This window comes from Musca vetustissima, unplaced genomic scaffold, assembly GCF_032173495.1.
Source record: "Musca vetustissima isolate MV318-11 ecotype Yass unplaced genomic scaffold, APGP_CSIRO_Mvet_v1 utg5970, whole genome shotgun sequence".
Classification (NCBI taxonomy): domain Eukaryota; kingdom Metazoa; phylum Arthropoda; class Insecta; order Diptera; family Muscidae; genus Musca; species Musca vetustissima.
Window position 1 is genome coordinate 66,334 of NW_026881596.1, and position 72,089 is coordinate 138,422.

The 72,089-nt window shown below is 36.0% G+C and overlaps 1 protein-coding gene across 2 annotated transcripts; it reads left to right on the plus strand.

Moving 5' to 3' along the window:
• Positions 1–2,873: 2,873 nt before the first annotated feature.
• On the plus strand, positions 2,874–27,533 carry LOC133327553 (potassium voltage-gated channel protein Shaw). 2 transcript variants are annotated; one of them, XM_061536070.1, is made up of 7 exons: positions 2,874–3,137; positions 4,558–4,675; positions 4,796–4,990; positions 5,059–5,277; positions 5,336–5,939; positions 6,001–6,129; positions 27,333–27,533. In XM_061536070.1, exons 1-7 carry the CDS (start codon positions 2,878–2,880, stop codon positions 27,503–27,505), a joined length of 1,698 nt encoding a protein of 565 aa, XP_061392054.1. In that variant the 5' UTR covers positions 2,874–2,877; the 3' UTR covers positions 27,506–27,533. The 2 variants fall into 2 exon arrangements, with proteins under 2 accessions (XP_061392054.1, XP_061392055.1); XM_061536071.1 differs by lacking the exon at positions 27,333–27,533 and adding an exon at positions 13,467–13,586.
• Positions 27,534–72,089: the final 44,556 nt, after the last annotated feature.

Here is a 72,089-nt window from a genome sequence, read left to right on the forward strand (position 1 = left end):
AAAGCTTTATGTGGGTTCTTTTTTTAAATATTGATGTATTTTGAAATTGAATGGGAAAGAAGCTATTTTATTCATCAGGAATGGGAATTCTCAAATTAAAATTTGAATTGGGCCTTCACGTGAACCCCGATTTAGAATTTTATCTGACTAATATATTGGGGTTATATAGGCTCTCCAACAATTAGTTCAAGTTATTGCAAGGACTTGATGTTTTTCAACATAGATTTTAAATTATAACATAGAACAATTATTTGAGGACTGACAATGATGTTTTGTGTAAAAGTTTAAGTGCCTATAGTTATTTTTATTTTAACTGTATATTTTTAAGATAAATTATTTGAGTCACAAAAAATCTTGTTGTTGTATTTCAATATTCACGATATCTCCAAAGTGTTGTTTTTGTAGTTATGACCAATAAATAGCTTATTTTGGCTGTTGGCAAATCATCATCAAAAGGTTAATAAGAGGTCACGGACTCCGATCGGAATTAAAAGTCTAATAAAAATATATTATTTAGTAACCTATTACCACACTAGAGGGCTATATTTCCGCCCTCTAGTGTGGTAATGGGTTATTAATAATAATATATGAGTACGCAAACACCTACATACGATCGCTTTCAAATTTTCCTTGAAGATTCAGGTATGGTCAAGGACAACGCCTTAATTATCGGTGATGATCAAATAATAATATTGGGATGAAGTGAACCGAAAACTTATTTTTTTGTATTTTTTCGAGTCGATCTATAGGCCACAATTGAAAGCCGAACATCACAACACAACCCATGGTGAATCTGGACAAGTAATTAGAAGAACTGTACTGAATATTAGTAATAATAATATTTGTTGGCCTCTAGTCGGTCAAGAGGGTGCAAATATCGCAAAATATTGCCCAAGCTCAGAATGTAGTACCGCAGAAAGTTAGATTTTCGTGTAAGTTGTGTAGGGTATCATATGGTCGACCCGTCCGGCTATACTTCTCCGCTCACTGGTTAAAGACGTTGTAATTTATTTAAAATTGGACTATAATGCGGATATGAGCTAGATGAATTAAATGCATGCTTTGTTAATTATTTTCTTATAGGAATCTAATTTCGATTTTTCCCAACCCCTCCGGAAATTTTCGTAGCCCTAGACAACAAAGGGCCTTCGGACCAAACATATATTCTACAGGTTATCAATGGAGAATAACCATTAAGGATATTCCCTTGGCTTCTATAAATCTTCAAAAGGTACTCCATAAATAGAAAACATTTCACATCTCCCCTTAACATATTTCTAGAACATTACAATGTAGCAATGCTCTCGGAGCACTTTTCCACAGTTCTACCCTCGTAGTAGTCAGTTGGTTACTTGAGTGTCCTTATGGGCAATTCAATGGCAAAATGCGCATGTCTGTCCACTTGTAAAGCGAAAGGCTCAGACGAAAAAATACGCGCGAGTTATCGGGATGAAAATCTATCAACAGTGTGCTAAAGCTACTATCTACGAGTATATATGTGTGTGTATACGTATGGATTTTGTAGAGTGAAAACCAACATGTATGAGAGAGAGTGCAGTTGTTTGTGAGTATGTTACAATGGGAGAGTGAATGTGCCAAGACAACAAAATTCCAAGTGACTTTCCTTTTATTGCGCCTTGTGTGTGTGTGTGTATGTGACGAAGTGTGTGTGTGTTTATAAGAGGCAACCAAACAAGTCGGCGGCATATAACGATTAATATTATGTTCTTTATATCCCTTGCCCTTGTTTTTCATCGTTCTCCTTCCATATGCCTACAATTTTTTTGTTTGTGTGTGTTCTAGTGTTTTTCTTTTTTTAGCCATCGACTTGTTGTTGGTTTTGATTTCACTGATTTTGTTTTAGCGTTTGATACTTGTTTGCTAAACGCTTGAATTCATTTTCGGTTGGTTTTGGTTCAACAACCCCATGTTGTGGCGAGTGAGTGAGAGAACACGTGCTGCGGCAGTAGCAACAAATAATAATAATAACAGTCGGAACAGCAGTAGCAAAATTCCATAACATTTTTTTTGTTCGACTAACAACGGCATTCATTCATTTATTTGTCTTTTCGCTTTTATTTTCAGCCAGCCAACCACCCCCTTTTTCACCATAACAAAGATTATTAAAAAAAAAACGAAAACAAATAACAAATCAAAGCAAAGCAAAACCAAATAAACAAATACAGAGACTAAAAGAGAGAAAACTTGAAAATTGATTAAAAAGAAAGCTTATCACTCATACGCCTCCTGGTATGCCTCTCCCTCTGTCCATGCTAGATGTTAAGGCTTGTTCAACAATGCTGCCGCAACAACAACAATGGCTTGCCTAATTAGCTAATATCCATTCGTTCCCATGCGTTCCAAGTTGCATTTCAGTGATTTGATAAAAACGATTTGATCTAAGGAAAATTTGAAAAGCAAAGCGATTTGAACTGCAGCAACGCGAATTGGTCGCAGCAGCGTAAAGCAGGCCCTGGGGGCGCCAGCCAACATTCGTTAATGCTTCTTGCTACTAATGCTCATTGCAATTGAATACTCAAACTAAAAAATAAAACAACAACATCCTGTAGCGAATAAAAAATCATCCCAAAAACACACACAAAAAAACCAATACTCAATCACTTGTAGAGTCATTTGGATCTGAGGCTGGATATTTTTAAATGTCATTGCCTTCATCATCATCATCAGCTTACTTATCACCATTAGTATAATACTCTTCTAACAACAACAGCAACAACAAGCTTTGACGTAGTTAACCAAATCAACAACATAACCATTAAAATCCAAGGTCAGTATCGGTATGTTTTTACTTATATCCCGTCGTTCGGGTTCTTTTGTTTTCCTCTTTCAAGATTCACAATTCTCAACATCATCATCATGACTTATATACCCAAAAAAAATTCCTATTATTCACGCTCCCATACAGCTATGAATCTAATAAATATGGACTCGGAGAATAGGGTGGTATTAAATGTAGGCGGCATCCGACACGAAACATATAAGGCAACCCTGAAAAAGATACCGGCCACAAGGTTGTCCAAACTGACTGAAGCCCTGGCCAATTATGATCCGCTGCTGAATGAGTATTTTTTCGATCGGCATCCGGGCGTATTTGCACAAGTGCTAAATTATTACAGGTGAGTAATGAAATAATTTTATTTTTTATACATGAAAATAGGATTTTGAATTTTCTAATATATTGGATATTCCACGCCTATTTAAACACTTTAAAAAGGTTTTGAAAAGGCGTGAATTTTTTAAAAATATTTTTAAATAAATATTTTAAAATAATTTTTAAAATATTCTTTAAAAAATCCTCGTCCTTGAAAAAAATATTCTTCAACAAATCCTTGTACTTGAAAAAATTATTCTTCAACAAATCATCGTCCTTGAAAAAAAAATATTCTTCAACAAATCCTCGTCCTTGAAAAAATTATTCTTCAACAAATCCTCGTCCTTAAAAAAAATATTCTTTAACAAATCCTCGTCCTTGAAAAAAATATTCTTCAACAAATCCTTGTCCTTGAAAAAATTATTCTTCAAATAATCCTCGTCCTTGAAGAAAAAATTCCTTAAAAAATCCTCGTCCTTGAAAAATACTTTTTCCAAAATCCACGCCTTTGATAGTCCTTGGAAAATACTTTTTCCAAATCCACACCTTTGATAGTCCTTGGAAAATACTTTTTCCAAAATCTACGGCTTGTGTTGGTCCTTTTCAAAAATATTGTTTAAAAAAACCACGCCTTGTGTTGGAACTTTTCAAAAATATTGTTTAAAAAAACCACGCCTTTGATAGTCCTTGAAAAACTATTCTTTAAAAAATCCACGCCTTTGATAGTCCTTGAAAAACTATTCTTTAAAAAATCCACGCCTTTGATAGTCCTTGAAAAACTATTCTTTAAAAAATCCACGCCTTTGATAGTCCTTGAAAAACTATTCTTTAAAAAATCCACGCCTTTGATAGTCCTTGAAAAACTATTCTTTAAAAAATCCACGCCTTTGATAGTCCTTGAAAAACTATTCTTTAAAAAATTCACGCCTTTGATAGTCCTTGAAAAACTATTCTTTAAAAAATCCACGCCTTTGATAGTCCTTGAAAAACTATTCTTTAAAAAATCCACGCCTTTGATAGTCCTTGAAAAAATATTCTTTAAAAAATCCACGCCTTTGATAGTCCTTGAAAAAATATTCTTTAAAAAATCCACGCCTTTGATAGTCCTTGAAAAAATATTCTTTAAAAAATCCACGCCTTTGATAGTCCTTGAAAAACTATTCTTTAAAAAATCCACGCCTTTGATAGTCCTTGAAAAACTATTCTTTAAAAAATCCACGCCTTTGATAGTCCTTGAAAAACTATTCTTTAAAAAATCCACGCCTTTGATAGTCCTTGAAAAACTATTCTTTAAAAAATCCACGCCTTTGATAGTCCTTGAAAAACTATTCTTTAAAAAATCCACGCCTTTGATAGTCCTTGAAAAACTATTCTTTAAAAAATCCACGCCTTCTGTTGGTCCTTTTCAAAAAAATATTTTTTTAATCCACACCTTTTTTCTATAGAACCGGAAAACTGCATTATCCCACGGACGTATGCGGTCCACTGTTCGAAGAGGAGCTGGAATTTTGGGGTTTAGATTCAAATCAAGTAGAACCATGTTGTTGGATGACCTACACCCAGGTGAGTAAAAACACATTGCTGCAAGTTTGCGGATTTATTTTCGAATCTAGATTCCGCAGCCCTGTATTCTTCTTACTTAATACTGCTATATTATATATTTATTTTTATCTTATCGAACAGCATCGTGACACTCAAGAAACCCTAGCCGTATTAGATCGCTTAGACCTCGATACAGAAAAACCGTCCGAAGAGGAATTAGCTCGAAAATTTGGTTTCGAAGAAGACTATTACAAGGGAACATTATCGTGGTGGCAGGAAACGAAACCACGAATATGGTCATTATTTGATGAACCATATAGCTCGAATGCGGCCAAGGTACACCTTTCCTCATTCTTGACAAAATTTGTTATTCCCTTTAATTTTCCATTTCAAAATTCTTTCAGATAATTGGTGTCGTATCGGTATTCTTTATATGCATTTCAATATTGTCGTTCTGCTTGAAAACCCACCCGGACATGAGGGTACCCTATGTCCGTAACAATTCAGTGCAGACGGCCAATGGCAGCTCCGGCTGGTTTCTGGAGAAGACACAAACAAATGCCCACATAGCTTTTTTCTACATTGAGTGTGTCTGTAATGCCTGGTTTACCTTTGAGATATTAGTAAGTAACCAGCAAAGGAAACCCATTGGATCCACATTTTCACATGCCGTTTTTTTAGGTCCGTTTTATATCCTCACCCAATAAATGTAATTTCATCAAGTCATCTGTCAATATCATCGATTACATTGCCACCCTGAGTTTCTACATCGATTTGGTGTTGCAACGTTTCGCCTCACATCTGGAGAATGCCGATATTTTGGAATTCTTCTCGATCATACGCATTATGCGACTATTTAAGCTGACACGGCACTCGTCGGGATTGAAAATATTAATACAAACATTTAGAGCCTCTGCCAAAGAATTGACACTGCTGGTATTTTTCCTAGTCCTCGGTATTGTTATATTCGCCAGTCTGGTCTACTATGCGGAACGCATACAAACGAATCCGCACAATGATTTCAACAGTATACCGTTGGGTCTGTGGTGGGCGCTGGTGACGATGACCACAGTCGGGTATGGTGATATGGTGCCAAAGACCTATATTGGCATGTTTGTGGGTGCGTTGTGTGCTCTAGCCGGTGTGCTAACCATTGCACTGCCAGTGCCCGTTATTGTCAGCAATTTTGCCATGTACTATTCGCATACACAGGCACGTGCTAAACTGCCAAAGAAACGTAGACGTGTGCTTCCGGTTGAACAGCCCCGTCCACCAAGGCTGCCAGGTTTGGGAATGAGGTTGCGTTGATTTTGGGAAAAAATATAAAACTTTTTTGTTGCTTTCAGGCCAATCAGGAGGTGTCAGTGGCTGTGGTACACCTGGTTCGGGACCAAATTCAGGCCCTATGGGCTCCGGCGGTACTGGACCCAGACGTATGAATAATAAGACCAAAGATTTAGTGAGTCCTAAATCAGGTAAGTCGGCTAGTCTAAGAAACTAAAATATTTGAGAGGGGGAAAATTGTTCTGATAATATTCGGGGAATTATTTCGACGACACCACACGATTTTCGGAAGATCTAAACTTATTATTTGAAACGTGAAATTATTAGGGCCAGAACATCTTTCCGGATCGTAGTCAAGTACAAAATAAACAGAAATAATTCAGAATACCTAATAAGAATAATCATTGGTCTATTCTTCTAATAAGAATACCTTCAGTATCACTAATAAAAATATCTTGAGCTCTTTTATTAAAAAGAACTGGAAATCTGCTTCTAATAAGAATACCTTTAGACCTTCTTCTAATACGATGAAATTGATTTCTTTTAATATGACTTCTCCTAATGAGAAGGCATCTAGGACTTCTTCTTATAAGGAAACATTGAACTCTTTTCTAATATGAAGATCTTTATCTTTTCTAATAAGAAAACCTGGTGATTTTCAATAAGTCCTGGAGATCTTCTTCTAATGTGAAGACCTTGAACGTTTCTAACAAGAAAACCTTGAGTTTTTCTAATAAGAAGACCTTGAGTTTTTCTAATAAGAAGACCTTGAGGTATTCTAATAAGAAGATATTGAGCTTTTCTAATTAGAATATATTGTGCTTTTCTTATAAGAACTCTTCTAATAAGATCTTAAGTTCTTCTACCTAGAACTTAAGTTCTTCTAATAAGATCTTAAGTTCTTCTAATTAGATCTCCTTGACTTCATCTAATAAGAGCACCTTGAGCTTTTCTAATAAGAAGCCTTTCATAATTCCTAATAAGATGACTTCGAGCACTTCTAATAATGCCACGATCTTAAGCTTTTCTAATAAAAAGATCTTGAGCTATTCTAATAAGATGACTTTTGATCTCCTCCAACAAGAATACTTTTGAGCTCTCTTAATAAGAAGACCTTTGATTTTGAGATGTTCTAATAAGAATATCTGGAGCTATTCTCATAAGAATACCTGGAGCTATTTTAATAAGTATACCTGGAGCTATTCTAATAAGAATACCTTGAGATTTTCTAATAAGAAGATAAAGAACTCTTCTAATAAGATTTTAAGCTCTTATAATTAGAACTCCTCTAAGGCCTTGAGCTTTTCTAGTAAGAAGGCTTTCATAATTCCTAATAAGAAAATTTCGAGGTCTTCTAATAATAAGACGATCTTAAACTATTCTAATAAGAAGACCATTGAGCTCTTCTAAAAAAATCTAATAAAATATTTGAGCTCTTCCAATAAGAAGATCATAAGATCTTCTAATAAGAATACCTTGAGCTATTCTAATAAGAATACCTTGAGCTATTCTAAAAATAGGACCTTAAACTCGAGGACTTTATAAGATGAACTTCGGCTATTTCTAATAAGAATACCTTGAGCTGTTCTATTAAGAATACCTTGAGCCATTCTATTAAGAATACCTCGAGTCATTCTATTAAAAATACCTTGAGCCATTCTATAAAGAATACCTAAAGCTCTTATAATAAGAAGATCTTCAGCACTTCTAATGCTTTGAGTTTTCTAATAAGAATATTCTAAGCTCTTGTAAAGAGAACATCGTAAAATTCTCTAATAAGAATATCTTAATCTCTATTTTTCTAATAAGAAAATGTTTAGTTTCTCTATGAGAAGATATTAATAGGTTTTGTGAACAGAAAGCGATCCGAAAAGATGTATAGTGAAACGAAAATATGTTTGTACAGTTGTAAATACATACATACATAATATATATGTAAGAAATGAATTTGGTATGAATACCTAAATAAACAATATATATTTTGGCATATATTTTGTCGTTGTTTGCCTTTTTATGTTTTTTATAATTTTTTTTCCTCAAAAAACAAAATCCAAAACTTCACAAAACTCAATAAAAAAATTCAAAACAAAAAAAATATATGAACTACAAAACCAAACAGCTGACGCTGATGCATTCAGAAACAAATACACTGTCCAACAAATATGACATTCAAATGAAACACCATCACCACTCAAATCAAAACTGAAACGATGGCTGGTAACAGCTAAGAAACTCTCAATCAGAAATACAACAACAACAGCTACAACAACTTGAATGTGGACACAAGTTAAGCTTACATAAAATATTACACTCTATGCCTGGCAAACAAAGCGTGTTTTCTACTACTACTACAGCTATTACGCCTACTCGACTGCCTTGAATGGCTTTTTTGTAAATTATTCCCAAAATGAAACTGCAAGCAAGCAATCAAGCGTATTTGTAGAGAAACAGCATCCTGCAAAGAAATAATTATATGCAGCAGAATTATGAAATATACAAAATGCGCAAGCAATCAGCAAGCTAGCCGGCACGTTCTGAAAACACTTCTTAAAAGCTAAATTTTTTATTAAGCCTTATTATTTATTTTTTTTAATAACAGGATATGTTTTATTATCTTTAACAATTTTTATGGTATTAGTTGGAATTTTTTTTATACATTATGGGTTTGAACTTAAATCAAATCGGGTCAATATTTTTTCAAGTACTTGTATAGGCGTGGAATTTTTAAAAATATTTTTTCAAGTATTTCTATAGGCGTGGATTTTTTAAAAATGTTTTTTCAAGTATTTCCATAGGCGTTGATTTTTCAAAGAATATTTTTTCATGGACATATACAGGCGTGGAGGATGATAGATACCAAGCAACGGCTCTGATTGGCTTTAACATGGCGAAGTCCAGGCTTATCTTGGTCCCTCTTTCATCTCAATTGTGGACACTGACATCCCCGTGGTGCCGCCTGTGGTAGCTATTTTCATCACCCGATAATATAGTGAGCTAATATGTGCCGCGAGTTCACCCATAAGAACTATAAAAAACAAAATGGGTTGAGGCGTCGGGTTAGTTGCCCACACTCGGAAAACCGACCTACTATGAAAAAGCAAAGAAATAGAAAACCCAACCCCCCTAATGTTGACGACCCCAGCAAACGTATAAAGGACCACGATCTACACTTGAAATGTGTGCACGTTGTACAGAACAGGCGCAGTGTTCGCTTTGGCGGACACTGATATTATTGCCTTACAGGAAATGCGATGGAAAGGGACTGGCGTAAGTAAATCAGATGATTAGGCCATGTAAAAGCTGCCATTAAACGAGACGTGAATTTAGCTGCGGATTATGATAAACAGGAGACTAAAAGACCTCGTCTCCAAATTCACTCCAGTAGATGAGCGAATTGCTATAATCCACATAAAAGCGAAGCTCTTCTACATCAGCCTTTTTTGCGCCCATGTTCCGCCAGAAGACAAAGTTGAGCAGACCAAAGACATATTTTATGAGCTCCTTGAAACAGCATATGACCGTTGCCCTGGCCATGACATTAAAATTCTGCTAGGAGATTTTAATGCAAAAATCGCAAGGGAAAATATCTTTGGCCCCACCGTCGGAAAATTTAGTCTCCATGAAGAAACAGCAGACAACGGCATGAGGTTGATTGACTTCGCGGCAGCAAACAAGCATGGTAGTTACCAGCACCAGATTCAAGCATCTCGATATACACAAGGCCACTTGGATTTCTCCCGATCGAACAACGAGAAATCAAATCGATCATGTTTTGATAGAAGGAATGTATTCATCCATTTATTAGACGTTCGATCGCTCCGGGGAGGGAATATCGATTCGGACCACTACCTTGTACCAGCCAAGGTTCGCACTCGTCTTAATGTTGCAGCAAAGGTGCGATCTAACACAACACGGAAACTCGACGTCGAAAAGCTGCAAACACAACAGATAGCAGAAGCCTAATCCGCTCAACTTAACCAACTGGTTAACAAATGCACGCACCCCTTGTCCCGATAATAATATAGAAGCACAGTGGCAGAGAATTGTCCACTCCCTACAAACTGCAGCAAAAGCAACACTTTGGTACCAATGACCACCATAAAGAAATCCGTGGTACGATCAGGAGTGTCGTAATGCTACTGATATGAAAAACGCAGCGTATAGGGCAACCCTGCGGACAGTAGCAACATGTAATGCGATGGAGAACTATCGGGAGAAAAGGAGAGAGGAGAAACGTTTTTTCAGAAAAAAAAGAAGAAAGAACAAGAAAAACGTGAACGTGAGCAAATGGAGATTTACAGGAGTCAGAATGAAGTCCGGAAATTTTACCCACGAGTAAAACACCAAACCGAAGGTTTTGGTGCAGCACATCCTCCTGTAGAGATGAAGAAGGAAACCTGGTGCCAGATACAGACAGCGTGCTGAGGTATCAAATAGTAGCGGTGAAGAGGTTACCCCAGAACCAAAACGAGATGATGGTATAGAGTGTATACCACCTATCCAAGATGAGGTCAGGATAGCAATCAATCGGCTGAAGTACAATAAAGCAGCAGGTGCTGATGGGTGACAAGCCGAACTATTCAAAACTGGTGGTCAGATGCTGGTAAGGAGCATGCACCAGCTTATTAGTACAATTTGGTTAGAAGAATGCATGCCCAATGATTGGAACCTCAGCACACTGTGTACCGTGCACAAAAAAATGAGACAAGGCGATATACACTGCGTATCATAACTATAGACGCACCCTTAATTCAATTGGTATGTTAGTTGACAAATAAAATGGACCCATTAAGTTATTGTTCACAATAAAACGATCAAAAACACATATTATTCAACAAAAATAATTAATTTATTCTTTATGGTTTCGCCGAATTCTGCACTTTCAAAATTGCTGGTGTTGCATAACTATAGACGCACTTTTACAAAATTAGAAAATTTTTTTTTTTAAAACTTAAATAAAATAAAATAACTTTTATAAATAATGGGTAGGGCGTCCCTTATTTTGAATAAGTTCAAAAATTTTATCCATCACACTGTTGATCAAAATTATTCGCAAGTCTTCATCGATTGACCGCCATTCATCGATAATCACTTCTTGGAAATAAAATAATGTTTGGTATTGGAGGTTTTCTGCATAGACACGACGAGGCAAGATTCCACACATGTTCTCGATCGGATTCTGGTCGGAAATTTTAATATTTTTCGATTTTAACCATACTTGAGTATGGCCACTTTTATGAACTGGTGCGTTGTCCTGCTAAAAAACGAGTCCTTGATTGTTCCTGCTTTCCCAAAATGTCAATAATTTGTTTTCCAAGACTTGAACGTACTCCATTGAATTCATCCGACAACATGGAAATGTCAAATAAAGCATTCCGTGGCTATAAAATGCTCCCAAGGTGGCGGTTACCGAAATATCGTTATTTCTTAATACGAAATATCGGTGGCGGTTCCTTAATGGCCTTGGGAGCATTTTATAGCCATTATTTGACATTTCCATGTTGTCGGATGAATTCAATGGAGTACGTTCAAGTCTAGGAAGACAAATTATTGACATTTTGGGAAGGCAGGAACAATCAAGGACTCGTTTTTTAGCAGGACAACGCACCAGTTCATAAAAGTGGCCATACTCAAGTATGGTTAAAATCGAAAAATATTAAAATTTCCGACCAGAATCCGATCGAGAACATGTGTGGAATCTTGCCTCGTCGTGTCTATGCAGAAAACCGCCAATACCAAACATTATTTTATTTCCAAGAAGTGATTATCGATGAATGGCGGTCAATCGATGAAGACTTGCGAATAATTTTGATCAACAGTGTGATGGATAAAATTTTTGAACTTATTCAAAATAAGGGAATCCCTACCCATTATTTATAAAAGTTATTTTATTTTATTTAAGTTTTAAAATATAAATTTTTCTAATTTTGTAAAAGTGCGTCTACAACATGCAACACCAGCAATTTTGAAAATGCAGAATTCGGCGAAACCATAAAGAATAAATTAATTATTTTTGTTGAATAATATGTGTTTTTGATCGTTTTATTGTGAACAATAACTTAATGGGTCCATTTTATTTCTCAACTAACATACCAATTGAATTAAGGGTGCGTCTATAGTTATGATACGCAGTGTATAATGCTATCCAGCGTACTGTGTGAACGACTGAAGCCAATGACATTATAGGGTCATACCGGCTTCATACCTAGCAATCCTTGGAAAAACCCACGAAAAACACATCGACACATTCCACAGAAATTGCACTCTGTACACCAAACAAGACATGTTACTCACCTATGCCGATGACATCGATATAATTGATCGAACATTGCGAGCGTTAACATCCACCTTTTTACAAATTGAAAAGGAGTCTGCCAAAGTGGGTCTGACAGTAAATGGCGAGAAGACCAAGGTAATGGTATCAACGCGCAAGACGTCCAGTAGACTCGGACCAACTTTGGAACTTGAGAACTACAGCTTCGAGGTAGCCAAAGTTTTATATACCTTGGTACCGCCATAAACAAAACTAATGGCATCAATTTTGAAATTCGGAGTAGGATAGTGCTGGCCAACCGATGCTACTATGGCCTGAGCAAACAATTCAAAACCAAGGCCACGTCCCGCCAGACCAAACTCATACTCTACAAGACGATCTGATCTGAAGCTTGGGTACTTGCGCAAGCTGATAAGGCAGCTCGTGTTTGAGAGAAAAATTATCCGAAATATCTATGGGCCGATCAGCGTGAATATCGCCTCGAATGAACCATGAGTTGTACCAGTACTATTCTGTACTATTCTCGGGCATCGACATTGTTAGATGTATTGAGCTGCAGTGACTACGTTGGCTAGGTCATGTTGTGAGAATGAATGAAGATGCCCCAGCCTAAGAGGCACGTAAAAGCGAACGAGCTGATGGTTCAGAAGAGGAAGGCCACGAATAAGGATCAAGTGGGAAACAACATTGCCGAAAAGGATATTTCAATTTGGAAAAACTGCGCAAAAGACCGACGCGCTTGGAAATATTTTTTTAAGCTCGGCTTATGGAACGAAAGTTCTGCCACAAGCCAGCTAAGTGAATAAGTAATGTATACAGGCGTGGATTTTTTAAAAATATGTTTTCAAGAATTTTTATAGGCGTGGATTTTTTAAAAATATTTTTCAAGAATTTTTATAGGTGAGGATTTTTTAAAAATATTTTTTAAGAATTTTTATAGGTGAGCAATTTTTAAAGGTATTTTTTCAAGTATTTCTATATGCGTGGATTTTTTAAAAATTTTTTTTTTCAAATATTTTTATTATGAATATTGTATCAACGTCCATAAGAAGTATTGAGAACAATTTACAAAAAATATTGACTCGTTTGGTTTTTGTTTTATTCCCTTTGACTTGTAGCGTAGCATTTTTTTAATTTATAATATTATTTTCATATATATATTTTATTCTAATTCATAAATAAATCAATCCCCATATATATATATACACTTTATATATAATTAACAAATAATTTTTGCTGAATAAAAACCTATAGATGAGTACACGGCCATGATTGGCAAAAACCGAGGTGATGGTAAAATGGGGAGACTTCTTTGAAATCCAACAGTGCAGCGGCGTAAATCTTCACCCAAAAAAGATTCGATCACCGGCACCACAACCGTCACCACCACCACCACAATACAATAAAGAAAAAATCAAAATATTTGCAACAACAAGAACAAAAACAATACAGCCTAAAAATAATAAGCAAAACAGGAAGACAAGAGAACACCAACCGAAAATCAAAACGAATTGAAATTCGAATAAAACTTCTAGATGTGTGTGTGTGTTTTTGTGTGCGTGTGTTAACATTTACAAACATTTTTGTAATGCAAAACGACCATATCGTATTTTTGAGAACCAAAGAAAAACAACAAAATAACTATAACATAAATCATATCGTATAAAATAAAAATATATATCTTTACACTATATAAGGATAATACAGGATTCATTTATATATATGGAAGAAGAAGAGAGATACAAATGTTAACAAGAAGAAGAATGGCAAAATGAAGGGAAATGACAAAGGGGTGGAGTTAACACAGCCAAAAATGCCAGTCATCCATCCGAACAGCCCGTTAACATATTGAAGCATTACCGCCAACATATCGAAGATTTGAAACAAAAAACCCCTCAATTTGGAATTCATTACTTCTCTTATTCACCTCGAAATCATGCACACCCAAAAAAGAAAAAATCAAAAATTTACGCCTTTCATAGAGATCACCACTTTATTGCAAAAAAAACACACACTTTCCAAGACGGATATTATGAACACATTAATTTTTGAATGCGATTTTGAAGAGAGAATCAGAAACGAATCAGAAGCCCAGCGGTACGTCCATTTTTGCTACGTTGGATTTTGTGATATTCTTCTAAACGTTGGATATTTCAAAAAATTAAAACAAAAACAAATTCATTCTCTAAATTCTATAATTTTTCCAAACTTCTACTTCTTCTTCTACTTAATTGAACTGAGTGTTGTTCTTCGTTCGTTCTCTTATGTCCTTCCATCTTTCCGTTTTGTATTTCTGTTTATCGTACACTTTTTATTATTTTTTCGTTCTATTTCTCCCTCTATCTCTCTCTTTATGAAACAACAATGAAAAGTTGCTTTACGAAATATTGTTGTTGGTTTTATTTTTACATATTAACCAAAAAAAAGTCAAAAAACACAATTTCAATTTTTTTCATTTCAAACAAAATGTGTTTCATTGTGTGTGTATTTTATTAATAAATATTAAAAAATAATAAAAAAAATAAACGAAATTTTTCAAAAAATATAAATAACAATTCATAAAACATATTTATTTTATAAAAATATATTTATATATTTTTTATTAATATTTTATATATAAAAATTACAAATTAAGCCGATATAAGTCAATTTGAATTTTAATTTAGTATAAGGATTATTAGATCATTTTGTTTAATATTATTATACAAATTATTGTATTAATTGCTAATTATTTTTTTGGTCGTGAATGTTATAAAAGGACTTCTAGAGGAGTGGATTTTTTAAAGAATATTTTTTCAAGGTTCATAAGAGGCGTGGATTTTTTAAAGAATATTTTTTCAAGGTTCATAAGAGGCGTGGATTTTTTAAAGAATATTTTTTCAAGGTTCATAAGAGGCGTGGATTTTTTAAAGAATATTTTTTCAAGGTTCATAAGAGGCGTGGATTTTTTAAAGAATATTTTTTCAAGGTTCATAAGAGGCGTGGATTTTTTAAAGAATATCTTCTCAAGGTTCATAAGAGGCGTCGATTTTTTAAAGAATATCTTCTCAAGGTTCATAAGAGGCGTGGATTTTTTAAAGTATATCTTCTCAAGGTTCATAAGAGGCGTGGATTTTTTAAAGAATATTTTTTCAAGGTTCATAAGAGGCGTGGATTTTTTAAAGAATATTTTTTCAAGGTTCATAAGAGGCGTGGATTTTTTAAAGAATATTTTTTCAAGGTTCATAAGAGGCGTGGATTTTTTAAAGAATATTTTTTCAAGGTTCATAAGAGGCGTGGATTTTTTAAAGAATATTTTTTCAAGGTTCATAAGAGGCGTGGATTTTTTAAAGAATATTTTTTCAAGGTTCATAAGAGGCGTGGATTTTTTAAAGAATATTTTCAAGGTTCATAAGAGGCGTGGATTTTTTAAAGAATATTTTTTCAAGGTTCATAAGAGGCGTGGATTTTTTAAAGAAGATTTTTTCATGGTTCATACAAGGCGTGGATTTTTTAAAGAAGACTTTTTCATGGTTCATACAAGGCGTGGATTTTTTAAAGAATATTTTTTCAAGCCTCTATACAAGGCGTGGATTTTTTAAAGAATATTTTTTCAAGCCTCTATACAAGGCGTGGATTTTTTAAAGAATATTTTTTCAAGCCTCTATACAAGGCGTGGATTTTTTAAAGAATATTTTTTCAAGCCTCTATACAAGGCGTGGATTTTTTAAAGAATATTTTTTCAAGCCTCTATACAAGGCGTGGATTTTTTAAAGAATATTTTTTCAAGCCTCTATACAAGGCGTGGATTTTTTAAAGAATATTTTTTCAAGCCTCCACTAAAGGCGTGGATGTTTTAAAGAATACTTTTTTCAGAATACTTTTTTTTAAAGAATATTTTTTCAAGCCTCCACAAAAGGCGTGGACTTTTTAAAGAATACTTTTTCAATCCTCTACACAAGGCGTGGATTTTTTAAAGAATATTTTTTCAACGAGGCGTGGATTTTTAAAGAATATTTTTTCAAGCCTCCAATAAGGCGTGGATTTTTTAAAGAATATTTTTTCAAGCCTCCAATAAGGCGTGGATTTTTTAAAGAATATTTTTTCAAGCCTCTATACAAGGCGTGGATTTTTTAAAGAATATTTTTTCAAGCCTCTATACAAGGCGTGGATTTTTTAAAGAATATTTTTTCAAGCCTCTATACAAGGCGTGGATTTTTTAAAGAATATTTTTTCAAGCCTCTATACAAGGCGTGGATTTTTTAAAGAATATTTTTTCAAGCCTCTATACAAGGCGTGGATTTTTTAAAGAATATTTTTTCAAGCCTCTATACAAGGCGTGGATTTTTTAAAGAATATTTTTTCAAGGTTCATAAGAGGCGTGGATTTTTTTAATGAAACATCAAAGGCTGAGATTTTTTAAAGAATATTTTTTCAAGGTTCATAAGAGGCGTGGATTTTTTTAATGGAGCATCAAAGGCTTAGATTTTTTAAAGAATATTTTTTCAAGTTTCATAAGAGGCGTGGATTATTTTAATGAAACATCAAAGGCTGAGATTTTTTAAAGAATATTTTTCGAAGGATGGAAAGGAGACTTATTCCTCTATAGTCGGCACATATCGTCATGTCTCCTTTTTTGTAGAATTGACTCCGGACTTCATTCTCACTCCTGTACATCTCGATTTGCTCACGCTCATGGTTTTCTTGTTTTTTCTGAAAATACGTTTCTCCTCTCTTCTTTTCTCCCAATAGTTCTCCATCGCATTACGTGCTGCTACTGTCCGCAGGGTTGCCCTATACGCTGCGTTTTTCATATCAGTAGTAGTACGACAGTCCTGATCGCACCACAGATTTCTTGATGGTCGTCTTTGGTACCCAAGTGTTGCTTTTACTGCCGTTTGTAGGGAATGGGCAATTCTCCACCATTATGCTTCTATATTATTATCGGGACAAGGGGTGCATTCGTCAAGCATTTGGGTAAGTTGAGGGGAGTAGGCTTCTGCTATCTCTTGTGTTTGCAGCTTTTCGACGTCAAATTTCCGTGTTACATTAGATCGCACCTTTGCACTATAGGTCAAAGTGGCATTTTTTGTGGCCAAAAGTCATAAAATTGAAAAAATAATTTTATTTCAACCAGAATAGCTTTCTTAACTTTCTGAAAGAATAATGGAACATTTTTTTTTTAGAAATTGACCCTTTAAGTCATTAATGTATTAACCTTTTGGGGACAAAAATAATTTAATTCATATATTTGATAACATTTTATTTATATATATATTCTTATTATTGTGAATAAATAAAATTATGGAATATCATCACATGCAGGGTCGTATGCAGTGTTTCGAAAAGGGGGAGGGGGGGGGGGGGGTGAGTTTATGTGATACGTTTGATGTCATTAAGAATATTTATATAATATGTTCTCATTATGTGATCTGTCTTCATCTTTAATAGTTTGATTCTATTGATGAATTGAAATCTCTAAAACAGTCGAATTTAGTTTAGAGATTCGAGAATTTTGACATTTTAACACTTTAATCATTTCAAGCTTTAACGATTTTACTGTTACATGCGTTTGATTAAGCTAATTGATTATTAGAGGATATTAAAAGAACCTAATGTATCCAAGGCTCTAGTAAATATATCTTAGATGTTATTCTTTCTGTTGCTCTTACGAGCGTGATGTAACCTATAGCAGCATCTTCTCCAAGAACCCCTAATGGAAGTACATGAATTTGTACCTTATTGACAGTAGCAGTCATGGATAGCCAAGAATATTTCGTCAATATTAAATTATCTGTTTCATAACAATAAGTTCGAAATATGTTTAAATCTAATGAGGCGAAATATAAGATTTATCTCTACTTCAGTTATTTCAGATTCAAATTAATTCGCGTTTCAGTAAATGGTTTAACATACAAAAATGGAAATAATTAAAAAACCCGCACAAATCCGCAAAACCACATTAGGTTATTTAGATTAAGGACGGTTCAATAAACAAATATCAATTTTTATTTCAATTGCCAAACGTTGCCCACGGATTTAATGCTTTCATAACCTCAAAGATTAAAAATTTCTGCGATCAATCTAAAGTTATGCTTATTTTAATACTATTTTTACACATACACATATGTATAAATACATTTTATGATAAAAAATATCGAATACTTTCTTATTAATTCTTTACTTATAGTTATACTTTTATTTTATTTCCACTTTAAATCTTAACAAGTAACATATCAAATGAATACATTTTTTATGATATTTTAATAATACACGTTTAACAGCTTGCCATATAATGGTATAAGTGATTATGCAAAAACAAAATTCATTTTTATTTGTTTTGAAGTGTTCCTTACTCGATTGTAACTCAAAAGAAGTGATAAGACAATATGTGAAATTCGACTTTTGGCCAGTAAAATGGTCTGTTTGACCTATAGTGCTTTGCTGCTACATTAAGACGGGCGCGTACTTTGGCTGCCACAAGGTAATGGACCGAATCGATATTCACTCCCCGGATCGATCGGACGTCTAAAACACTGGACGAATGCCGTCCGTTTATCACAACATGATCAATTTGATTTCTTGTTGTTCGATTGGGAGAAATCCATGTGACCTTGTGTATATCGAGATGCTTGACTCTGGTGCGGCTAACTACCATGTTTTTTGCTGATTTACTTACGCCAGACCGTGGATTTTTAAAGGAATATTTTTTCAAGGACTATCAAAAGCGTGAATTTTTTAAAGAATATTTTTTCAAGGGCGTGGATTTTTTAAAAAATATTTTTTCAAGGGCGTGGATTTTTTAAAAAATATTTTTTCAAGGGCGTGGATTTTTTAAAGAATATTACAAGGGCGTGGATTTTTTTAAAGAATTTTTTTTCAAGGGCGTGGATTTTTTTCAAAGAATATTTTTTCAAGGACTATGAAAGAAGTGGATTTTTCAAGGAATATCAAAGGAAGAATATTTTTTCAAGGACTAACGTAAGGCGTGGATTTTTAAAAGAATATTTTTTGAAAAGTACTATCAAAGGGGTGGATTTTTTAAAGAATATTTTTGAAAAGAACTGGCAAAGGCGTGGATTTTGTAAAGAATATTTTTGAAAAGAACTGTCAAAGGCGTGGATTTTTTAGAGAACATTTTTTTCAAGGACATCCGACAATAGATTTTTAACTAAAGTAAAAAAACATAAATTATTTTATAATAATTTTTTACCATATGTATATTATATATATATATATATATTTACTTTATAAATAACACATTTTTATTTTCCATATTGTTATCATTTACCACCATAGAATATTTATAAGTCAAACATGCCTTTTTTATATATTTAAGAAAAAAATGAAATGAATTATGAACTCCAACACACATTCATTAAAATAAAAATCCTTATTTTATATCCTTACAGATGTGGCCTTTGGTTTTGACTAAAAGAAACTAACTAAACTTACAAAGATAAACCCAAACTAAACAAAACTTTTACAATTTTTCAAATAAAGAATCGACAACGCTTCCCAAAATTTCTCAAAACAAAAACGCAATGCAAACAAAATCAACAACAAGAAAACAGCCAGAACACAAAATGACACAATAATCAAAAAAATGAAAAAGAACAATGTTGAATAGGAAACAAAACACTTCTGCCTCATAACGAAAAATTAAAAAAAAAATTATTACCAAAAAAATCAAACGGAAGCAAATGGGAGGGTGTGTTGAAATTCAAATACAAACATTTTGTCGTAATTCTTATTTTCTTTTAAAAAAATCTTAATGAAAGTAGTCAACCCTGCCCTTTTTATTCTTTAATATCCTTGAAAGGAAACATTCCCTCAAAACCATATCACCCACATAGAGAAGCCCTTTAAATGTAGATACGAAATTAAAAAAAAAAATAAAACGGATTGGTAAAGAAAAAACATAACAAATCCTTTATAACGGTCCTGTAAAAGAACTCCCTATTTTTAGTATTATTAAAAACACCCCTAAAAATCATAGTGAGCAAAATTAAAAAAAAAAAAAACAACAACAACAGATTGTATAGTTTAGTTACAAAAAATAAAAAAAAAAAATAAAACAGCAATGATTATTGAATTTCAAAATTTGTTGGGATTTTAAAAGCCAGTAAGAGATTTAAAATTAAGCTGCATGAATATTTGATATCTTACACCACCAGCTGTCAATTATAATCCACCACCAATATTTTTAAAAAAATACTCTCTTACGTAAATACTTTATACACTACGAAATATTTGACCACTGGATTTTCTGCAAACCCGTTTTGGTTATATAATAATTTATTCAATTTCCTTTCTGTTTAAATCTGTAGTTTGGCTAAACGGCCATGCCGGACTAAAAATTACATCAAGTTCTTTATTATCGTAGCCATCGTGGTGAAAATGGGCTCCTCAATCAAAATGATTTTTCGATCAAATTCTGGATCACATCCGAAGACCGTAAAAAACGGTAATCTTAGGGGACTCGAAAATATTATCTTCCAGAATTTTTCAATACAAAAGATTTCTCCAGGCACCAGAAGAACATTTTGAAGAACTAAAAAGTCGTTCCACGACATTTTTATTCACTAACTCTAGAGGCGTTGATTTTTCCTGACTTTATTTCAAAAACATCTATAAGTATGGAATTTTCAAGGGCAGTCGATTGATTTAGAATATATTTGAAGAATTTCTAGAACAGTGGAGTTTTCAGAATATATATTTTCTATTTATACCCTTCACCACACTGTGGTACAGGGTATTATGTCTTTGTGCATATGTGTGTAACAGGCAAAAATAATCGAGATAGACACGTGGTTCCTTTCGAGAATATGCATAGAATCACTTTCTGAGTCGATTTATGCATGTTCCGTCTGTAGATGTTAAATTGTAAACAAAGTACAGGTCGCATTTATAATCCGATTTGGATGAAATTTGGCACAAGTCACTTATTTGGCCCAAGGACGAACCCTATTGAAATTGGGAAAAATAGGTCCAGATTTAGATATAGCTCCCATATATATTTTCGCCCGATATCGGCACCAAAGTCCCTATATATCTTTCGATTTGCACGAAATTTGGCACAGTGTACTGAATTAGGTGCAGCATGATGTGTGCCAAGTTTCGAGAAAATCGGTTGAGATTTAGATATAGCTCCCATGTATAGTTTCGTCCGATTTAAGGTAAATGGGACACCAAAGTCCCTCTATATCTTTCGATTTTCACGAAATTTGGCACAGAGTACTGAATTAGGTCCAGAATGATGTGTGCCAAGTTTCGCGAAAATCGGTTCAGATTTAGATATAGCTCCCATATATAGCTTCGTCCGATTTAAGGTAAATATTGCACTAAAGTCCCTATATATCATTCGATTTGCATTAAATTTGGCAAAGGGTACTGAATTGGGTCCAGAACGATGTGTGCCAAGTTTCGAGAAAATCGGTTCAGATATAGATATAGCTCCCATATATAGTTTCGTCCGATTTAAGGTAAATGGTGCACCAAAGTCCCTATATATCATTCGATTTGCATGAAATTTGGCATAGAGTACTGAATTAGGTGCAGAATGATATGTGCCAAGTTTCGAGAAAATCGGTTCAGATTTAGATATAGCTCCCATATATAGCTTCGTCCGATTTCATGTAAATGGTGCACCAAAGTCCCTATATATAGTTTAGTCCGATTTAAGGTAAATGGTGCACCAAAGTTCCTAAATATCCATCGATTTACACGAAATTTGGCACAACGTACTGAATTGAGCATAGAATGTTGTCTGCCTTGTTCGTGAAAATCGGTCCAGATTTAGATATAGCTCCCATATATACGATTTCATGTAAATGGTGCACCATAGTCCCTACATATATTTTGGTTTGCACGAAATTTGGCACAACGTACTAAATTGAGCCTAGAGTGATGTCTGCCAAGTTTCGAGAAACTCGGTCCAGATTTAGATATAGCTCCCATATATAGTTTCGTCCGATTTCATGTAAATGGTGTACCAAAGTCCCTATATAATTTGCACGAAATTTGGCATAACGTACTGAATTGAGCCTAGAATGATGTCTGCCAATTTTCGTGAAAATCGGTCAAGATGTAAATATAGCTCAAATATATAATTTCGTCCGATTTAATGTACATGGTGCATCATAGTCAATACATATCTTTCGGTTTTCACGAAATTTGGCATAGCGTACTGAATTTAGTCCAGAATGATGTGTGCAAAGTTTCGTGAAAATCGGTTGAGATTTAGATATAGCTCCCTTTTATTATAGATTGATTTTAAGTAATTGACGCACCAAGGAACCAATAGGCTGATAGGAACAAAACGTACTGAAATTAGTATATCCTAACCCGTGACAAGTTTCGTTGAAATAGATTCATATTTGGATATAGATTCCATATATATTTTCGCCCGATGTTAAGTAAATTGGGCAGCAAACACCTCATGTTTGTCAGATTGACATGCAATTTTGAACAATTTCCAAAATTGGGCATAGAATAACGTAGTTGCGTTTTCTAGAAGTACAGACATAGCCCAACGGATGTCCTAATGCTTTGTTTGAAGTCGATTTATATAATTTTGTCCCATTGTAACAAACGAATGACTTGTTTACGGATTGATCTAAGGCGATTCACATTTAGATAAGTATCACATATTTTAGTTCGTCCAAGTTCATGTTAATAGTCCTGTTTTATATACCCATAGTGGTGAAGGGTATCATATAGTCGGCCCCGTCCGACTTTACTACTTTCCTTACTGGTTTTATAAATATTTTTTCTTATAAGAGCAATTTTCTTAGAGACCTTAAATGGTGTGCTCATTGACCTGAGTTTTCTTTTTCTAGAGGAAAAACAAGAGTCTTCTGGGGTTTGCCTTTTTCCCACTGGAATTGAGGTCTTGAGTGACTTTAGGCATCTGTTGTTGCTTCTCATTTCGTATTTGAGTATTCTTTTGAATCCATCGGAGTTGAGCTATAGGAGGTACAAACTGCAGATGAGTTCTTTTTAAAATGCCTGACTTGACTTTCACTTAGGACTGTCTGTCCGATCCACATGAAGAATGTAGAAAATTGCTATTGCAGGACATAGAAAAGGGAATGTTTATACCCTACACAACTATGATGTCAGGGTATTATAGCTTCGTGCAGCTCCAAGAGTTTGTAACGCCGGGAAATATCAGTATGCTTAAAGGTGTATAAGCATACTGATCGACTAGCTGAGTCGATCTAGACATGTGTGTTCGTCCGTCCGGCTGTTCATTATAATTTATAAATACGATATAGGCCACAGTTATGGATAAATCTTCACGAATCTTGCATGTAGGATAGTTTCTGACCAATGAAGACCCTTATTGTTTTGGGTAAAGATCGGTTAATATTTAGGTGATGAAAAACTTTATTTTTGTCTGATTTCCACGGTCGCTCCAGAGGCAGCAATTATGGTAAACATCGCAAATTTTTAAATAGGAAGGGAGAGGGGATCGGGCCAAAGAATAAGCATGCATGTTTTGATAAATATCGGTCAATATTTAGCGGGTCAAATGGACCCTAACTTTTGTGTGAAAAATTACAAAATTTGTATTCTATAGCGTATATATTTACCCCTGAAGGACATGGAGCCGAAAGTTGATAGTATATCCAAAAGGAATGGTTGACCTTTAAATTGATACCAATTTTATAGTCGTATGTAGTCGGATGTCGAATTTACACTTAAATATAACCCCTTACCCCACTAGATGGCGGACATATAGCGCTGATCGCTTTGAAAATTGTCATGAAGTTCCAGTTATGGCATATAATTTTCGGTGATGATCAGGCAATAATTGTGGAATGAAAACTTTATTTTTTTCGAGTCATCTATAGGCCCCAAGTATAAGCTGGACAACACAAGCCACGGTGAAGGGTGACAAGAAATTAGAAGGACTGTACTGAATATTGGAAATATTTGGAAAATATGTCAGTGTAAGGAAGAGGCGCTGTTGATCTCTAATCGGGCAAAAGGGTGCAAATAAACATCCACAGAAAGTTACAGTTCCGTGGTAGATGTATAGGGTATTGTATGGTCGGCACCGTCCAACTATACTGCTCCGCTCAATAATATGTCCGTGAGGACTTAGGAGTAGATTAATGAAAAATTCTGGGGGACTTATGTGTAGATTTTTTATTAAAATGATCGGTAGGACTTGGGAGTAGATTTAAATCTAGGGAACTTCAGGGTAGATTTTTTAATAATTTTTTTTTAAGTCTTAAGGATAGATTTGTTACTAAAATTTACTTGAGCGTAGGTGTTTTTACTTCTTCGTCAACGCATTACTTGAGGTATTTTTTCCACAAAAAGTTTTTTCATGGACTTTTAGAGGCGTGGATTTAGGATTTATTTTTCAAGAACTTTTATCGTCGATAATTTAGTTTTGGGACTACTATGTAACGACTTCTAGGCGTCGACTATTTTTCAATTGCTTCTAGAAACATATACATTTATGATTATTTTTGTCTCTATAAAGAAGTCGCATTAGGGTTCTAAGCAATCTTATATGCAACTGTTGCCCTAGGAACCTGATAACTTTATTGGATACTAGGACATCGCTTCAAAACATTTTTTTGAGGAAAAATTTTTTTTGAGGAAAAATTTTTTATAAAAAACAAACAAACTGGGATTAAGCCTAACTATTTTGCAAAAACAAAATACAAATGGTATCCCAAATAACCCGCCAAACACTACTGAAGTTGTAGACGAGGCACGGTCATACTGTTTGGTTTATTGCTTTAACTAGCAATACCAACAACAACGTTATGTGCATTCGTCACAAAGTGACGACACATAGCAGTGGGAAATGTATTGTAGTTGTCTGTAAATGCCTTGTTGACCACGAAGTCAGGCGCCAACGAAACGAACTTCTCATTGGGGTCGTATCGCTGGTAACGTAAGAACTTCGAATTGTCACAAGAGACATTTGGGTTTGAAAGGTTTTTTGTAAAGAAGCTATTAATAGCTTCTGGGGAGAATATCCCAACAAAAAACTAAGGGAACTGATGAGGATCAGTGGCGAGATCCGAAACTATAGTCTTCCCTGCCTTACCCCTCGGCGGACAATGCCATACATTCCCCACTAATAAATAGTTGTTTTTTATAAAAACAAACAAAATGGGATTAAGCCTGACTATTTTGCAAAAACAAAAAGAAAAATTCACCTTAAAGTTCTTGTTTTATTATATATGTTGCCTAAGGAACCCCAGTAATTTTTCTATGAAAAAATCGGTTTAGGGACCTCAGGACCTCTTCTTTGTACATGAAAAATCGCTTCAGAAGTTTTTTTAGAAAAAATTACCTTCAAGCACATTCTTAATAAATATGTTGCCAAAGGAACTGAGTAAATTTTCTTTTAAAAAATTCCGTTCATGGTCCTCAGTTTTATTTTTTACATATGAAAAATGTGTCATCTGTGATTTTCGACATTTTTTATGATAAAAAAATTACAAAAAATCCTAGTTCAATTTATCAATAGAAAAACAAATCCTTAAAGTCATGGAAGATTTTTGGACCTTTTTTTAAGGTAAAAGCCTATAAATCATGAGCGTAGTTTTAAAAATTCTAGAGGTTTTCACTTAAGGGGACCCCCCCATTCTCGGGGGGGTCAAGAATGTCTCCACAAAATTTCAAGTGAAAATCTCAAAAACTCTTCAAGAAATAGCCGATTTATTGTGTCAGCATCAAGTGACGGCTAAAGGGCTTCTCAAACTTTAAACGCGTTTTTCTCTTTTGCGAATGGCGGGCACGATAACTCAAAAACGAATAACCCAATCGATTCCAAATTTTTACACGTTTCTCTGTGAGTGTATAGCTATCGTATGAACTAGGATAAAGCCAATCGGTGAAGATCTTCCTTATTTTCCTAATTACCAACAACAAAACAAATGGTATCCCAAATAAACCGCCAACACTACTGAAATTTCCTTGACTATATGAGTGGCTCAATGTGAACATTTTATAATTTCCTAGAGATCTTCCGTATCGATTATTTAATGTAATTTTCTAGAGATACTGAGATTTTTTATAAAATGTTTACAAGTCGACGTTTTTTTATATTTCTATGCGTCTAGATCTTATGAGGGACTTGAGGACTTTTTAATAATATTTCCTAAGAGACTTTAGGACTTTTTTAATACAATTTATTGAGAACTTTTAGAGAAAATTCATAGAAGACATCATATTTTATAAAATATACTCGATTTTTTTGTAGGGTAGACTTTTTCAATAATATTATCTATAGGACTTCAGAGTTAATTTTTTTACAATCTTGATCTGCGATAATGAATTTTATCCTTCGAGAATCCCAAATTATAGAGATTGATTGCATGAAGACCCTTCAAATACCCCGGGATAGAGATTGATTGCATGAAGATCCTTCAAATACCCCGGGATCGGTGAACTATGTCAAATATGAATCCATATTGAAATTTTCCTGCTAAGAGATTATAAACCCTTTGATAAGCCGAAATGCTACAAATATCGATGTCTTCATTGATTAAGAATAAGGATGTATCGGAATTTATTTTTATATTCTCCCATCATTAGGGAAAAGTAATTAAAGGGTTTGATGCTCAAGTCACGGACTTCAAAATTCAAGATCGAACTCTAAATATCTTCTGAATAGTTTTAATTGATTTTTAAGTACATGGTGGTGTAGGATAAAAATGTAATGTAAAATCAAGTTTACTGGCTTTAAAAATCCTTACTTGTACATACAATGAATATATGTATTTGTTTATAAATTTATTTATTTTTTTAAATTATATATCTATTTTTTCCTATATGCATGATATACCCTTTTACCCTACCTCTATGTAAATATATCTACGTTTTTCTATCTGGAATGCTTGATCTATAACTTTGTATACATATATCCAACATTAAAGCATGTTTGTTAAATTCTTTCCAAAATAAAACCCTAATCTATTTCCTTTCTATTGTTTCGTGTTTGAAAAAAAACTGCTTCAAATGCTTGCTTCAAAACTAAATGCTTCACTTTTTTTTGGAAACTCTCTTTGTAAAATTTAGAAACAATTTAGAAAAAAATAGTAATTAATTAATATACAAAATTATAACCCAAATTTTTTCTGTTTATTTTATTATTTCTGTATTTAGGTCCCATTGGTGCCAGTATTGTTGCCATGAGTCCTCGCACCATGCTTGATCTAAATCCCGCTTTGGCCATGGTCAAACCGACCTTTGAATCCCGTGGACCACCCATTACATCGAAAGACTTTAAGGATACGGATAAGAATACAACGGATGCATCAAAGAAAAACTTTTTATAGAATTATTAAAAAAATCAACAAACAACAACAACTACAAAATTGCAAAAAACAAACAGCAAATGCATACCAAAAAAATGGAACAAACGAAAATAAAATCAGCTAAGTTCAAAATTCAAAAAAAAGGTTAAACAAAACAATTTTAAATTCAATACAACCACCAAAAAAACAAATTAACAAAACTCTTAAAACAAACATACATAAAATTACCAACAACAACAAAAAACTGAATCTGTCTTTATCCGCATTAATGTTTACATAACCGTATCTATTTAATATTCGTATCAAAATCTAAAAAATGAAAAATCCAAAACCACAACATAACTAAAAAAACCAATTGCATTATAAAACAAGACAAATTAGAAAACCAAATCCAAAATCAAAACATTTTACTTTATTCTCGCTCTCTAACTACTTTTCAAACTCAAAAACCCCAAAAACAACATGAAACAATTCCCTTAGCCTAAATACCAAACTTATTATTTTTTTTTTTTGAATACTTGACATCGTTTTCAATACTTAAAATCTATATTTGTACAAAGCGAAGTATTAATTATTTCTAAATAAATTAAGGAAATTCACTAAATATAAATGTAACTCAAATTCTTGTGGAGAAGAATTTTTGTACTTCGAAAATCTAGAGTTCATGCCGGAACGGACTATTTAAAAAAATTAGTGCGCAAAAGTAACGATCCTTTTGATACTTTCAACGATTTAAATAACAGGAACTTAGTGAATGATGTAGTTTCTTTTGCGGAGCGAATACAAAAAGATCGAAACACTTCGGGAACGAGATTGCACCACTCTACAGAAATCTAGCTGCGTCTTATTTCCCCTTTTCTTCCTGCTCGTCATCATTTCCAACATTATTTTTTGTTTAATTTTATTTCAGAACTGAACAAGACCCAGTTTTAATCCTATTTCGAATATTTCGAAATACTACTAACATTTAGTACATCTCTTTTAATTAATTGTCCAGATTCCCTCCACCGTGGGTTGTGTTGTGATGGTCGGCTTTCAATTGTGGCATATAGATCGACACGAAAAAACACAAAAATTGAGTTTTCGGTCCACTTCATCCCAAAATTATTATGTGATCTTCATTGAAAATTATAGGCGTTGTCCTCGACCAAACCTGGATCCTCATAATGGGTTACCAAATAATATATGAATACGTAAGCACCTGTACATATTTTAGTATAACTCCCACATCCGGGTACATACGACAATGTAATTCGTATCAATCGTACTACCATCATCTCGGGGTTCTATGTCCTTCAGGAGTAAATATATATGCTATAGAATACAAAGTTTGTCATTTGTCACACAAAAGTCAGGGTCCATTTGACCCGCTAAATTTTGACCGATCTTTATTCTTATTCTTTGGCCCGATCCCCTTCTCCACGTAAAAATCGAGATGTTTGGGCTATTATTGCGGTCTCTGTAGCGACTAGAAAATTTGACAAAAATAAGGCCCATTTCATCCCCTTAATTTTAACCGATCTTTCTTGGCCAATACTCATCCTCGTGAAGATTAGTCCATAACTGTGGCCTGTATTGTATTTACAAATTATAATGGACAGACGTACGGACACAAATGACGGTATACTTAAAGTTGGGTCTAGGAACAATATTTTGCGGCGTTACAAACTCTTAGGGCTGCATAAAGCTATAATATCCTGACAACATAGTTGTGTATGGTATAAAAATTGGCACACTATGTTAACAGAATCTTTTTCTAAACGAAGTCTTCGTTACTCTTAAAACGAAGCCCGCAAAGAAGACTGTGAATATGTTGTGCTTTCAATCCCTCTTTTTACAAGCAATCGAAATCTACTTGGAAAGTATTTTTTCTCCTCCTCTGTACCTGGAACCCAACCTTTTTATATTCTGATACACTAGCCAATCTCTATTTATGAGGATAACATCAAGCAATTCCTCTTCAACAGGTGTTCATGGGAAACAGATGCTCTTTTATCCTTTTCGGAGTTTTTTCTCCTGTTAGTTCTCTTGAGAGCACAAGGCATCCACAAAGTATCGCCATCTTGTGTTAGTTTCGTTAATTTTTATTTTTTTTATTTCAGCTAAGTAGATGTCGGATCTGCTGTAGTCTGCCCTTGGCGAAGAAGCTGACATCTATCGATTCTTAGAAACAACGTCTCCTGGGTTGGGTTACTTGATTATTTAGTGCTGTCATTTTCCTCCGATTGACGCATTTCCTATTTTATGTTATTATCATGTGGTAATGTTGACGACGAGGTTGGCTATTAGAATTTTAGGGGGCTTCGGATGCACATTATCTAGATTGGGATCTAAGATTATTATAAAAAATATTCCAAAAAACATTTTTAAATAATTTTTCCTCCTTGATTTTTCTTCTAGGTGGTGCTATTCCCATTTTGTGTTATCCTCATGAATTGCTGCCGATGTTGCTTATTAGAATGTCAGGGTCACGTTGAACGCATTTTATCGAATTCCAATCTATAAGAAATGTTCGTCTCCACTGAGATTCAAACCCCGGGGTCCCATCGGTTTGTAGTCAGACACACTTTCCAATGCACTCGCCATCTCACATTTATGTGGATAACCCTAAACCTATGCCCTCCACCAATTGACTGGGGCGTGATTCCAGTGTCATTCTTCTTGTTAGCGTTTATTTTCTTGACATCTTGACTTATGCAAAGCATCGCCATAGGTCTGCTGTAGCCTGTCCTAGGTGTTAGAGATGCCATCTATCGCTGAATAGAAACAACAACTCCTTCAATTTTTTGCAATGTTTGGGGTTCTTGTGCAGTGCTTAAATGATTGGTCTGCTGTAGCCTGTCCTAGATGGTGAGACTGCCATCTATCGTTGCTTAAAAATAAAACATTCTTTAAATTTGTGCAATGGTTTGAGTATCTACTTCGATAATTGTACGACGACGCTGAACACATTGAAAGCCTCTGTCCGTTCAGACTTACCATGGAAGGAAGGCTTGCAAAAAACGTACCAAAAACCGATTTCCGTACTTTCTACCCCGCCCCCAGATGGCGGCTTCGATGTTCGTTGATGCTTAGATCTTAATCATCAGATATATTCTTTGATAAAAAATATTATTGCCTACATTAAGCTCTTTCTTTATTGTCGATTTGTACTTAATATAGGTCGTTAGTGTAGAATTTACTATCTACTTTTACGTAAGATGGCGGCTTCAATGTCCGTAGACGAATAAATCTTAATCATTAGATATTTCTCTTTGGTTAAAAAAAAAATTATTGACTATATGGAGCTCATTCTTCTGCTTGTTGGATGCCCTTTCATTGTTCGTCTACTTAACAGAGGTCGTTAGTGTAGAATTTACTTCTTATTTTTGCGCAAGATGGTGTTTCCTTTGACTACTTTCATGCTCCTCTTTCGTATTGCCTGGATGTTCATATTGGAATTGTTTGTTTCTGATTTTTTGCGATCATCATACTCAATTTTCCTCCTTGGGCCTCATTCTTTCTTACTCTCACCTTATTCCATATTGAATTTCTCTCCATTCATTCGGTATATGAAGAAGGCTATGTCTGATCCAGTTAAGCCTATGCTTCTCACGATCTCCGGATGGCGACGTGAGTAATTTTTGAACTGATCAAGGGTACACTCCTATACTTGAATATTTTGGACCTGTATTGGAACTTTTTTTTTAAATTTTCTCTGTGTTTTGGCCCACTGGTCTATATTCACTGATCTTCAATGCTCTAGTTCTCATGTGAAGGCCCTACTGATTTTAGATATTTCGCGTGGGCACCTAATGGTTTAGGGTATCGTATAAAATATCATAAAAAGGCATCGATTAAATTGAAATCTTTGTGTGTCTCGAACCAATCATGAAGATGCCAAATCATCTATGCTAATGTTCTGTTTCTCTATTAATAATACCACTTGGTGACATATTTTCAAGCAATTTTTAAATTGTACAACAAATCTTCTCTCTCCCTCCCTTCATACCGATTTCCGTAATCACTTTCATTTCACAATTATAAAAAAAAAATAAATTATATGGAAATTAAAATAAAAAACAATATCCTTTACATATCAAGCAAAATTAATATTTTAAACTGAGTTAGTTTTTTTACAAGGAATAAAAAAATTAAATAAAAGCATCTAATTTTTGTATTAAATTAATTATTTTAATATTTAGGCTCTGGGTTGTAAAGCAAACAAAAAATAAAAAAACATAACATGGCATTACTATAAAATTTATGATAAAACAAAATTAATTAAAAAAACAACATATTATATTGTTTTCCAAATAACAATAAAAAACCAAGAACAACAACAATTTTTCATTTATTTTATAAAAAATTTAAAACATAAATAAAATATATTTAATAAAAAGAAATTAAAAAAAAAATAAAATTATAATAAAGAAACAAAAAAAGTAAACCTCAGGAAATTAACAAAATGCATTCATTTTATTTAAAAATAATAATAGAAGAAAATATATAAAAAAAATTAAAAATAAAAAATAAATTAATTAAAATATAAACAAATATTTGAGCAGCTTGAGAAAAAAATTATTAATTAATTTTGTGTTAAAAAAAAAAAAACAATGATACAGTGTATCACAAAAATATTTGTATATAAAAAAATAATAACAGAAAATGGATTTCCTTCACCCTCCCCTTCTTGATTTTGAAATAATGTCCCATGGGAAAATATTTTCTGTTTTGTTGTTTTTTCTATGCAAATATTTTTGGAATTTTTTTTTTGTAACTAAAGGATTTATGATTTGAAGGATTTTTTTTTAAATTGAAAAACTAAATGGAACCAAGTAATTGATTAGGAAATGGATAGATTCATAAAAAACTTTTCCAAAACAACAATTTTCAAAACAAACAAAAACAACAACATTCTCTAAACATCTCTGTGCATATTTTCTCTATAAGTTTTCAAGGAATATGAATAAGAAAAATAAAATTGAAAAAAAAGAAAATCAAATACAAAATTGAAAAATTCTAGAAAAAAAATCACAAAAAAAAAAATTCTTTTGCTTAGAAAAAATGATTTTCAAAAATGTATGAAAAAAAAATCGCAACAACAATAACTATTATTAATTTAATGAACCAACAACAAAAATGTAACATTTTTTCCCTACCTTCAAAGAAAAGCAAAGAAAAAAAAAACGCAAAAACTGATATCAAAGTTTATGATAAAAAAATTACAACTAATTGACATTTAAATATGCATCTAAAGCTATAACTAAAGTATATACACCCCACACACACATATTATGTATATAAGAAATGGGTTAAAAAGGTAACCAGGGTCTAACATAAATTTGACTTAGGATCGATCATATCAGTGTGAAAAAATTAAAAAAAAATCTTCTTTATTCTGGCCCAGGACTTTTCAACCCATATCTTAAATACCCATGAAAAATCTACATCTACGTATATACACACATCTATACATACCGACATATAACTGAAGTATAAGACGAAGCAGCTAGGCCAGTAAGAAAATCATAACATGTGAAAAAGAATGTTCATAAACGTATATATATATATTAAGAAAAAAAACCAACAACAACAACAAAAACTAAAATGCAAAAAAATACAACAACAATTTTGTTATTTAAAAACTATATTTTATTCTAATTTTTGTTAGCTTTAATGCTGATTTATAAGCAGTATTTGTTAAGTTTACTCTAAAAAAAAATACAAAACAACAACAAAATAAAAATAATAATTTATTAAAAAACCGAAAAACATTTTTTCTTGAAAATTAAAACAACAACAACAAATTGTTATCTAGTCAAAATATTTCATATATAAGAAAATTATCAACTTTAAGACGATTGATTTACAAAAACAAAAAAAAGTATATATAAATAAAAAGCAACAACAACAAAAAGGAATGTATACTATTTCGATAAAAAATTAAATGAAAATACCATTAACAAAAAAATATTCAGAGTTGTTGACAAAGCAAAAAATTCTGAACAAAAAAAAAAAAAAAAATTATATATATATTAAATAAAATTTAATAAAAATCTTTTATGATAACACCAAACATTTTGAAAGTGGTTTTATTGGATTTATAAAAATATGTTTTCAATTATCTATACGCGGGCGTGGTTTATTAAAAATATGTTTTCAAGGATCTATTCAGGCGTGGGTTTATTAAACATATATTTTCAATGATCTATACAGGCGTGGTGGGTGACATAGTGGATGATAGATACCACGCAACGGCTCTGATTGGCTTTAACATGGCGAAGCTCAGGCTTATCATGGTCCCTCTTTCATCTCAATTGTGGACACTGACCTCCCCGCGGTGTCACCTGCGGTAGCTATTTTCGTCACCCGTTGAAATAGTGAGCTAATATGTGCCGCGAGTTCACCCATAAGAACTATAACAAGTGAAAAAGCGTTAAGTTTGGCCGGGCCGAACTTTGGATACCCTCCATCATAGATATACTGGCAGGTTCTTGAAATGAAAATATAGGATACATACCAAAAATGGACCTATACCGACATTTCTACAAATCGATTATGTAAACAATAATTTTTAATAGAAAATTATACCCTCATCCTTATGGCTAATTAGTGTGTATACACTTTCACACGGTGAAAATGTGCCTCATCGAAATATTGGTTCTAGATGCCATGTTTCTTTGGACCAAATCCGTTTCAGAAAAATTTGATTTCATCCCATCTTATCATGTCTTCCAAACTTAGTTCAAGTCCGAATTTGGGGAATATCGGTCCATGACCTCTGGTACCTCCCACACAGGGGCTACGGATAAGCCTAAATACGGGCTTTAGTTCACATATAGTTCATTATCGAACCGTACGTTCTAGTTTTTTATCTCGATATCCTTCGCAGGTGAAATGATTACAACAGAGTGTTAGAACCAAATATAAAACATGGGGTTATATGGGGGCTAAAAGGGGTTAACTACTAATAATTTTTGGTAGGGAGATTTGTTTCCATATACGGCTACAAAATACCAAATTTCGCTTGAAAAACGCGCTCAAGAACCTCAAAATGCCGAAATTTGGGGGTACCTTTATATGGGGGCTACCAGAAACAATGGACTTACACTTATAATTTTTAGTGGAGATATTTGGTACCCAATAAGAACCCAATGTACCAAATTTCAGCGAATTCGGTTGAAAAACGCGCTCAAGAACCTCAAAATGCCAAAATTTGGGGGTACCTTTATATGGGGCTTACCAGAAACAATGGACTTACACTTATAATTTTTAGTGGAGATATTTGGTACCCAATAAGAACCTAATGTACCAAATTTCAGCGAATTCGGTTGAAAACGCGCTCAAGAACCCCGAAATACCGAAATTTGGGGGTACCCTTATATGGGGGGCTACCAGAAAAAAATGGACCTATATTCATAATTTCTTGTGGAGTGATTTGGAACCTATTAAGAACTCAAATCACTAAATTACAGCCAATTCGGTGGAAAAATACGAACAAAACCCCCAAAATACTGAAAATTAGGAGGTACCGTTATATTGGGGCTACCAGAAAAAGTGGACCTATATTTACAATTTTTTGTGGAGACATTAAGTACCCAATGTACCAAATTTCAGTGAATTTGGTTGAAAAACGCGCTCAAGAACCCCAAAATACCGAAAATTGGGGGGTACCCTTATATGGGAGCTATGCCTAAACGTGGACCGATGATATATCGGTCCACGTTTAGGCCATCTTCGAACTTGACCTGCCTGCAGACAAAAGACAACCCTATGCAAAATTTCTCCACGTGATAGCGTGATTACAACAGACGGACGGACAGACGGACGGACATGGCTAGATCGTCTTAGAATTTTACCCTGATCAAGAATATATATACTTTATAGGGTTGGATATGAATATTTCGGTGAGTTACACGGAATGACAAAATTAATATACCCTCCATACTATGGTGGAGGGTATAAAAAATGGGTTGAAGCGTCGGGTTAGTTGCACACACTCGGAAAACCCCTCCTACTATGAAAAAGCAAAGAATAAGAAAACCAAACCCCCCTAATGAGACGACCACCGCAAACGTATAAAGGACCAATATCTGCGAATCTGCACTTGGAATGTGCGCACGTTGTACAGAACAGGCACAGTGTTCGCTTTGGCGGATGTACTCAAGAAGTACAAAGCAGATATTATTGTCTTACAGGAAATGCGATGGAAAGGGACAGGCGAAAGTAAATCAGACGATTACGCCCTGTATTATAGCTGCTATGAAACGAGACATGAATTTGGCTGCGAATTTATGGCTAGCAGGAGAATAAAAGATCTCGTCTCCAGATTCACTCCAGTAGATAAGCGAATTGCTATAATCCGTATAAAAGCGAAGTTCTTCTACATCAGTCTTATTTGCGCCCATGATCCGACGAAATACAAAGATGAATAGACCAAAGACATTTTTACGAGCGCCTAGAAACTGCATATGACCACTGCCCTGGCCATGACATTAAAATTCTGCTAAGAGATTTTTCTTTCAATCTTTGGCCCCACCATCGGAAAATTCAGCCTCCATGAAGAAATATCAGACAACGGCATGAGGTTGATTGACATTGCGGCAGCAAAAAACATGGTAGTTAGCTGCACCAGATTCAATATCTCGATATACACAAGCCCACTTGGATTTCTCCCGATCGAACAACGAGAAATCAAATCGATCATGTTGTGATAGATGGATGGTATTTATCCAGTGTTTTAGACGTCCGATCGATCCGGGTAGCGAATATCGATTCGGACCATTACTACTCCGCTCAAATTACCCAACTGCTTGACGAAAGCACCCCTTGTCCCGATAATAATATAGAAACACAATGACAGAGAATTGCCCTCTCCCTACAAACTGCAGCAAAAGCAACACTTGGGTACCAAAAACCACCACCAAAAAAATCCGTGGTACGATCAGGAGTGTCGTAATGCTACTGATATGAAAAACGCAGCGTATAGGGTAACCCTGCGGACAGTAGCGACATGTAATGCGATGGAGAATTATCGGGAAAAAGGAGAGGGGAGAAGCGTATTTTCAGGAAAAAAGACGAAAGAACAAGAAAAACGTGAGCGTGAGCAATTCGAGACAGGTGTCAGAATGAAGTCCGAAAATTTTACCAACGAGTAAAATAGCAATCCGAAGGCTTTGGTACAGGCACATCCTCCAGTAGAGATGGAGAAGGAAACCTGGTTACAGATACGGACGAGTATCTGGAAGGAGCATTTTGAAAAACTTCTGGTATCCAATAGTACCGGCGAAGAAGATACCTCAGAACCAATAATAGATGACGGTATAGAGTGTATACCACCTAGCCAAGATGAAGTCAGAATATCAATTAATCGGCTGAAGAATAATAAAGCAGCAGGTGCCGATGGGTTACAAGCCGAACTATTCAAGACTGGTGGTCAGATGCTGGTCAGGAGCATGCACCAGCTGATTAGTACAATTTGGCTAGAGGAAATCATGCCCAATGATTGGAAACTCAGCCTCCTGTGTCCCGTGCACAAAAAAGGAGACAAGACGATATGTGCCAACTATAGAGGAATTAGCCTTCTTCCTATCGCATATAAAGTTCTATCCACTGTGCTGTGTGAACGATTGAAGCCAATGGTCAATGACATTATTGGACCATACCAATGCGGCGTCAGACCTGACAAATCCACCATGAACCAGATTTTCACCCCGCACCAAATCCTGGAAAAGACCCACGAAAAACACATCGACACATACCATCTATTCGTTGACTATAAAGCCGCATTCGACAGCCCTATCCATTCAGAGGTGTTTAAAGCCATGTTTACGTTCGACTTTCCTGCAACATTAATACGGCTATGCAGGATAACTTTAACAGGCACAAGATCAGCAGTTAAAGTCGGAAAGGATCTGTTGGAGCCCTTCGATACCGAACGAGGATTCAAACAAGGTGACAGTTTGTCGTGTGATCTTTTTAACATCCTGCTGGAAAAGGTCATACGAGACACAAAGGTGAACAGAAATGGCACTCTGTACACCATACAACACATTTCACTCGCCTACGCCGATGGCATCGATATAATGTGTCGAGCATTGCGAGCGTAACAGCCACGTAACAGCCAAATTGTTGGCTGTTACGCTCGCGCAAGACGTCCAGTAGACTCGGACCAATTGTGGAACTTGAGAACTACAGCTTCAAGGCAGTTAAATATTTTATTTACCTTGGTATCACCATAAATAAAACGAATGACATCAGTTTTGAAATTCGGAAAGAGGATAGTGATGATGGTCTGAGCAAACAACTCAATAGCAAGGCCACCTCCCGCCAGACCAAACTCACACTCTACAGATGAGGCAGCTCTTGGAGTGTTTGAGAGAAAAATTCTCCGAAAGATCTATGGGCCGATCTGCATTGACGGTGAATATCGCCGTCGAATGAACCATGAGTTGTACCAGCTATTCTCGGACACCGACATTGTTAGACGTATTGAGCTGCAGCGACTACGTTGGCTAGGTCATGTTGTGCGAACGAATGAGACAGCCCCAGCTCAAAAGTCATATAAAAGCGAGCCCTCTGATGGTTTCCGTAGAAGGGGAAGGCCACGAATCAGATTGAAAGACCAAGTAGAAAACAACATCTTGGACCGTGGTCATTTTAAATTGGAGGAGATGCGCACAAGACCGATGCGCTTGGAAATCATTTTTAAGTTCGGCTTATTGAACAATCGTTCTGTAAAAATCCAGCTATGTAAGTATGTATGCAGGCCATGGGCTTATTAAAAATATTTTTTCAAGGACCATCCTAATAAATAGCCTAACATCACCATAAATGTAACTTAACATTCACAGGAATTTAAACCTAAAACTTTTAAAAGTCCCACACAAAAGTTTCAAATTCAAATAACTTTCCTAGACGCTCCACAACAGCTGAACACTAAAAAGCTTCTCATCATCAGAGAGAAAGTTCAAATAAAGAGAATCTAATAAATTGGAAATACTACTCTTCAAATGATTGGGATACCATTGAACAAAAGTTTGTTTGAATTGCGGGGAGGGTGGGCTGCGAAATATTGGTTGGCATGCCACTTGAAATAAAAAAACTACAACAAATCAGGCTGTAAAACAGGCAACGGCAACAAAATGCTATGTTGTGTGGCCTAAACGAACGTTTGAGCAATAACAAAATGCCATACGTGGCTAGGAAGTGGGCTTGTAAGCATCGCATCGTATCGCGTCGCATCGCAACGTTAACGTGCGCTCGTCTTGTCTGCGTGTGTGTGTTCGTACTATTTTGACGTAGACTTTCGTTGAATAGATGTTTGGTTGCGTCTCTTATTTTGTTGTTGCTCGTGAACACACAAAAAATGTTGATGGTGAGTTGTAGTAACAGCCGAGGTACGACTAGCACAAGTTTCCCCCCCAATTAAAATGTTTGGTTGGGTCGGTCGGTTGGTTGGTTCGTTGGACGGATGGTTGGTTGTTCGGCATTTTTGCCTGGAAAAACAAATTGCCTAGAATGTTGGTTTTTTGTCTTTGTTGGCTGGTGAAAAGCGGCAAATATTTTATTGGAGCAACAGTGTGTTTAATTAAATGAGACACTGATGGGGAAATTCGACAGAGAGCAGAGTGAGAGAGGGAGAATTGTGTAGTTTGGTTTTCGAAGGAACTCTCATTTATCAGCATAGTACTATTAGCGTTGCCATTTTGGATATTATGGGACACATATTGTTTTTTGGGGACCATATTTATACCCTTAACCACTCTGTGGTACAGGGTATTATGTCTTTGTGCATATGTTTGTGACAGGAAAAAGGAAACGAGATAGACACATGGTTCCTTTTGAGAATATGTATAGAATCACTTTCTGAGTCGATTTATGCCCGTCCGTCCGTCTGTCCATGACGCATTTATAATCCGAATTAGATGAAATTTTGCATAGGTCACTTATTTAGCCCAAGGACGAACCCTATTGAAATTGGGAAAAATTGGTTCAGTTTTAGATATAGCTCCCATATATATTTTCGTCCGATTTATTGTAAACGGTCCCTATATATCTTTCGATTTGCACGAAATTTGGTACAGCGTTATGAATTAGGTCTAGAAAGTCCTTATATATCTTTCGATTTGCACGAAATTTGGTAAAACGTAATGAATTAGGTCTAGAATGATGTGTGTCAAGTTTCCCAAAAATCGGTTCAGATTGGATATAGGTCCCATATATATTTTCGTCCGATTTAATGTAAATGGTGTACCAAAGTCCTTATATATCTTTCGATTTGCATGAAATTTGGCACAGCGTAACGAATTAGATCTAGAATGATATGTGTCAAGTTTCCTGAATATCGGTTCAGATTTGGATATAGCTCCCATATATATTTTCGTCCGATTTAAAGTAAATGGTGTACCAAAGTCCCTATATATCTTTCGATTTGCACGAAATTTGGCATAGCGTAATGAATTAGGTCTAGAATTATGTGTGTCAAGTTTCCTAAAATCGGTTAAGATTTGGATATAGCTCCCATATATATTTTCGTCCGATTTAAGGTAAATGGTGTACCAAAGTCCCTATATATCTTTCGATTTGCATGAAATTTAGCATAGCGTCCTTAATAAAGTCTAGAATGAGGTATGTTAAATTTTGTGCAAATCGGTTTAGATTTAGATATAGTTACCATATATATTTTCGTCCGATTTAAGGTAAATGGTCTACCAAAGTACCTTTATATCTTTCGATTTGCACGAAATTTGGCATAGCGTACTGAATTAAGTCTAGCACGATGCGTGTTAAATTTTGTGAAAATCGGTTCAGATTTCGATATAGCTCCCATATATATGTTCGTCCGATTTTATTCAAATGGTGCACCAACGTGAATTAAGTCTAGCACGATGCGTGTTAAATTTTGTGCAAATCGGTTCAGATTTCGATATAGCTCCCATATATATGTTCGTCCGATTTTATTTAAATGGTGCACCAACGTCCCTATATATCCTTCGATTTGCACGAAATTTGGCACAGCGTGCTGAATTAAGTCTAGAACGATGTGTGTTAAATTTCGTGAAAATCGGTTGAGATTTAGATATAGCTCTCATATATATTTTCGTCCGATTTTAAGTCCAAAGTCCCTTTATACCCTTCGATTTGCACGAAATTTGGCATGAGTGGTGAGTTTCGGAAAAATCGCATTAGATTTCGACATATCTCCCATATATATTTTCGTCCGATTTTATGTAAATGGTGCACCAAGGTCCCCATATATATCCCTCGATTTGCACGAAATTTGGCATAGCGTACTGAATCAAGTCTAGAAAGATGTGTGTTAATTTTCGTGAAAATCGGTTCAGACTTAGATATAGCTCCCACATATAGATTATATTTTTAACAACGCGGCGTACCGAATGGCGTGTATTATTTTTGCTATAAATTGTTTTCCATACATTTTCCCCATGTTACGCAGACGTCTCTAAATCTGCTCGAATGAAATTAAAGTTAGGATAGGTTGGAGAAATAGGGAACATAGACATGGAAAAAATATCCTAGAAAAAATATTTTTAATAAATCCACGTTTGAATAGATTCTTGAAAAAATATTTTTAATAAGTCCACGCCTGTATAGGTGATTGAAATATTTTTACAAAATCCACACCAATTTTTGGTCGGAAAATACCCAGCAAAATGACATCTGTGACCCCACAATAAAAACCGCCAAAATATGTGCCTGCGCCTTTTGTTCGTAATCCCATGCAGCAGGAAAATCTGGTGAAAATTGAATGAGATTTTGTGCTGTTGTTGCTTAAGGGGGAGCGGAGTGCCTGGAGAACATGATTTTCTCTGAGCAAATGTTTGCCATAGAGCAAAAGCATTTATAGAGCATATAAATATTGGATGGGGAGGGAAAAACACTTTCCTCCAAGACAAGCATTTTCTGTTGTTGTCTCTTGTGGTTATCATATGTGCTTGTTGTTGTTGTTGGCGGTTTTACTGGATGAGAGTAAAGTTTATAGATTTGAACGAACATAACAAATGGTTGTTGGTTTGGTTGGGTTGCCTGTTGGTTGTGTGAATTCTGTTTTTTTTGCCACATTTTTTCGTATACCCGACCTGACGATGACTATGGCGATGGCAATGGCTGTTGTCGTCGTTGTCTACGACCATGTCGGGTCCATTGTATGGATGCTGTGCTGTAGTAAAATCAACATTTTCAGTTTGCTGCTGAACGTTGTTTTTAAAAGACAAGAAACGAACGAACAAACGGCGGTACCGACCATTTATTTTACAATTTTTTTCATTATCCCTAGAAAAGAAAACGCCAAGAAAAATTATCAAATAAAAAATATTCACAACAATTTTCACAGTGAATTTTTTTTGTGTTGAAGTGAAAACCAAGAGCGAAAAAAATTATTGAAAAACCAGAAAAAATTCCAATAAAGAATTACAAAAAAGAAAAAGATAAATTACAACTCCAGAAAGGGAAATAAAAGTGTTGGCTATGTTGTGCGGAAAAAAGAATTCTTAGAAAATTACAATAAACGGGCTATCGGAAAAGTGGCTTTAAAAAAAGGTAAATACACGCACGTCCTGAATATGTATAACTATTTTAAAGTACGGGAATTTCATGAGAAATAAAAAAAAAGAAAATCAATGTTCATCAATAATCAGTTTTTCCTTGGAAAAAGTAGTGAAAAAAATTAATGGAAAATATTGAAAAAGTAAAAAATCCGCTGTGAAGAGTTGTTCCATTGAGTAGTAGTGGCAAAAGGCCATAGTGTCAAAGTGTTCCATTGAGAGTGCGAGTGAGTGAGTGAATGAGTGTGTAAATGTGTACCATTTCATTACTTCTTCTGAAGAGCAAAAAAAAGTTGGCCCCCACTCTCTCCCAACTTCCTTCGCGCAAAAAAAAAGAAAGTCACAAAAAAGGCTGGCTGGATGGATGGTTTGTTGATTGAAGCCTAAAATCCCATTCATATACACTTTTAATAATCATATACAGTGCCTAAGGTAGCGCTTTTTTGGGGTGCCTGCCTGCTGTTGCTTGAGAGTCACGATTGACCCACCGCCACCACCACCATCAACACCACCCTGCCGCTACTCCTTCTCCACCTCACCATCAGCTCTATTACTCTCCATATATACAACTCTCTATTACTACCAGCCTGGCTGGATGGCTAAAGCAAAGGTTGACTGGATGGATGGATGAACGGATAGAAGTTGAAGTTGGATGTGTTTGTTGTTGGTTACATTAACTGAGGTCCGTGTGACCGACCGAAACAACTGAGTCAGTGAAGTAAAGTGCCAGGCACTAGGCCATCAACTACAAATATGATGATGATGAAGAAGAAGAACTACCACAACACAAAATAATATCAACAACAACAAGAACTAACAGATGACTCTGTTTGGGGACTTCTTCTTTGTCGAGAGGAATAGTAGCCTTGCTTATTCATTTTTTTTGTACTTCTCGGCAGACCAGACCAGCCAGCCATCCAGTCAGTCATCTAGTCACCCAGCCGTATGTATGTTTTTAATGCTGACACTTCATTAATCGTAACCCAGTGGGTGAGAGATGAGATGATTTGTATGTATGTATGTATTTGTGTTCAATCTGCTAGTCTGTCTAATGTTTGTATGTCGTCTGTCTGTTTGTTTTTATTTATCTCTCTGTTCATTTGGCTAGTTTGTTCCATAAAAATTTACAATATAAGTTAGTGGATGTGCGTGTGTGTGTGTTGGTGTGGTCTAAAATGATTTGCAAAACACAAAAAAAAAAATAATAATATAATTTTACACACACACACACACAACAACATATACAAAGACCCTCTTAACAACTCCGCACATAACGCAAATTGTTATTAGTTTTTTTTTCTGGGCCAACTTCATCGTTGATGACTTTCTTCTAGTTTGGATTTTTTGTTTGGTCAACATCATTGGCATATCAGACACAAGATAAAAGTGAAACAGTGAGTTGTGGCTAAAATAGATCGTCTAAAAAAGTATAGGTCAACATAATAATTAATAAATATTTTAAAAAAGTATTATTAAGTCCTTGGAAAAAATTAAAAAAAAAATAATAAACCACTATAGAGTTAAGCGTGAAAAATTTAAAAAAATCCAGCCAGAACAAATATTAAAACCAGTGAGCGAAGAGGTATAGTCGGACGGGGCCGACCATATGATACCCTACACAACTTCTACGAATATCTAACTTTCTGTGGTTCTATATATTCTGAACTTGAGCAATATTTTGCGATATTTGCACCCTCTTGACCGACTAGAGGCCAACAAATATTACTAATATTCAGTGTAGCCCTTCTAATTACTTGTCCGGATTCCGTTCACCGTGGGTTGTGATGTTCGGCTGGCCTATAGATCAACTCGAAAAAACATAAAAAATTATGTTTCGGTACAGTTCATCGAAAATTATTATCTGATCATCATTGAAAACTATAGGCCTTGTCCTTGACCATACTTGAATCCTCATGTGGGGTAATGTAAGCACCCGTAAATATTTAGGTCCCACATCTGAGTATATCAGGGTCCATTTGTCCCGCTAAATATGGGCCAATCTTTATCAAAACAGGCATGCTCATTCTTTACCCGATCCCGTTCTCCATGTAAAATTTCGCGATGTTCAGGTCATAATTTCGGCCTCTGGAGCGACCAGAAAAACCAACCAAAATTAAGTATTATGTCTATTTCATCTCATAAATATTAACCGATCTTTACCAAAAACAATAGGGGTCTTCATTGACCCGAACCCATTCTACATGCGAAAGTTCGTGAAGATTGCTCCATAACTGTGGCCTGTATCGTGTTTACAAATTATAATGGACAGACGGACGAACGGACACACATGCGAGAATCATCAGCTGGTTCGCTTTTATATGCCTTTTGGGCTGGGGCACCTTCATACATTCTCACAACATGACCTAGCTAAGATAGTCGCTGCAGCTCAATACGCCTAACAATGCTGGTACAGCTCGTGGTTCATTCAACGGCGATATTCACCGTCAACGCAGATCGGCCCATAGATCTTTTGGAGAATTTTTCAAACACTCCAAGAGCTGCCTCATCTGCTTGCGCAAGTAGCCATGCTTGAGATCCATATAATAGCACGGGTATTATGAGCGTTTTGTAGAGTGTGAGTTTGGTCTGGCGAGAAGTGGGCTTGTTTTTGTGTTGCTTACTCAGACCATAGTAGCATCGGTTGGCCAACACTAAAATTCTTCGAATTTCAAAACTGATGTAATTCGTTTTGTTTATGGCCGTACCAAGGTATATAAAATCTTTGACTACCTCGAAGCTGTAGTTCTCAAGTTCCACAGTTGGTCCGAGGCTACTGGACGTCTTACGTGTTGATACCATCAGCTTGGTCTTCTCGCCGTTTACTGCCAGATTCACTTTGGCAGATTCCTTCTCAATTTGTTCAAAGGTGGCTGTTACCGCTTGCAATTTTCGACCCATTGTGTCGATGTCATCGCCGTAGGCGAGTAACATGTGTTGTTTGGTATACAGAGTGCCATTTCTGTTCACATTTGCCTCTGGTATGACCTTTTCCAGCAGGATGATAAAAAGGTCGCACGACAAACTGTCACCTTTTCTAAATCTTCGTTCGGTATTAAAGGGCTGCGATAGGTCCTTTCCGACTTTAACTGCTGATCTTGTGTCAGTTAAAGTTATCCTGCATAGCCGAATTAATTTTGTAGGAATGCCGAACGCAGACATGGCTTTCAACACCTCTGAACGGATAGGGCTGTCGAATGCGGCTTCATAGTCGACGAATATGTGGAATGTGTCGATGTGTTTTTCGTGGGCTTTTTCCACGATTTGGCGTAGAGTGAAAATTTGGTCAATGGTGGACTTGCCAGGTCTGAATTCGCATTGGTATGGTCCAATAATGTCATTGAACATTGGCTTCAGTCGTTTACACAGTACGCTGGATAGCACTTACTCCTCTATAGTTGGCACATATCTTCTAGTCTCCTTTTTTGTGTACGGGACACAGGATGCTGAGGTTTCAATCATTGGGCATGCATTCCTCTAGCCAAATTGTACTAATCAGCTGGTGCATGCTCCTTACCAGCATCTGACCACCAGTCTTGAATAGTTCGGCTTGTAACCCATCGGCACCCGCTGCTTTATTATTCTTCAGCCGATTGATTGCTATTCTGATCTCATCTTGGCTAAGTGGTGTACACTCTATACCGTCATTTGTTATTGGTTCTGGGGTATCCTCTTCGCTGCTGCTATTTGTTACCAGAAGTTTTTCAACATGCTCCTCCCAGATTCTCAGCACCCTATTTGTATCTGTCACCAGGTTTCCTTCTTCATATCTCCTCTCTCCTTTTTTCCAGATAATTCTCTATCATATTACGTGTTGCTAGTGTCTGCAGGGTTTCCCTATACGCTGTGTTTTTCACATCAGTAGCTTTACGACACTCCTGATCGTACCACGGATTTCTAGATGGTGGTCTTTGGTACCCATGTGTTGCTTTTGCTGCAGTTTGTAGGGAGTGGGCAATTCTTTGCCATTGCGCTTCTATGCTATTATCGGGACAGAAGTGCTTTTGTCAAGCAGTTGGGTAAGTTGAGCGGAGTAGGCCTCTGCTACCTCTTGTGTATGCAGCTTTTCGACGTCGAGTTTCCGTGTCGTGTTAGATCGCACCTTTGCTGCAACATTAAGACGAGTGCGAACCTTAGCTGCTACAGGTAGTGGTCCGAATCGATATTCGCTGCTCGGATCGATCGGACGTCTAAAACACTGGATGTATGCCTTCCGTCTATCAAAATATTATCGTTTTGATTTCTCATTGTTCGATCGGGAGAAATCCAAGTGGCCTTGTGTATATCGAGATGCTTGAATCTGGTGCTGCTAACTACCATGTTTTTTGCTGCCGCGAAGTCAATCAACCTCATGCCGTTGTCGGATGTTTTTTCATGAAGGCTGAATTTTCCGATGGTGGGCCAAAGATATTTCCCTTCTGATTTTTGCATTAAAATCTCTTAGTAGAATTTTAATGTCATGGCCAGGGCAGCGATCATATTCTGTTTCTAGGCGCTCATCTAACATGTCTTTGGTCTGTTCATCTGTTTGCGGGGATTTGATTTTCTTTCCTTTTTCATAGTAGGAATGGTTTTCCGAGTGTGGGCAACTAACCCGACGCCTCAACTCATTTTTATAGTTCTTATGGGTGAATTCGCGGCACATATCTGCTCACTATTTCAACGGGTGATGAAGATAGCTACATCAGGTTACACCACGGGGAGATCAGTGTCCACAATTGAGATTTCAGAGGGACCAAGATAAGACTGGACTTCGCCATGTTAAAGCCAATCAGAGCCATTGCTTGGTATTTATCATCCACAACGCCACCCAAGCTGGAATACTTTTAAAAAATCCACGTCGTTGAAAGTCTTAATTTTTTTAAATTCTTGCCTTTCGATGGTTATTAAAAAAGCACGGCTTTGTACCTCTTGAAGAAATATTTTTAAAAAACAATTCCCGGTTGTTGTTTAGATAGTGCATGTAAAAATATATGTATTTGTTTTAATCCACAAAAATATTTTAAATTAATATTTATTTCACTGTTCCACTGTTGATGATGAAATGTTTTTTGTTAATCATGGACAATACTTTAAGCTGTGTTATCTCCATCAATAATTCCGAAATAACGTAGCAACAACTATGTGAAGCGTTCGCCTCCTTCGCAGTCGCTATTGTTGTTGTTCTTGTTGCTGTATTCAATTTCAGATTTTCTTTTTTTGCCCCAATCACAAAAAAGGTCTATTAACATTTTTGTCGTCGTCGTTGTTGTTGTTTTTGTTGTCACTGGCTAAAAATAGTTATTTGATCTATATATTTGCCATATTTACATATACCACAAATAATTCACGTATGTATGGATGTATGTAGGCATGCATGTATGTTTGTGTTTATACGCTGTACATGTGTCAACAATAACGACAACATAAGTTTTATTTACGAACATATGTGTGCATCAGATTGCACAGTGTTCGGAATGTGGGTAAATAAAAAAGTGATTTTTGTTTTTTATATATGGAATATTATATTTGTTAGGAGGTAATAAATTTAATAAATTTTTAAAATGTATTTAAATATTTACTTACCGATCGATTCTGCTAACAGAGATAAGGAACGATTATCATTTTTTAAATGTTGCACCACCCATACGGAATTTCTAAAAATAATAGAATAGAATAATATTATGTAGAAGCCTTAACAATATAATATATTTTAAAAATAATATATATTAAAAAATCAATATATTGAAAAAAAAATATATCAAAAAATTTTAAAAAAATATTCTTCAAAAAATCTACGCCTGTATTGATCCTTGAAAATATATTCTTTACATAATCCACGACTATGATAGTCCTTGAAAATTTATTTTTAAAAAATCTATGTCTTTGATTATCCTTGCAAACACATTCTTTATCCTCGCTTTAAATGGTCCTTTAAAAAATCCTCGCCTCATGCCTCTGATAGTCCTTTAAAAAAATCCTCGCCTCATGCCTCTGATAGTCCTTGGAAAATATATTCTTTAAAAAATCCACGCCTGCCTTGATAGTCCTTAAAAAAAATATCCTTTAAAAAATCCATGTCTTTGATAGTCCTTTAAAAAATCCTAGCCTCGTGCCTCTGATAGTCCTTTAAAAAATCCTCGCCTCATGCCTCTGGTAGTCCTTTAAAAAAATCCTCGCCTCATGCCTCTGATAGTCCTTTAAAAATCCTCGCCTCATGCCTCTGATAGTCCTTTAAAAAATCCTCGCCTCATGCCTCTGATAGTCCTTTAAAAAATCCTCGCCTCATGCCTCTGATAGTCCTTTAAAAAATCCTCGCTTCATGCCTCTGATAGTCCATGAAAAATTATTCTTTTAAATATCCACGCCTTGAAAATATATTCTTTACATAATCCACGACTATGATAGTCCTTGAAAATTTATTTTTAAAAAATCTATGTCTTTGATTATCCTTGCAAAAAATCCTCGGCTTTGTCCTTTAAAAAATCATGCCCTTGTAAAAAAATATAGTCCTTTAAAAAATCCTCGCCTTTGATAGGCCTTGAAAAAATATTCCTTTAAAAAATCCTCGCCTTTGATAAAAAAAGGCCTCATGCCTCTGATAAAAAATATTTCCTTTAAAAAATCCAAGCCTCTGATAGTCCTTTAAAAAATCCTCGCTTCATGCCTCTGATAGTCCATGAAAAATTATTCTTTTAAATATCCACGCCTTTGATAGGACTTGAAAAAATATTCTTAAAAAAAATGCACCCCTCAGATAGTCATTGAAAAATTATTCTTTTAAATATTCACGCCTTGGGTTGGTCTTTTTGAAAAATATTCCTTAAAAAATCCACGCCTTGTTTGTTTCAAAAATATTCTTTAAAAAATCCACGCCTTGTGTTGGTCCTTGAAAAAATGCTCTTCTATACCTCCTGCCTAATTAGTTAAAGTTTTGCCCCAATTCCCCAATTGTGTTTTTTTTTTTCTTTTTTCCGCATTTTATTCTGAGTGCCAGGAAAATCCCCCTTGTTGCTATTTTGTTTCCTTGTAATGAATGATTGCCAATTAATTATAAACGTGTTCCACTGTAATTAATATGAAATTAATTAATTTTTAAGTGGAACGACCTTATAATCCTGTAATGAGCCATTATCTGACACTGTGCATCACGGAGAACGTATGCGGGCGCGTGTTATGATGCTGTGTGTTTTTTTCTCTTTATCGGTGTGTGTGTGTCAATGTGTGTGCCTGAGTGGGAGCATGATTGTGTACCGTGAACAAACACACTCAAAACGTGTTGTACAAAATGTAATCAAACCGTATGTAATTTGCAATATTTTGTATTTTATTTTTTTCTGTTTTTTTTGAAGGGGGAGGTGGCCACATCTCCCAAAAAATCAGTGAAATTCCCCTGCCCCTCAACAACAGCCTACTCGATTGCTCTACTTACCACACATATGAATATATCATCTGCATATAACCACCACCACCAGCCACCCATTACATTCATCTTGTGAAGAGTTTATTGCAATTTTCTGTAATGGAATGACAACACATTGGTTGTGCCAGCAACAACCCATGGAAAAATCCATTCAGGCCAAAAACACGAAAACTGACTGGCGAAAAAATTAAGAAAAAAATATGACGGTTATATTTAGTACGGTTCAAATTGAAACAACAAACAATAATATTATTGTTGTTGTTGTTATTTTTAAAAGCACCACCATATGGTGGGAGTGTATATTAATGTTGTCATTCGGTTCGTAACACATCGAAATGTTCCTTGGAGGTCGAAACCAAAATTCAGCTGGGCTGAATTGAAAATTTCTTATACAAAACCTTAAATCAGCTTGGCTGAATTGAAGATTTCCAATGAAAACCTTAATTCAGCCGGGCTGTATTGAAGAATTCCTAAAGAAACCTTAATTTAGCCGGCCTGAATTGAAGATTTCCTATAAAAACCTTAATTCAGCTGGGCTGAATTGAAGATTTCCCATAGAAATCCTTATTCAGCTGGGCTGAATTGAAGATTTCCTATAGAAATCTTAATTCAGCTGGGCTGAATTGAAGATTTCCTTTAGCCGGCCTGAATTGAAGATTTCCTATAGAAATCTTAATTCAGCTGGGCTGAATTGAAGATTTCCTATAGAAATCTGAAATCAGAAATCTTAATTCAGCTGGGCTGAATTGAAAATTTCCTATAGAAATCTTAATTCAGCTGGGCTGAATTGAAAATTTCCTATAGAAATCTTAATTCAGCTGGGCTGAATTGAAGATTTCCTATAGAAATATTAATTCAGCTGGGCTGAATTGAAGATTTCCTATAGAAATCCTAATTCAGCTGGGCTGAATTGAAGATTTCCCAACAGAAACCCTAATTCAACTGGGCTGAATTGAAGATTTCCTATAGAAACCTTAATTCAGCTGGGCTGAATTGACGATTTCCTATAGAAATCTTAATTCAGCTGGGCTGAATTGAAGATTTCCTATAGAAATCTTAATTCAGCTGGGCTGAATTGAAGATTTCCCATAGAAATCTTAATTCAGCTGGGCTGAATTGAAGATTTCCTATAGAAATCTTAATTCAGCTGGGCTGAATTAAAGATTTCCTATAGAAACCTTAATTCAGCTGGGCTGAATTGAAGATTTCCTATAGAAATCCTAATTCAGCTGGGCTGAATTGATGATTTCCTATAGAAATCTTAATTCAGCTGGGCTGAATTGAAGATTTCCTATAGAAATCTTAATTCAGCTGTGCTGAATTGAAGATTTCCCAACAGAAACCCTAATTCAACTGGGCTGAATTGAAGATTTCCTATAGAAACCTTAATTCAGCTGGGCTGAATTGACGATTTCCTATAGAAATCTTAATTCAGCTGGGTTGAATTGAAGATTTCCTATAGAAACTTTAGTTCAGCTGGGCAGAATTGAAGATTTCCTATAGAAACCTTAGTTCAGCTAAGCTGAATTGAATATTTCCTATAAGAACCTCAATTCCGCTGGGCTGAATTGAAGATTTCCTATAGGAACTTTAATTCCGCTGGGCTGAATTGAAGATGTCCTATAGAAACCTTAATTCAGGTGGGCTGAATTGAAGATTTCCCATCAGAAACCTTAATTCAGCTGGGCTGAATTAAGGTTTCTGATGGGAAATCTTCAGAAACCTTAATTCAACTGGGCTGAATTGAAGATTTCCCATCAGAAACCTTAATTCAGCTGGGCTGAATTGAAGATTTCCTATAGAAACCTTAATTCAGCTGGGCTGAATTGATGATTTAAGCAATTTTGATTGAGCAACTAATGGTGCAGGGCACAAAAACTTCGTCCCGACCGAAATTTACAACTGTTTTCCATGTTCACTCATGGCGATGTAAATGTTTGTGCATGTGTGGACGGAGAGTAGGCTTTTAGTCATATAGACCAACCAACCAGTCAGCCATGCATGGCATTCATCCATCCAGTCAGTCAGCCATCCAGCCATCTATGTGTCATCATTCCTGCATATCCAGTCTGAACTCGATCAGAGTATTCATATTTAACCTCGTTCTGTATTTTTTTTTATTGTTGGTGGAACTTCCGTGATTACAAGCAGGCAAGCGGCCCGGCTGGATGGCTGTCGTTAAATGTGTGTCAAACTCACACACAATTTGTCAACACACACATAACAACGGATTGGCGAAACATCTTCAAAGGTGCCTACCGGCCAACAACTACGTCGACGACGACAACGAAGACATTGTTCCAAGTGATTGAGACATTTGATGTGAGGGAAATTCCTTTTGTATTATTTGTCAAGTGGTCGGCATGTCACACATAAAATATGTGTGTATGTGTAGGTGAGTGTGTGTGTGTGTAAGTGATTAGGCTGCCAGGAAGTGATTGAAAAAGTGTACCACCAACACCATTGAACATTTGCTAAATTGTTATAATCATCATCAATGTAGTTGACACACATGTACAAACACACACACGTACACATATGGGCTTACCGGCTCATATTAGCAGGGCTTTCCGCTTGTTTTACAATAACTTGAGCTTCCGGTCTTTACAGAGAGCAAATGTGAGATACAACAACAAAGATTCCTGAGACCCATTCAAGCATTGACATACTTGACATTCCTTTGCATTCCTTAGCAATAAAGGACAAAAAAACGAGGAGGACAATTTCATTTTGGCTACATATGTCAAGCAATATCCTGGGGTCATTTATTCTTAGAAGGCCTGGTCTTCCGCTAATATGTTCGGTTGCAAGTGTATGCGAAGCTGTGGGCATACATTCACATATCTACAGATGTGTGTGTGCGTGCGTGTGTCATTCATTCATACCAATAACAAACCATAAATTGGTCACAAATCTCTTTTGTTTTGTAGGCACATACATCCACACGTACGTTATATTCGTATCATATGATTGTTTAGAGAACTGGAGTTTTGTGTTTTTCTTGTTGTTGTTGTCGATTCGTTTTTTTGACGTTTGCCGTCCAATAACTTGACTTGATTGAGGTCCAATGGCCAATTATTTTGCCGCGAGCCTTAAATTTATTATGCTTTGATTTTTTTTGTTTTGTTTTGCCTCTCTCTCTATCTCTCTCGGAGTTTCAGGATACATTCGAAAGGAAACTTTAAGGCAAATTCTTGGATTAATTGGTTGTTATTACTCTATGACCTGGAGCAATGTGATTGTTTTCTGTATCTGTATAGAAGAGGAATAATTACTTTGCTGACAATTTGTAATACCTTAACGCTGAAAAAACATGGGTTGAAATGTCATAGGCTTAGGAGATAAAAATCGGACTTTTTATTTAAATTTTTAACACAGTAATTAAATTGTAATTAAGGGTCATTAATCTTCGAATATATGGAAAGAAATTTTAAATATATGTCCATATATTTAAAAAAAAACTGTAAGGAAAACAGTAAAGTCGGACGGGCCGACTATATGATACCCTTCACCACTTTGGGTATATTCAACAGATGAATCCTAACAGAAGTCGGATTTTTGAAGGACCAGTAAAATGAAATTGGAACGTGTCGTTCTGCAACATATGTGACCAAATTATGTAAATCGATTTAAAGCAAATATCAATGGCACTTACTTACTTAGCTGGCTTGTGACAGAACTTTCGTTCCATAAGCCGAGCTTAAAAAAGATTTCCAGGCGCGTCGGTCTTATGCGCAGTTTTTCCAATTTGAAAGACCATATTCGGCAATGTTGTCTTCCACTTGATCCTTATTCGTAGCCTTCCCCTTCTGCGTGACTCATCAACTGGTTCGCTTCTATATGCCTTCTGGGCTGGGGCTCTTCATCAATACTCACAACATGACCTAGCCAACGTAGTCGCTGCAGCTCAATACGTCTAACAATGACGATGTCCGAGAATTGCAGGTACAACTCATGATTCATTCGACGGCGATATTTACCATCAACGCAGATCGGCCCATAGATCTTTTGGAGAATTTTTCTCGCAAACACTCCAAGAGCAGTGTGAGTTTGGTCTGGCGGGAAGCGGCCTTGCTTTTGAGTTGTTTGCTCAGACCATAGTAGCATCTGTTGGCCATCACTATCCTTCTCGGAATTTCAAAACTGATGACATTTGTTTTGTTTAAGGCGGTACAAAGGTATATAAAATCTTTATCTACCTCGAAGCTGTAGTTCTCAAGTTCCACAGTTGGTCCGAATCTACTGGACGTCTTGCGCATTGATACCATCAGCTTGGTCTTCTCACTGTTTACTGCCGAACCACTTTGGCAGACTCCTTTTCAATTTGTTTAAAGCTAGCTGTTACCGCTCTCAGTGTTCGACCCATTATGTCGATGTCGTCGGCGTAGCCGAGTAACATGTGTGGTTTGCTGTACAGAGTGTCATTTCTGTTCACTTTTGCCTCTCGTGTGAATTTTTCCAGCAGGATGTTAAAAGGTCACACGACAAATTGTCACCTTCTCTGAATCCTCGGTCGGCCAATAATGTCATTGACCATTGGTTTCAGTCGTTCACACAGCACACTGGATAACACTTTATATGCGATGGGAAGAAGGCTAATTCCTCCATAGTTGACACATATAGTCTTGTCTCCTTTTTGTGCACGGGACACAGGATGCTAGGGTTCCAATCATTGGGCATGCATTCTGCTAGCCAAATTGTACTAATCAGCTAGTGCATGCTCTTTACGAGCATCTGACCACCAATCTTGAATATTCTTCTGCCGATTGATTGCTATTTTGACTTCATCTTGGCTAGATGGTATACACTCTATACCGTCATCAATTATTGATTCTGGGGCATCCTCTTCACCGCTACTATTTGATACCAGAAGTTTTTCAAAATGCTCCTTCCAGATCCTCAACACGCTGTCCGTATCTTTCACCAGGTTTCCTTCTTCATATCTAGAGTACGATGTGCCTGCAAATCTCCGTGTTACATTACATCGCACCTCTGCTGCTACATTAAGACTGGTTGAGTACATCCGCCAAAGCGAGAACTGCGCCTATTCTGTAAAACGTGCACACATTCCAAGTGCAGACTCGCATTTCGTGGTCCTTTATTGTGGGGGTCGTCAACATTAGATGGGTTTGGTTTTCTTTTTCTTTGCTTTTTCATAGTAGGTTCGGTTTTCCGAGTGTGGGAAACTAATCCGACGCCTCAACCCATTTTTTTATAGTTCTTATGGGTGAACTCGTGGCACATATTAGCTCACTATTTTATCGGGTGATGAAAATAGGTTCCTCAGGTGGCACCACGGGGAGGTCAGTGTCTACAATTGAGATGAAAGAGGGACCAACATAAGCCTGGACTTCGCCATGTTAAAGCTAATCAGAGCCGTTGCTTGGTATCTATCATCCCATACGCCACCCATACATAAAAAATCCACGCCTTGTGTCGGTCCTTTTCAAAAATCCACGCCTTGTGTTGGTCCTTTTGAAAAATATTCTTTAAAAAATCGACGTCTTGTGTTGGTCCATTTCCAAAATATTCTTTAAAAAATCCACGCCTTGTGCTGGACCTTTTCAAAAATATTCTTAAAAGAAAATCACACTTCGGATATTTTGTAAAGTTCACTCCTATAATAGCTTCTGAAACTGTTTTAAATAAATTCACGTTATGATAACATATAAAGGAAAGTCCTTAAAACGATTCTCAAAAAGAATCCTTCAATTTTCTCATATCCTCTGCCATTACCAACTTCATGCAAATATCAACAACTCGTTACCCACATTTTTTTGCAAACACATTATAAGTTAAAAGTTCGAAGCTGATTATATTTTTGCAGCTCCAAATTGAAATGAAAAAAAGAAAAAAAAACGTAGAAAATATATTCGTTTACGACACGCAGAGAAAGAGTTGATCCTTTTTTCGTTTCGTTGGTGCATTTCATTTTCAATTTCATGTTTAATATTTTATACGCAAAATACGTTTGCCAAGCTACAGCGCGATAACAAATACGAAATCCTAAATTCGGAAGGCATTACCAATGCTGTCGTCGTAGAAAACTCCTTCCAGAATCAGAAGCAGCAGCAGCGAAGAGGAAAAGAATACGAAAAAACACCTTCATGCTGGCAAGGCACAAAAAAAAAGGATAATAAGAAAGCAAACATTGCTAATACAACAACACCAACAATTGGCAGAAAAAACATTTCATAATCCTCCGCATTTGTTCAATGGCACTCTACACCCTCCTGTTGATATTTTTGCACAGCAAAAAGGAAAATAACGAAAATAAAAAAATACTATATAATTGTTAGCAAACAAACGCCAAAAAATAAGAGAAACGAAGAAGAGGAAGAGCGACTCAATAACGATTTAATTTATTTGCAAAAAATGAATTTATGACAATACATTTTCAATTTCGATTTTCCAATTTCACCATTCTTTTGGGCAGCGTGGACAACAACGAACCACACCACACCATAACGCTGTTGTCCATTGTCCTCCTGGAGCTGGACAACAAAAAAATCATCAATCATCAACAATAAAATTGATTTCGTTATCAATCAACAACAACAACAAAAACAATGAGAACCAGAACACCAACTAAGGACGATGAATAATTTTTTGATTTTGAAATCAATTAGCTTGATTTGATTCATTGTCAGTCAGTCAGACAGTCGTCCAATATTGTTCACAAAATATAGCATTGATATCATTCATCTGGTCGGTTGGTCGGTCTGTCGGTATGTGTCTGCCGTCTAACCATTACGATGAACTAATTCGGTTCTGTTTTATTCTAAGTACACAATAATAATTAAATTTATTAAAATTTTTGTGTAATTGAGATGATCAATTTTATGAAATATAAATGCAAAAATGTTCATTTACAATTAGTTAAATGGTAAATTCAAATCAATTCAATAGTTTTGGTTATTTCGGATTGTGCAGTGATTTTGTCTTTGTGAAGTAGTTTTGTTGAGTCCAGGGTGGTGTGGAATAAATTAGTGGATATTTTTAATATAATAGCCCAAGGTTTATTCATAAGGTTAACAGGGAGGCGAATTCGTAGCCTTCATTAACTGTCAACATTATTATTTGGAGAATAAATAAACGAAAAATATTTTTATTCGAAACAAAATATATGTGCACATTACTATCATTACATTTTTTTCTGAAAGATATTTGGAGTTTTTATCCTGTTCTGGTTGGTATTTCGCGATTAAAAAGTTGACTGCAAGAGAAGACTAAGGCATGAATGCACACATTCACTTAATACCTTCCGAAAGACTATTTTAAAAAATCCAGCTCTAAAAAATTTTCCTGAAAAATGTATACTTCGAAAATAATCTAAACTAACTTTCTTGAAAAACGTTTCAGAAAAATATACGCTTGGTCTTCTAAAACATATTTTCATAATAAATCCACGCATGGACCTCTAAAATTCAGGCCTTTAACAATCCTTGTAAAATATCCGTGGAAAAGTCCAGGCTCTAACAGTGCTTAATTTTTTTTTAAATCCACGCCTTAAAAATTTGAAAAAAAGTCCTTAAAAACATCTTTAAAAAATACACGACTTTTTTAAGGTCTAGAAAAGTATTCTTTAAAAAACACACGCCCTTTAAAGTCCTAGAAAAAAATCTTCTTAAAAAAGCCACACTTCCTTGAATAAATAATATTTAAAAATTCCATGCTTTTTATAGACCTTGTAAAATATTCTTTAATAAATCCACACCTTTATCGGTCCTATGGAAAGTCCTTAGTCCTTGAAAAGGTTTTTTAGACCTTGAAAAATATTCTTTAAAAAATCTAGACCTTGAAAAAATATTCTTAAAATAATGTAGGCCTTTGATAGTCTATGAAAAAAAAAAAAAAGAAAATATATTTTTAAAAATTTAGGCCTTTGACAGTCTATGAAAACTTTTTTTGTTGATAATCCTTGAAAATATATTTTTAAAAATCTAGACCTATGATAGCTCTTAATATTCTTTAACAAATCGATGCTTTTGATAATCCATGAATAATATTTCTAAAAAATCTAGGCGTTTGATAGCCCTAAAAAATATTTTTTTAATATGTAAGCCTTGAAAAAATATTATCTTAAAAATCAAGGCCTTCAATACTCCTTTTAAAAATATTTTTTGAAAAATTTAGTTCTTAAAAAATATCTTTAAAAATTCGATAGTCCTTTTAAAATATTCTTTGAACAATTTAGTCCTTGTAAAATATATTCTTTAAAAATTCTACGCTTTTAGCCTTGCAAAATAATCTTTAAAAATTTTAGACCTTTGATAGTCCTTTAAAAAAATATTCTTTAACCAGTGAGTGGAGCAGTATAGTCAGACGGTGTCGACTATACGATACCCTACACAACTACCACGGAACTCTAACTATCAGCGGATGTCTGAGCCTGGGCAATATTTCGTTATATTTGCACCATTTTGCACCTCTTTCCTACACTGGCTTATTTTCCGATTGTTACTAATGTTCAATACAACCCTTCTAATTACTTGTCCAGATTCCCTTTACCGTGGGTTGTGTTGCGATGTTCGGCTGATGTGACCTATAGATCGACTCAAAAATACCAAAAAAAATTAAGTTTTCGGTCCACATCATCCCAACATTTTTATATGATCATCACCTAATATTATAGGCATTGTCCTTGACAATAACTGGAACTTCATTTAAAATTTCAAGGCGATCAGCGCTATATTTCCGCCCTCTAGTGTGGTAATGGGTTACTGAATAATATATGAATAAGGACCTGTAAATACTTGCGTGTAACTCTCACATCCCAGTAGGGGAAACTGGGGCACCTTCGGCATCGGGGCACCTTCGGCAATCGCGTTTTCGATATGAAGCTCTCACCGTACATCGAATATCGAAATAAAAATTTCTAGCTAATAAGCTTATTTAGATACATAGGTTTTTGTATTTTTATAGATGTTTCTGTAATATTTCAATTCCATTTCGTAAGTATTTCGTATATAAAACGTTTTAAATTTTTAAGACAATATAATTAAAAAGTGGTTAACTACGATGTGTATTATCATAGAAATATTCAAAAATAGAATGTTTTTACAAAACTGATCGAAAAAAATGAAAAAAACTATAAAAAGTACATTCGGGGTACATTCGGCATTTTAAACTGGGGCACATTCGGCCATATACAGATTGTGCAATATTATTTCCTTAAAATGTTTTTGAGTTTGTCTTTAAAACTAATTCTTTTATATGGTTCGAAATTGCATATATAAGATCAAACGTGCTTGTATTGATAGAACACCCCTATTTTTGATCGTGCGTGCGACCTTGAGATGTAAACGTCCGCCGCTAGAAAATAAAGTCCTATATTTCAAACATTGTGTGACGTATTAAAACCAAATAGAGCTTTTACAGGATCAGAATTTCAACCAGATTGATAGCGATGACAATTACCCGGCTATGACTATGGTGCCGAATGTGCCCCATCAAATGCCGAAGCTACCCCGGTTTGGGGCACATTCGGCGAATTTGACTTCTTTTACAAAACTGTAACATTTTTTAACTAATACTATTTTTTTATATCTTTTTGGTACTATTTTTTATAATTAAGTGTCAGAGGACAATAATCAGCCTTAAAGTTGTTATATATGTTGAATAAGTACTGGGATATAGAGCTCTAAAAAAAGTGCCGAAGGTGCCCCAGTCTCCCCTACATACGACAATATAATTGGTATGAATTTAAAGGTCAACCACTCCTCTTCGATATATTATCAACTTCTCGGGTCTATGTCCTTCAGGGGTAAATATATACGCCATAGAAAACAAATTTTGTCATTTTTACACAAAAATCAGGGCCAATTTGACCCGCTAAATATTGACCGATCTTTATATAAACAGGCGTAACGTGCCACAATTGGGGCCTCTGCAGCGACCAGAAAACTCGACAAAAATAAAGTTTTTGGTCCATATCATTCGCTAAATATTAAGCGATCTTTACCAAAAACAATATGGGTCCTCTTTGGCCAGAACCCATCCTACAAGCAAAATTTTGTGAATATTGGTCCATAAGTGTGGTCTGTATCGTGTTTACAAATTATAATGAACAGACGGATGGACGGACGGACACACATGTATAGATCGACTCAGTTAGTCGAGATATGACGATCAGCATACTTAAAGGTGGCATATTTTCGCGGCGTTACAAACTCTTGGGTCTACACAAAGCTATAATACCCTGACAACATAGTTGTGTAGGGTATAAAAACTTAGACCTTTGAAAGACCTTAAAAAATATTATTTAAAAAATCCACGCCTTCTTAAAAAAATAAACTTTAAAAAAATACACGCCTCTGATAGTCCTTGAAAAAATATGTTTTTTATGAATCCACGTCCTAGAAAAATTATTATTTAAGAATCCACGCTTCGGATAGCCCTTAAAAAATTATTCTATAAGAATCCACGACTCTGATAGTCCTAAAAAATTATTCTTGCCTTGTGTTGGTCCTTTTCAAAAATATTCTTTAAAAATCCACGCCGCCGATAGTCTATGAAAAAATATTCTTACTAAATCTAGGCCTCTGATAGCGCTTAAAAATATATTTCTGAAAAAAAATATTTTTAGTTCCCTATTGTAGCGCATTTGCTATTCGCCCCAGTCCATTAGAAAAACTCTTACGACTTTTTAATAAACTTTATTTTTGTTCCCAAAGACAATATGCAGAGGGCATACTCCACACGACCCATCACTCTCATCATCATCGTCCTAGTCGTCGTCGTGGTCGTTGTCGTCATGTTAACCGGGAAGACAATTGCACACGACCTCACTGAGTTGGTGACATAGCCAACTAAATATCAACTGTTGGCTTCATCAATGAACCGCACCGAACCAACTATTCGGAATGTGTAGTTCTGTGTGTTTGTGTGCGAGTGTGTGTGTGGCATGGTATTACAACAATTCCAGACATACGGAGCCACCACAGCCAGAGCCCGAGCAAATGAGCTTTGGCTGGTGTTATTTAGTGTGCCAGTAAGTATAACTAAATGACATTTGAAGTGTTGTGACGTTGTGAGCATGAATGGAAATCCTGGGAGCGGAATCCACGGGGATGATGTGACGACGATGAAGAAGACGTGTGTATACCTCACTCCCACCGCTCTCGCCCATTAACTGCCGCTATCAAGGAAAAAAAAATCAGCTCATAAAAACGACACTAAGAAAGGAATATTATTAATTTTCGCAAAGTAAAAGACTTAACAGCTCATAAAGTTAAAAAGTTAGGCATGGCTGATAGGCTTTTAGGACTTGAAGTTGGCTTCTTCGTGGGTTGGCTTGGTTTGCTGGCTGGTTGGTTGGCTGGCTTGCTTGTTCTGTTTGACTGGCGGGTTGGCAGTTCGGTTCAGTTTGGTTTGGTTCGTTGGTTGGCAGCAGTTAACTTGATGTGATGCGTTGACACATACACACATAAACACACACACACACACACTCGCACACAGACAAATGCAAAAAAGGACAAACACATAGAAGTCAAAAAGTAGGTGTAGACATTGGTATTCCCCCACGGTACTGCCTTTGACGAAGAACGAAGAAAAAACGCTTGTCGAATCATCATCACCACTGCCACCCCCCATTGACAACCCACTCTCCTCTCTCTCCGGTAACTGTCTTGCCTCATCTTACGCTGCTTCAGTCTTTGTTTTGTGCATCGAAGAAAAAGTTCAACATAAGCAGATTGTCGTTGATTACTTTATCGTCATCTCCATTCAATGTGCTCTGTTGTTGTTGTTGTTGCTGCTGCTGTTGCTTTTGCTGTCTGTCTGTCTGTCATCATTCATTGTTCGGTGTTCCCTCGCACTAAGCCTACACTTAGAAAAATGGTTTTTTGTGTTAATAAATCTTAAGAGGAAATTAAAAAAAGGACAATTGGTTTAATGGTAATTTAAATTCACAACGCATCGTTGGCAGTTTTCAATTTATTTAGAATTTTTTTTCGACATTCAAATGAAGTGTCTTGGGCGAGAAAAATTGATTTTTTTCTGTCAGATATGGGTGGGTGTATGAGGGAGGATTTTCCACTAGCAAAAAACAAATCACAAAGAGAAAAGGACAGGACATTTTCAAAAGCACTACAAACTTATGAATTTGATAGTCCTTGAAAAATATATATATATATATATATCTTCAGAGACCGACAGTCAATAACACAAAAATCTAATGGAAATACTTGAAAATACAGCTCAATACGAATGACTATATCGATGTCCGCGTATAAATTGTAAAGCTCGTGGTTCATTCGACGCCAATATTCACCGTCGACTCTGATCGGCCCGTAGATCTTTCGGAGAATTTTTCTTTCAAACACCCCAAGAGCTGCCTCATCTGCTTGCGCAAGTACCCATGTTTCAGATCCATACAACAGCACGGGTAGTATCAGCGTCTTGTAAAGTGGGAGTTTGGTCTGGTGGGAGGTGGCCTTGTTTCTAAACTACTTACTTAGACCATAGCATCTCCGAATTTCAAAACTGATGTCATAAGTTTTATTTATAGCGGTACCAAGGTATATAAAATCTTTAACTACCCCGAAGCTGTAGTTCTCAGGTTCCACAGTTGGTCCGAGTCTACTGGATGTGTTGCGCGTTGATACCATCAGCTTGGTCTTCTCGCCGTTTACTGCCAGACCCACTTTGGTAGACTCATTCTCAATTTATTCAAAGGTGGCTGTTACCGCTCTCAATGTTCGACTCATTATGTCGATGTCGTCGGCGTAGGTGAGTAACACATGCTCTTTGGTGTACATAGTTCCATTTCTGTTCACATTTGCGTCTCGTATGACCTTTTCCAGTAGGATGTTAAAAAGATCACAGGATGTTAAAAGATCACACAAACTGCCACCTTGTCGGAATCCTGGTTCGGTATTGAAGGGATCCGATAGGTCCTTATCCTGCATAGCCGTGTTAATTTTGAAGGAATGCCAAACGCAGACATGGCATTCCTATCCTCTGAACGAATAGGGTTATCGAATGCGGCTTTCTAGTCGACGAATAGATGGAATGTATCGATGTGTTTTTCGTGGGTTTTTACTATGAATTGGCGCAGAGTGAAAATCTGGTCAATGTTGGATTTGCCAGGTCTGAAGCCGCATTGGTATGGTCCAAATATCACTTTATATGCGATGGGAAGAATACTAAATCCTCTATAGTTGGAACATATCGTTTTGTCCCCTTTTTTGTGCAAGGACACAGGATGCTGATGTTCCAATCATTGGGCATGCATTTCTCTAGTCAAATTGTACTAATCAGCTGGTGTATGCACCTTACCAGCATCTGATCACCAGTCTTGAATAGTTCGGCTGGTAACCCATCGGTTCCTGCTTCTTTATTGTTCTTGAGCCGAGTAATTGCTTTTATGACCTCATCTTGGCTAGGTGGTATACACTCTATACCATCATCTCTTATTGGTTCTGGGGTATCTTTTTCACCGCCACTATTTGATACCAGAATCTTTTCAAAATGCTCCTTCCAGATCCTCTACATGCTGTCTTTATCTGTCACCAGGTTTCCCTCTTCATCTCTACAGGAGGATGTGCCTGCACCAAAACCTTCGGTTTGGTGTTTACTCGTTGGTAAAATTTCCGAACTTCATTCTGACTCCTCTGACATCTCGATTTGCTCATGCTTTTCTTGTTCTTTCTTCTTTTTTTTTGAAAACATGTTTCTTCTCTCTCTTTTTCGCACGATAATTCTCCATCACATTATGTGTTTTTCACATCAGTAGCATTACGACACTCCTTATCGTCATGGGTTTCAGGGTGGTGGTCTTTTGGTACCCAAGTGTTGCTTTTGCTGCATTTTGTAGGGATTGATTTCATCAATCAGGTGGATAAGTTGAGCGGAGTAGGTGTCGGCTATCTGTTGTGTTTGCAGCTTTTCAACGTCGAGTTTCCGTGTTGTGTTAGATCGCATCTTTGCTGCATCATTAAGACGAGTGCGAACCTTGACTGCTAAAAGGTAGTGGTCCGAATCGATATTCGCTCCTCGGATCGATCAGACGTCTAATACACTGGATGAATACCTTCCGTCTATCACAACATGACCGATTTGATTTCTCGTTGCTTGATCAGGAGAAATCCAGGTGGCCTTGTGTTTATCGGGATGCTTGAATCTGGTGCTGATGACTACCATGTTTTTGCTGCCGCGAAGTCTATTAACCTCATGCCTTTGTCTGATGTTTCTTCATGAAGTCTGCATTTTCCGACGGTGGGGCTAAATATATTTTCCCTTGCGATTTTTGAATTAAAATCACCTAGCAGAATTTTATTGCCATGGCCAGGGCAGCGATCATATCCGGTTTCTAGGCGTTCGTAAAATATGTCTTTGGTCTGCTCATCTTTGTCTTCGGTCGGAGCATGGGCTCAAATAAGACTGATATAGAAGAACTTCGCTTTTATGCGTATTATGGCAATTCGCTCATCTACTGGAGTGAATCTGGAGACCAGGTCTTTTATTCTCCTGTTAACCATAAATCCGCAGCCAAGTTCATGTCTCGTTTCATGGCAGCTGTAATACAGTGGGTAATCGCCTGATTTATTTACGCCTGTCCCTTTGCATCGCATTTCCTGTAAGACAATAATATCGGCTTTGTACTTCTTGAGTACATCCGCCAAAGCGAAAACTGCGCCTGCTACGTACAACGTGCGCACATTCCAAGTGCAGATTCGCAGATCGTGGTCCTTTAAACGTTTGCGGGGTCGTCAACATAAGAGGGGTTTGGTTTTCTTTGCTTTTTCATAGTAGGAGGGGTTTTCCGAGTGTGGGCAACTAATCCGACGCCTCAACCCATTTTTTTTATAGTTTTTATGGGTGACTCGCGGCACATATTAGCTCACTGTTTCATCGGGTGATGAAAATAGCTCCTCAGGTTGCACCTCGGGTAGGTCAGTGTCCACAATTGAGATGAAAGAGGGACCAAGATAAGCCTGGACTTCGCCATGTTAAAGCCAATCAGAACCGTTGCTTGGTATATATCATCCCCTACGCCATCCACGCCTTGTAATAGTCCTTCAAAAATTTGAACAAAAAATTCAGTCGTTGAAAAACTATAAAAAACAAAGCCTTGCAATAGTCTTTGAAAAAATGTTTTACGTCTCTTAATCCTTGAAAAAATATTCTAAAAATCCACGCCTTTTAATAGCCCTTCATGCAATGTAAAAAGTCGTCGTTAAAAATAAAAATATTTTTAAAAATCGACGACTTTTATTAGGCCATGAAAAAATATTTAAAAAAAAACCATACCTGTTGATAGTCCTTGAAAAAATATTTTTAAAAAATCTTGTTGATAATCCTTGAAAAATATTTTTTTTTAAATTTTAAAAAAATATTTTTAAAAATCTTGTTGATAATCCTTGAAAAATATGTTTTTTTTTAAATTTAAAAAGTATAATTTTGAAAAATATTTTTTTAAAAAAATTTGAAAAGATATTTTTAAAAAATCTTATTTTATTTTTTTAAATTACGCCTGGTGAAGGTCCGTAAAAAATCCACGAAAATATTTTTTTTAAATCAGCAATTTTCCGCGTGTAATCTCATTTTTGAATGTACTTCAATTATTACTTTTACCGCACTTGCTTGCTGTGCGATCTTCATATTGTGTGTGTGTGTGTGTGCGTAACTATGTTTGTTTATGTCTATTTCATCTACTCTGGGGGCTTTGTTTTCTTTATGTTGGGGGACATAGCAAAAGAAAACCATCAACAAAAACCACAACAAATAAACGCTCCCCACCCCTGACCCCTTGGGCAACTTCAATCAGTACCCCCTCAAAACATATTGCCAGCGAACTGAGTTCACATCTAGCAGTGGAGCTTCTTTCAGATTTTTTCTGCAAAGCACAGCATATCCACAGTCAGCCATACCTACCGCGCTCCTACGACAATTTATACGGCAGCAACAACAACAACAACGAAATCAACGACAATAACAAACGAAAGTTCTTAATTTCCCTAAAACTTTCCCAAGAGGCATTCAAGCATAATATTTTAAATAAACCAACAAAATTCTCATCCTTCCGTTTTGGCTCAGCTGGTCGGGGCTCAACTTCGTTCTACGCTTTACGACGTTCTAGGCTCAACTCCTCAACTCAATTCGATATGGTGTGTCGTTGGTTGCTTGGCGGCGGTCTGCGTCCAAAAGAAAAACACAACAACAAAATTAGGGAAGAATTCTACAATAAAAAAAAAACACGAATGGAAAATTAAAAAACCAAACATACAGACACAGAGACATACATCGTCAAGAACAACAACAGCGATAAGGAGGACACGAAGTGAAGAAGCAAAAAAAAAGAAAAAAAAATTGTACACAGTTTTTAATAAAATTTTCAAATACAACATTAGCAGAAGGTTAAACATAAACACGTTGCACATATTTACATAAACCAAAACAACGACAACAACAACAGCAACGGTAACAAAGAGGGCAACTACGACAGTGATGTCTATACAGTCACCGATAAACAAATTGCTTAGAAAGCGTTTTCGTTTTTTTTTTCTCTCCTTGCCTTCTACAGTTTCATCAACTTCTATTGCCACTACCACTTCATCTTACTTATTTAGTTCGGTTTTTTGTGTGGTTGTTGCTATTGTTGTTGTGTTTTTATTTTTTGCAAAGTCTTTTGTTTACATTAGTTGAAAACAAATATTAATTATAGCCAACCATAGGCACGCCAGGGTATTTTTACATTTAAGAAAATAATGTAATAAGCCTGGGAAAAGGGTGCATGTTTCGATAGAGTCAATAGTCCACTAATCGTTGAAAAAAATGTTTTTTTTTAATTTTTGCTAGGATATACCTTTTGAAAAGATTTTTTTTTTAAATATATACATACATATCCATATCTGGTCTTATATTCCATTAAATATTTTAATTAAAATTTGTTCTATATATTGGTAAAAAGTAAATAAATACGATTCAAGTGTGTACACATTTCAAAGATTTAATAATACACATTTCTATATCCTCATAATCAATATGAAATTATATATTTGAAATAAAACTTGTATATTAACCATAAATACATACATAGGTACTTATGTGCATAACAATTAATTTTGTAACAGTTGACATTTCATCAAAATGTTAAATTAAATTTTAATAGAAATATATTGGGCTAACGGTTTTTTAAATATTTTTTCAAGGACTAACAACAGGCGTGGGTACACAACTATGTTGTCAGGGTATTATAGCTTTGTGCAGCCCCAAAAGTTTGTAACATCCTAGACCCACCTTTAAGTATACCGATTCTAGCTGAGTCGATCTAGACATGTGTGTCCGACCGTCCGTCCGTCTGTCCATTATAATTTGTAAACACGATACAGGCCACAGTTATGGACCAATCTTCACGAAATTTTGCATGTAGGATGGGAGCCAATGAAAATTGTTTTTGGAAAGATCGGTTAATATTTAGGGGATGAAATCATTTAAATTCCAGAGGCCGCAACAATAGTCCGAACATCGTGAAATTTTGCATGGAGAAGCGGATCGGACCAAAGAATAAGCATGCCTGTTTGGAGAAAGATCGGTCAATATTTAGCGTGTCAAAATGACCCTGACTTTTGTGTGAAAAATGACAAAATTTGTATTCTATGGCGTATATATTTACCCCTGAAGGACATATATATATCCAAGAGGAGTGGTTGACCTTTAAATTAAGTTCAGTTATATTGTTGTATGTGCTCGGATGTGGGAGTTGCACCTAAATATTTACAGGTATCTCCGTATTCGTTTATTATTTAGTAACCCATTATCACTCTAGAGAACGGAACAATAGCGCTGATCGATTTGAAATATTCCATGAGTTTCCAGTTATGGTCAAGGACAACGCCTATAATTTTCGGTGATGATCACATAATAATTTTGGAATGAAGTGGACCGAAAACTTAATTTTTTGTGTTATTTTGATCTATAAACCTCAAATAAAAGCCGAACATCACAACACAACCCACGGTGAAAATGGACAATAGTTGTACAGAATACTCGTAATATTCGGAAAATATATGTGAGGAAGATGTGCTGTTTACCTCTAATTATATATATAGTCTCGGAATAAACATCCGCAGAAAATTTGAGTTTCGTGGTAGTTGTGTAGGGTATTGTATGGTGGTCCGACTATACTGCTCCGCTCACTGGTTTTTAAATATTTTTTTCAAGACTAACAACAGGCGTGGATTTTTTTAAATATTTTTTTCAAGAACTACTAACAGGAGTGGGGTCACGTAGGGGATTATATATACCAAAGAACGACTCTGATTGGCTTTAACATGGCAAAGCCCAGGTTTATCTTGGTACCCCTTTTATCTCATCTGTGGACACTGACCTCCCCACGGTGTCACCTGTGGTAACTATTTTCATCATCCATTGAAATAGTGAGCTGATATGTGCCGCGAGTTCACACATAAGAATTATAAAATAATGGGTTGAGGCGTCGGGTTAGTTGCCCACACTGGGAAAACCCCTTCTTACTATGAAAAAGCAAAGAAAAAAGAAAACCAAGTTGCATACCATTGAAGAAACATATTGTAGTCTGTATGGAAAAAAAGTCCGTCACTACAAGATAAATCAGCTCTGAAAAGGAATGTTCCGGTGTGATGCCAAATTTCCGAACCTTGACACGGTTGAATTTAATTCGTAGATGCAATTTCGCAACAATAGTCGACATAAATACAACATATCAATTAAAGATATTTGTAAGCCACATTGCCCAATATGCCTGATGAACCGCTTAACCAACGGCGAAACGCGTCGCATAGTGGTGGAAATGTAGTATCTCTTTGGCTTTCCTTTTCATTGCAACTCCGATCATGTAGCTCACCTCGACAGAGAAATTAATAAAACACCATTTACATGAATGATATTCGCCCTAAAAAGCCATAAAAACAAAACCCGCCTGAAGTTGACGACCCCCGCAAACGTGTAAAGGACCACGATCTGCGAATCTGCACTTGGAATGTGCGCACATTGTACAGAACAGGCGCAGTTTTCGCTTTGGCGGATGTACTCAAGAAGTACAAAACCGATATTATTGTCTTACAGGAAATGCGATGGAAAGGGTCTGGCGTAAGTAAATCTGATGACTACGCCCTGTATTATAGCTGTCACGAAACGAGACATGAATTTGGCTGCGGATTTATGGTTAATAGGAGAAAAAAAGATCTCGTCTCCAGATTCACTCCAATAGATGAGCGAATTGCTATAATACGTATAAAAGCGAAGTTCTTCTACATCAGTCTTATTTGCGCCCATGCTCCGACCGAAGACAAAAATGAGCAGACCAAAGACATTTTTACGAGCGCCTAGAAACTGCATATGACCGCTGCCATGGCCATGACATAAAAATTCTGCTAGGAGATTTTAATGCAAAAATCGGAAGGCAAAGTATTTTTGGTCCCACCGTCGGAAAATTCAGCGTCCATAAAGAAACATCAGACAACGGCATGAGATTGATTGACTTCGCGGCAGCAAAAAATATGGTAGTTAGCAGCACCAGATTCAAGCATCTCGATATACACAAGGCCACTTGGATTACTCCTGATCAAGCGACGAGAAATCAAATTGATCGTGTTGTGATAGACGGAAGGCATTCGTGCAATGTTTTAGACGTTCGATCGATACGAGAAGCGAATTTCGATTCGGACCATTACCTGTGGCAGCCAAGGTACGCACCCGTCTTAATGTAGCAGCAAAGGTGCGATCTAATGTAACACGGAAATTCGACGCCGAAAAGCTGCAAACACAACAGATAGCTCCGCTCAACATACCCAACTGCTTGACGAAAGCACCCCTTGTCCCGATAATAGTATAGAATCACAATGGCAAAGAATTGTCCACTCCCTACAAACTGCAGCAAAAGCAAAACTTGGGTACCAAAAACCACCATCAAGAAATCCATGGTACAATCAGGAGTGTCGTAATGATACTGATGTGAAAAACGCAGCGTATAGGGCAACCCTTCAGACAGTAGCAACACGTAATGCGATGGAGAATTATCGGGAGAAAAGGAGAGAGGAGAAACGAGTTTTCAGAAAAAAGAAGATAGAACAAGAAAAACGTGAGCGTGACCAAATCGAGATGTACAAGAGCCAGAATGAAGTCCGAAAATTCTACCAACGGATAAAACACCAAACCGAAGGCTTTGGTGCAGGCACATCCTCCTGTAGAGATGAAGAAGGAAACCTGGTAACAGATACAAACAGCGTGCTGAGGATCTGGAAGGAGCATTTTGAAAAACTTTTGGTATCAAATAGAACCAATAAGAGATGACGTTATAGAGTGTATACCACCTAGCCACGATGAAGTCAGAATAGCAATCAATAGGCTGAAGAATAATAAAGCAGCAGTTGCCGATGGGTTACAAGCCGAACTATTCAAGACTGGTGGTCAGATGCTGGTCAGGAGCATGCACCAGCTGATTAGTACAATTTGGCTAGAGGAAATCATGCCCAATGATTGGAAACTCAGCCTCCTGTGTCCCGTGCACAAAAAAAGAGACAAAACGATATGTGCCAACTATAGGGGAATAAGTCTCCTTCCAATAGCATACAAAGTTCTATCCAACGTGCTGTGTGAAGCCAAGGGTCAATGACATTATTGGACCACACCAATGCGGCTTCAGACCTAACAAATCCACCATTGACCAGATTTTCACCCTGCGCCGAATCCTGGAAAAACCCACGACACATTCCACCTATTCGTCGACTATAAAGCCGCATTCGACAGTCCTATCCGTTCAGAGGTGTTTAAAGCCATGTCTGCGTTTGGCATTCCTGCAAAATTAATACGGCTATGCAGGATAACTTTAACTGGCACAAAATCAGCAGTTAAAGTCGGAAAGGACCTCTCGGAGCCCTTTAATACCGAACGAGGATTCAGACAAGGTGATAATTTGTCGTGTGACCCTTTTTAACATCCTGCTGGAAAAGGTCATACGAGAGGCAAAGGTGAACAGAAATGGCACTCTGTACACCAAATAACACATGATTCGCGCCTACGCCAATGACATCGACATAATGGGTTGAACATTGAGATCGGTAACAGCCACCTTTAAACAAATTGAGGAGTCTGCCAAAGTGGGTAACAGCCACCTTTGAACAAATTGAGGAGGAGTCTGCCAAAGTGGGCATGACAGTAAACGGCGAGAAGACCATGCTGATGGTATCAACGCGCAAAACGTCCAGTAGACTCGGGCCAACTATGGAACTTGAGAACTACAGCTTCAAGGTGGTCAAAGATTTTACATACCTTGGTACCGCAATAAATAAAAAGAATGACATCAGTTTTGAAATTCGGAGAAAGATAGTGTTGGCCAACAGAAGCTACTATGGTCTGAGCTAACAACTCAAAAGCAAGCCCACCTCCCTGGAGACCAAACTCACATTCTACAAGACCCTATAGTACCTGTGCTGTTGTATGGATTTGAAGCATGGGTACTTAGCAAGCAGTTGAGACAGCTCTTGGAGTGTTTGAGAGAAAAATTCTCCGAAAGACCTATGGGCCGATCTACGTTGACGGTGAATATAAAATATTTTTTTAGGAATTATCCAAAGGCGTGGACGTGGAGGCGTTTCTAGGGACTTTTTTAATATTTTTTGAAGGACTATTAAAAGGCTAGAGTTTTTTTTTAAATATTAAAAGGCGTGAGTTTTTTAGATATTTTTTTAAGGACAGGCTTGGTTTTTTTTAAAATATTTGTCCTAGTCATTTTTAATGACGTGCCAAACGTTGTACACTTTTTTAAATGTTCAGCACTTTTTTTTTAACGACAACAACAAAATATCTTATTATTAAGTTTTATGAAATCGAGCAAGGCATCTAATTGATATTGGAGGGAGATAGGTAGTTAGGTGTAGAATGAGGTTAGTGTAGAAGGTCTTTGCACTGGAAAATCATTTATTGAAATAATTGGGTTATTTGGGTAATCAAGATTGTATTTAAGAAAAAAAAAATAATAATTCAACATTTTTTACCCTCAACGACTGGCTACTAAGTCAGTTTATATGGCTGTGTGTTTGTGTAATTACGACCCTATCACTCACTTTGCCACTACTTCAATGTTTTGTTTCGCCTCTTTCAATCTCTCTCTCTCTCTGTGACAGGAAACTCATCAAGGATATACAAATTTATATTTTTCAAAGAGGACATTGTTCTACGAAAACTTTTTGACAGCAATTTTTTGCGGGTAGCGGGATGGGAGGTTGTTGTGGATTTTATGTAAGTAACTGATACAGCATCACCGCACATTTGCGGATCAAGCAAATATGTCAGGCAGTCAGTCAGTTCGTCAGTCACAAAGTAGATTTTGGGGGAACTTATCGCAATGAATCTGTCAGACCAAAGCAAATGAGACGAAGCAAATCAAATGAGCGGAAAGCAATAAAAGGATTTAAGCCAAAAAGCTGAAAATTGATGTCTAGGCACAGCTCAACTAAAGTTGAAATTTTTTTGTCATTATGTCGTTATAAATTAATACTATCAGGGACAAAGTACAGGCAAACTTACGCACACACATACACACACAGACTCATACATACATTGTTGAATACTTTAGTGTATAGTTGCTAGCCTGGTTTTCAGTAACAAATCTGTTTAAAAACCAACAAGGGAAAGAGTTGGTTTGGAAATTAATTTCAAGTCATTTTCCTGG

Bases quoted from the DNA above. Each gene is read 5' to 3' on its own strand.
- LOC133327553 (XM_061536070.1), top strand. From the start codon at position 2,878: ATGACTTATATACCCAAAAAAAATTCCTATTATTCACGCTCCCATACA. The intron at 3,138-4,557 runs GTGAGTAATGAA...TTTTTTCTATAG, and splicing joins CAAGTGCTAAATTATTACAG to AACCGGAAAACTGCATTATC. The intron at 5,940-6,000 runs GTTTGGGAATGA...TGTTGCTTTCAG, and splicing joins CCGTCCACCAAGGCTGCCAG to GCCAATCAGGAGGTGTCAGT.